Raw genomic sequence first — 72089 nt, 5'->3', positions numbered from 1 at the left:
GCTTCGAGTCATTATTCAGCAAAGTAGCAAGTGAAAAACCGGTGGATGGCCTCCAGAAGTTTCGACAGAAGGGTCGGTCAAGTCTGTTGGTGTAAATAATTATTCATCTTGGATATTATTACACCTTACTTAAGTTTACTTAGGATAATGCATTTCATAATAGTTTGGGTATGAGACACTTGGGTGTTTGTGCCACATTGGGATAGTGTGTGTAGGAGAAATTCCACCTTTTATGGTGTTGATCTTGTTGTTACACTCCACTCTTGTTGTTACACTGCACATTCAGTGGGTGATCCACCTCATGTGGACTATTATATTATTTCTCCTACCTACCCACACCTATTTCCTACCTACCCTTGTTTCTTATTGAGCCACATGTCATGTTTGTGTGCTCACATATCCATAGCCTTGCCTATATAAGCAGGCTCATCTACATTGTATGGAACAACTATTGAATCATATTATTGATCATTTTCTATTGATAAGAATACAGTTTATTCTTGTCCCATATTATGTCTCTATTTTGTACATTTCATTGAGCTCTTGATCTTGGCAAAATCTCACATGGTATCAGAGCCATTGGGGCTTCATTGATTCATCTTGAAGAGGCATTATTGCGACGTCAAGAGGCAGATCTGAGGAGCAGCATCTTTTGGAAGCGTCCTAGAATAGATCCGACCCAGCCATTGCGTCCAGAAGGCCGTTTCCATAAATTTTGGTTATAAAGTTGGGCTATTTTGGTGAGAAATTTTTTTTCCCCAATTTTGCCATAATCGTACGGGTTTCGAAAATTTTTTATTATTTTTTTTCGAATTTTTTTAAAAAAATTTTCCTGGAAATCTTTTCGAAAAAAAAAAAAATCAAAAAAAAAAATTGAAAAGTCGAAAAAAAATCATCAAAAAAAATAAAAAATAAAAAAAAAAATTCTGCTTGGGGGTCTGCAGACCCCTGTACCCCGCGCCCGTACCTTTTCTGCAGGTCTGCAGCTCTGTCTCTACACGTCTGGACCTGCCCGTCGCCGCCGCCGTACCTGTTGACGTAGAGCCCGCTGCCGGTACCTGCTGCCGACCGCTTCCCCGCTGGCCGTCCTGGTTCCTCCTGCCGGCCGACTTACTTGCATGCCGCCATCCACAGGTTCCCTTCGGCAAACTCTCGCGCGCCTCGGCTTCCGTCCTCCCATCAGCTCTGTCACCGCCGGGCGTCGCCCTCGTCGGCCACACCGTCCCTGCCAGCCCCGCAGCCTCCGGCGCCGTCGCCCGCGAAAACCGCCGCCAGTACCTCCGCGGCCCACCTGCCGCCGCCAACTCCTTTGCCACGCGGACTCAGCAGGACCCCGACGAAACCCACGTCTGCCACGTGGCAGGCGGCCACTAGCCCGCAGGTACAAACCTTACACAATCTGCTTGCCACGTAGACAGTACGGCTTGCACAGTCACTGCGCCACGCAGTTCGTCCAAACAGTGCCACGTCATCTGTCTGTACAGTACGGACGACCAGTCAACAGGGGCAAAGTTTTTGCGATGGTCATACAGCCGTCAAATTTAACCCAGTGACTTGCTAACATCAGCACCACGTCAGCATTTTTCAAAAATTTGGCAGGCCCCTCTCATTTGCATTTTTGATTTTGCAGTTCAACTTCAAATGGCCATAACTTGCTCATTTTTGCTCCTTTTTGGGTGCAATTTTTTTTGATATGGGCTAGAATTATGTGCTCTCCGTAGTGGTAAAGAAATTGTTTCATTTTGATGCACGAATTTTTTAGAAAATGCAGTTTTTGGTGACTGTACTTGAGTAATCCCAATTTTTGCAACTTCAGAGGCTTCGTTTGGGGTCATACGACCTCCTTTTCAGGTGCCGATTTTTTTGAAAGTGCGTATTTTTTTTGTCTACTTTCATATGGTGCTATCAGATTGATGCCATTGTAAGTAGAAATTGTACTTTCAGATTTTGGCCATTTTGGCTCTCTTGGTACTTGTATATTTGCTTGAATCTCAGTTAGATTCATTGCACTATTGATTGAAGTTTCTTGTATCTCATTTGAGAAGTTGTAAAATTTGCATCATAAGTCCACTTTGCCTTGTTTTGCAAGTGGCTCATTATAATCACACTAAGTATAAAGTGCCAAAATCATCACTTTGGGGGGGGTACTTTGATTGAGTGAATTTGGGGGGGTGTCTCTTGTGCTTTTGTACTCTTGTGTTCCTTCCTTTTTTTTGCTATGGGTTCTTCAAAGTTTCCTCTCTTAACTCCACATAATTATGCTACTTGGAAAATTGATGCATGGACTAAACTTATGGAAAAAGGACTGACTCATTACATTGATGGAACTATTGTTGCTCCAGCTGATCCTAAGGCTGATCGAGTTGGTCACTTAGATTGGCTCACTAAAAATATCATGGCAATTGGTACCTTAAGAAAGTATGTATCAAAGGATCTCATTTTTCATATTGAGAAATGTACTCTAATCAAGGATGCTTGGCAAAAGTTTCAAGACTTGTATGGTCAAGTTGATGAGATTAGGGGATATCAAATTGATAGTGATCTCACCATGTTAGATCCCAAGAACTTTGATACTATACAAGATTATGTCACTAAGGCAAATGAGTTGAGGGCACAACTCAAAGATTGTGGCATTGATAAGAAGGATACTCAATTGATATTCAACTTGATAGGCAAGCTTCCACAAGAATATGCAGCATTTGTTTCTAGTTTCCAAACGCATAGGATGACAATGGGTTCAAGCTACACAATGCCTACATTTGATGCTTTCAATGAAATGTTGATGATGGAACAAACTAAGTTGATAAGCATGGACATTCTTAAGGCTTCTAAGTCTCAAGCATTAGTGGCAAATCAAGGGAACAAAGGAAATCAAGGAAAGGACAACTCAAACAAGAAGAAATGGCAATCAAAGCCGAAAGACAAAGCACCATCTTCTCCATAAGGAGATTCATCCTCTTCCAAGAGAGATAATTCACCAAAGAGAGAGAGACCTACTTGTGTTTATTGTAAAAAGATTGGTCATGAGGAGCATTGTTGCCATTCTAAGAAGATTGATGAGCTCACACATATCATCAAAAAGCATAACATTGATTTGCCTAAAGTCTACAAGAAGGATGATTCATCAACTTCCACTTCCTCACATTCAAAAGGAAAAGGGCAAGCATTCATGGCTTCTACAAGTGGAAAGACTCACTCTTTTGGAACAAGAAAAGGAAAAGCTCTATGTGCTACTATCAGTCATAATTCAGAGAGATGGCTTCTAGATTCAGGGGCTTCTCATCATATGGCATCTTCACAGTCTATGTTCTCTACATTTGAGCCTTGCACCATGCCACAGATTTTGATGGGCAGTCATACATACATGGATGTGATTGGGAAAGGATCTATTGACATTGGGGATAACTCCTTCAATGATGTGTTGTGTGTACCCCACTTGACAAACAATCTCCTTTCTATCTATCAAATCACACATGGCGCAACTAACAGAGTTGTGGAGTTCACACCTAACTCTGTTTTCATTAGAGACATGGAGACTAGAGCTATTATTGCGACTGGGGTGGTTGATCATGCATCTCGGTTATACTCTTTTTCAGATTTTGTTGATGATGATGATTTCACATTTGATGATTCTATACATGATGATCACACTTATTGTGATAGTTCAGATTTTGAGGAGAACTTTGGACACTTGAACATGGGGATTCTCACATGTGACCCCATTCTTGAGCCTTGTATTTCATCTTCTCATATTGATATCTCATCACCTATTGTACCTGATTATGTGGATAGTGCGACAGTTTTGCCTTCATGTGATTCAATGCAGTAGGCTATTCATTGTCTTCCAGCTTCAGATTCATGGGATGATTACTTGACAGATATTGCAGGTTTATTTATGGAATCCTACATTGCAGATTTGGGAGACATCATTGATGACATTCATCTTCTCTTTGATGAAGGTGATCCTTCTTCGATTGTTGTGAGGGCACACTCTGACCCTCTTGTTCATTCTCTACATGATCATTCTTTCGAGGTTGACATGATTGTGGATACTTATGTACAGCAGTTGGAGGAGGTCTCTTTATGTTTTGAGGAGACATGTGAGTCTTTGAGACTTGTTCTACATCCATCTCCACTATATCTTGGAGTGCCTTTTTTAGCAGTGTGGCACAGTTTACCACCTTTGGAGGGGGTATCTTTCAGCATCGACATGGGGACACTTGAGTAGTTTTAAGAGATTCCTTTCATCATGAGTTTTCTTCATACATCTTCCCTTCATGATTGGGGAGACTTCATGGATACACCTTTGGTTTTGTTTCTTCCTAAGGGGAGGAATGTTGTTCGATGTTCGTGGAGCAGTTTCTTCATACATCGAGCTTCTATCATTGGTGCAGATTCTCCATTGAGGGGGGGTCACAGTTTGACTTCTCTTCTTCTCTCATATGGGGGGGACTTTTTCCTCACATGGGGTTTTGTCCTTCACATTCTTCTATGAGAGTTCTCTTGTATGTTTTTCATCTCTCTTTTGGGGGAGGGTTTTTTCCCATTGGGTTTTTCTCTCTTTTCCCACTTTGTGAGAGATTTCATTGCATTGGTTTGCATGCATTTGCATTTGTACATGGGTACCTAACATGGCCTCGTAGCCGGGACCCATTATGCATTGCTTAGTTGCATTGTAGACTTGAGTGCATTCCCCTGAGTTGCACTTAAGGGGGGGTGTTGGTGTAAATAATTATTCATCTTGGATATTATTACACCTTACTTAAGTTTACTTAGGATAATGCATTTCATAATAGTTTGGGTATGAGACACTTGGGTGTTTGTGCCACATTGGGATAGTGTGTGTAGGAGAAATTCCACCTTTTATGGTGTTGATCTTGTTGTTACACTCCACTCTTGTTGTTACACTGCACATTCAGTGGGTGATCCACCTCATGTGGACTATTATATTATTTCTCCTACCTACCCTTGTTTCTTATTGAGCCACATGTCATGTTTGTGTGCTCACATATCCCTAGCCTTGCCTATATAAGCAAGCTCATCTACATTGTATGGAACAACTATTGAATCATATTATTGATCATTTTCTATTGATAAGAATACAATTTATTCTTGTCCCATATTATGTCTCTATTTTGTACATTTCATTGAGCTCTTGATCTTGGCAAAATCTCACAAAGTCATGCGGGAATGGAATGGACTTGGAAAATATGACGCTTAAATTCGTGATAAGGATTACTTTAATCTTTCATACAAAAAGCTAGGGAGTTTAATAAAGATGAAAATAAAATTTAGGTAATCATTAAGATTTTTTTGGATTTAATTATGTATATTTTTTGCACGAGATTATGATTGCACGAGTTTCTAATTCAGCTTTTAGAATGTACCAACAATTCAATTTTTAGGATGTACCAATGTATAAGATTATGATTAATCTTTCACACAAAAGCGGGTGAGTTTAATCAAGATGAAAATGACAAGTCAGCTTTTAGAATGTACCAATGCATAAATTATGATGTACAAGGTAATTTATGCATTGGGACATCCTAGAGGTTCGATACGTTATTTCTTTTGTGCATATGATCAGGGGTCGGTCAAGTCTTGCGGGAATGGACTCGAAAAATATGATGCTTAAAGTCGTGATAAGGATTACTTTAATCTTTCACACAAAAAGCTGACCAGTTTAATAAAGATGAAAACGACAATTTAGGTAATCATCAAGTTGCTTTTGGATTTAATTGTGTATATTGTTTGCATCAAGTTTCTGATTGCACTCTGTGGCCATTCAACTTTTCGAATGTACCAACAATTCAGCTTTTAGGATGTACCAATGTATAAGATTATGATTAATCTTTCATCAAGATGAAAATGACAATTCAGCTTTTAGAATGTACCAATGCATAAATTATGACATACAAGGTAATTTATGCATTGGAACATCGTAGAGGTTGGATACTACCAGTTAAAAAACTAAAATATCATTTATTTTTAAATAAATGCAAGTATAATTAGATGCATCATTATTCATAGAACATAGTTTGTTGATGCATAGATTAATAAAGTGTTGGCCAAAATGACATACAAGGTAATTAATGCATTGGAACATCCTAGAGGTTGGATACGCTATTTCTATTGTATCAATTAAAAAACTAAAATATCATTTATTTTTTAATAAATCCGAGTATAATTAGATGCATCATTATTCATAAAACATAGTTTGTTGATACATAGATTAATAAGGTGTTGGTCAAAAGATTGAATCGTGACAATTTATATAATCTTGTGTTGAAAAACTAGTTTGTTAAACAATGTATATTGTTTTTCAACATATTTAAATTATTATGTACAAGGTAATTTATGCATTGGAACATCCTAGAGGTTGGATAAGTTATTTCTATTGGATATATGATTAGTTAAAAAATTAAGATATCATTTATTTTTTATTAAATGTGAGTATAATTAGATGCATCATTATTCATAGAACATAGTTTGTTGATGCATGGATTAATAAAGTGTTGGTCAAAAGATTGTATCATGACGATTTATATAATCTTGTATTGGAAAACTAGTTTGTTAAACAACGTAGGTTATTTTTCAACATATTTAAATTATATTCTTAGTATTTATGAAAGTATTGATGTCCTTAGTTTTTTTTCAACATATTGAGGGTGGTTATTGTTCAAATGAGTTTATTTTTGATATTCCCTCCTTAGTGTCCCTTGAGGATAATAGGATATTGATGTCTCCTTTCTCACTAGAAGAAGTCAAATGTGCGGTTTTTGATATGAATCCCGACAAGGCCCTGGGGCCGGATGGGTTTACCCCTTTATTTTTCAGAAGTGTTGGGACTTTGTGGGCAAAGATATCCTCTTGGCTCTTGAAGAGGCTAGGAGAAATAGGTCAATTTTAAAAAACCTTAATACTACATTGATTGCTATTATCCCTAAAAAAGATGTCACTAAGACCTTTGCTGATTTCCGTCCTATTGCTTTATGCAACACTCTATATAAAATCCTTACTAAGGCAATTTCCCTTCGTTTGGCAAAAATTCTTCCCAAAATTATCTCCCTAGAGCAAGGTGGTTTTGTGCCCTGTAGGGAAGCACCAGAGGGAGCTATTGTGGCTCATGAAGTGCTGCATTCTATCTCTATTCAGAGGTTCTCGACCATGATTCTCAAATTGGATATGATGAAGGCCTATGATAGGGTTGAATGGGGAGCTTTAGGTCTTGTTCTTCTCAAGTTAGGTTTCTCCAAGACTTGGGTCAAATGGATCAATGCTTGCATTTCTTCTGCAAGATTCTCGGTTTTAATCAATGGTTCTCCTTGTGGTTTTTTCTCTTCTTCCAGAGGACTGAGCAGGGGGATCCTCTGTCCCCTTTCCTGTTTATACTTTTAGCCGAGTCCTTTAGCTGGGCAATTAAGGCTGCAAAGTTAAAAGGACTTTGGAAGGGGATTGCGATCCCTGGGGTTCCCGTCTATATCTTACATTGTTTATTCGCAGATGATACTCTGCTTTTTGGTCAGGCTTCTTTGAGGGAGGCAAATACTATAAATGGAATTATTCAAAAGTATGCAACTTTGGCAAAAAGTGAATATTGAGAAGTCAAAAATATTCTTCCTTAATACATCACAGTTAGTTCAACATAGATTGCAGTCCTTTTGGGGTTTTGAACCTAGTATCCTTCCTTGTAAGTATCTTGGTATTCCGTTCTTTATCAATCAAGACAAACTAACCTTTTGGGATAAGCTTGTTTTTGTCATTTCAAGGAGGATTTTATCTTGGAGCCACAAATGGTTAAGCCTTGTAGGGAAAATTGTTTTGATCAAATCTGTGTTGAATGTAGTCCCTATTTACCTTATGTCAGTTTTAAAAGCCCCTAAATTAGTGATTGTGAGCTTATAGGACACTCTTAGGTCCTTTCTCTGGAGTAGTAATAAATATGGAAGGAAAAAACTACCTCTCGTAGCTTGGGATAAAGTCTATTTGCCTAAGGATCTGGGGGGTATAGGTATTAGGAACTTGGAAAAACAGAATCTGGCTCTTGGAGCTAAATTGGTTTGGAAGTTGTATGAGCATTCTGATTCTCTTTGGGCACAAATTATGTTTGCAGAGTATTTGAATAATGGGCCTAGGGAGTATATTTTTCAAATTTCAAACTTATCTTCAGGTTCGGTAATGTGGAACTTTATTTGCAAATGTAGGAATGTTATATTGCCACATCTTTCTTGGATTGTTCATAATGGGAAGAAGGTTAGATTTTACGATGAGGTGTGGAATGGTCACACTCCTTTACAAAATATAAGGGATTGGTCCCCTTTGATATCTACCCTTTCTTCCCTTTGGGGGGTCTTTGTGGTAGAGTACTTTGAGGTAATTCATAGTGGAAATCTTAAGATGACTAAGTGGAAGTCCATTGAGTTCTTGGATGTTGATCATGATCTCAAAATGCATTATGCAAAGGTTTTGGGAGAAAGAATGATTATCCTATTTGAGTCCGAAGATGAACTTGTTTGGACAAGGAATACCTCGGGCAAATATACAGTTAAAGATGGATACAATTCTCTTGTGTCTGTTAAAGACTCACCCTCTTGGCCATATAAGCGTTTTTGGCATTCGACCTGTCTGCCGAAAGCTGGGGCTTTTGCCTGGTTAGCAGTTCAGGACAAGGTTCTTATAGGCATGCACTTGGATAGACTAGGTATCACTAATGTTTTTCCTTGTGTGTAATGCAATAAAAATTTGGAATCCTCCTCCCATCTTTTCCTTCACTGTGACTTTACATTTCAATGTTGGCAGTGGCTATTTGATAAATTGAATTTGACTTTTGTTATAGGGAAAGATCTTATATCTCACTTCAGAGCCTGACCTTTTCTGTTTGCTTCATCTTTCTATGCTTGTCTTTGGATTGTTTCTCCATCTATTTTAATCTGGAATGTTTGGTTAGAAAGGAATAATAGGATTTTTTAAAAAACTAGCTCTTCTCTTGAGGAGATCTTAATGAAAATTGAATCTTCTATTTCGAAAGTTGTCTTGTCTTATATCTACAAGAACTTAGAAAGTCTTTCTTCTTTCTCACACTGGGATAGTAGGGTGTCTAGGGTCTGGAAGTTGCTATCTATCTTGCCTTCTCATGGATCAATTTTGAAAAAGAATGATGCTTTAACCAAGAGAAATGCAACTATATGGAAGCCTCCTCCTCATGGGCATTTCAAATTGAATTTTGATGGTGCTTCTCATGAAAATCTTGGTTTGGCAGGAGTAGGTATGGTGATTTTGACCACCATGCTAACTTCGTCCAGGCTAGATGTCATGCTATTGGACATAAGACTAATAATTTCACAGAGTTTAATGCCTTGTCTCTGGGCTTGGATATGGCTATATCCTTGGGAATTAAGGATCTTGTAATTGAAGGGGATTCGATGGTAACCATACAATGTGTTATGAAGAAGAAATCTAAGTATTGGGAATTACAATATGTTTTGGATTTAATTTTATATCAGTTGGCATTTTTTGATTCTTTCTTGATTTCTCATTATTTTAGAGAAATTAATAGAATTGGAGATTTTTCGGCAAATTTAGCTATAGACAGTAATGCTAATTTGCATAATGTAAGCAAGGAAGAGATTCCAACTTCACTTTTGAAAAATCTACAATAAGTCTTTGGGTTCTTCCTGAACATGGACATCATCAAATTTTTACTACCCTTCTTCCTTGAGAGGTAGGCATGTTTGATGTATATGTACAGGTGGTAAGGATGATTTGTAGGTAAGAATTTCTTTCTGGCTATAAAGTATGGTTATGATATGGCATAGGCAACAAGGGTGGGTACCTTTTATGGTCTTAGGGGGGCGCCCTGTTAGCAGTTATGTTGTGGCTTGTTTACTTGCTCTGCTCTTGTACAAGTGCTTAAAAGTGTTTATTGTATCCTGTTGTACATAGGGAATGTGCTTTGTTGCATTTGGTCATGGTTTTTTGTGTCGTGATCATGTTTGGGTAAGCATTTTGTTATGTGGCATTTGATGGGATATGAAGTACTGCTTTTTTCTGCCACCACCATTGTGAGAAGTTCTTCATTTATGACGTATCTCGCATGAGCTTTAATCTTGCTTAAATGCCTTCACTTGTAATTATGAAGCGGTGTGATTTGTCCTGCTCACGTTTTTGGTGGGTGTTGTCTTTAAAAGCCGACAACATTTTTCAATCCAGTAGTAAACTTTGTATCGGTCTTGTTGAGCTTTTTCATATGTCGAGTGTTATTGCTCTTTCAAGATACAAGGTCATTGTTGAATGTAACCTTGAGGAATATAATGAGGTTTCAGGCAATAATTCTGAGATGCTTGGAAAGGTGTTTCGTTTGCTTACTCCTCAGGTGGATTTTGAGGTTCGTAGGTTGGTGGGAACTCTCTGGTCGCAGTCTAGTTCTTCTTTTTCTGGCTCTGAGATTTTGTCTCGATTTCTTATTGTTTGCCATGACATTTTGCTTGATGAGGGTTTAATCCAAGTCTTGGTTAATGCATTCATTCCTCCCTCGATTTGCTCCTGGGAGCTTGTTAGGTCTGCATTGGATAATTATCATTTTGAGTTGGGCTCTTTTTATTAGGAGGTCTTTCTTCCTCGTTCTGATCTGTTGGGTAATGGGAGATGTGGGGAATTATTGTTTGAGTTGAGAATGGGTTTATTATGTGACAGATTGGGGGATACTTTGAAATCATTTGAAATCTTGCTAGATTGGGTTCCTTCATAGTTTGTGGATAAGGCATTGGTTGTGCTTATGGGTTTACATTCTCTGCTCTCTTTTGGTTTCTTGGCTTTAACTCCTCCACGGCTGGAATTTCCCTTGTAAATTATCCCTCCTTCGAGCATGGATAGAGAGCCTCCTGTTGAGAGCTCAAGTTCTTGGTTTCAGATTTAACTACTTTATGCAGGTATCTATTGGTTGATATCTTTTTGATGCAGGTTTTTTTGTACTGTTGATATGCTCGAATTTTTGGTGAGCCTGGGAAGCTTTGATGCTACGATTCTACTTCTATAGATCATATCTCATGGGCTGGGTGGTTCTCTCTCATTTTTTGATGGTCGTATGGACAATTATATGTATATCTTTTGAAAGCCATGTAATGGGAGGGTGATTACAATCAGATATGTAATTGGGATTATCGAGTTTTTATTTTTTTTGCATTTTTGGGCCACAACCAGAGGTTTTCTTGCGGGTTCTTTCTTGCCGGTATGCCCTTTGAACCCATTTTATTCAAAATTCAATATTAATAAAATATAGTTTAGTGGCTTGCCCACTTTTATCAAAAAAAAAAAACATATTTAATTTTTTTTTTAAGTATTTGCGAAAGAGTTGATATGTACAGAGTCTCTTGTCTCTCTTAAAATTATTATATCATTTTGTAGATGATAGTCTCGTGTTTCTTTAAAATTATTAAGTCTCATTTTATAGACGATAGTCTCTTTTCTCTTGAAAGTATTAAATCTCATTCTATATATGATTGTCTCTTATTTCTTTAAAATTATTAAATGACATTCGTAGGTGATAGTCTCTTATTTCTTTAAAATGATTAAAATCTCATTTTGTAGATGATAGTTTCTTGTTCCTTTAAAATTGTTAAATCTCATTAAGTAGATGATAATCTCTTGTTTCTTTAAAATTATTAAATCTTATCCTATAGATGACGGTCTCTTGTTTCTTTAATATTTATTTAATAAAATTGAGATTGTGCTTGATGCTATATTATCTCGATTGCTCAACATGTAACTCTCAACTTGTAATGTCCAAAACAAAATTCTTTGTGACTTAATTTGATTAATCTTCACCACAGATTCCTTTATGGTGAAAATTTATGAAAATTTATTAAACATGGCATGATGACATGTTATCCTATGGTTCTCTTCAAGTTGGGAGTTTCTTGCATGATATGTGGAAATGGTTTTATCAAAATATCAAAGCTAAATTATAGCGAAATTTTTGTAGTACTGCAATCAATTTCTTTCTCTAGTTAGTTGATTGGAATTTGTTAATAGTATTCTCACTACCAATCATGTATATATCTCTTTTTGTTGGCCTCCTAGAGATTGATATTTGTAGATTAATCAATTGAAACATGATTTTTAAGTGCCAAATGAGATCATAGTCATGGTCATTTCATTACATCTTCACCTTGTATTCTGGTCTTCCATTTTATTTAGATTGGATATCTAATTAGGCTCATGCATATGAGCCTAACTAGATATTTAGTTATATAATTTTTTGGTGTCTAGCATATGCTACCTTTTCAATCTCCATATTTTGCTATATACGTTATGAGCACTTAAGATCACATTCCTTCCAAGGCATTTTATTTACAAGATGCTCTATTGATTAGGTTTTGGTATGCATCTTATTACTCATGTACAACTTTTTATGTTGACGCTTCACTGAAGTTGGCGAACAATTCTTTCACGTTATTTTCCTTTTAATGCTCCATTCATCAAGGATCATCTGTCACGATATCTATTTATGTTCTCACTATTTTAATTTTTGTAAACAATAAATCTACCTAAAATCTAAATTTTCTTAGGAGATAATTATAAATCCAAATGAATAGAATAAACATATTTAATATTCAATACAATGTATCTTAATTATAAATATATAGGCGTCGTAAATGCATGAATTAAGAAGATGATAGATCTAAGAGGTATGATTTTAACTCTCAATTATCCCCAATATGCCTCCTACATTAGTGAAGAAAGAATTATATTATATTCCAATGAATATCGACAATTGTTAAACAACATTTCTTTGGGCTTAAGAAGAAGTAAACCCAAAGGTACATGTAGAAGGTCTTCCTAATCCATGAAGAAAAATGTGGAAGAAGACATAAAATGTACCTCTTTGAAATGTATTTAATTTCCCCCTTATTGGTGATGAGTGGTGCCAAGATCATATTAGAGGTCCCAAGCCAAACCGAAAAGGATGACTACTAAGACTAGGAGGAAAGTGATGTACAACATATGGATGTGAAATCTATGCATGCCATGTGCCTACAACGCTCATCCCATGAGATGCCATACTGCAAAGAATGAATAGAAGCCCTTGTTGAAGCATCTTTAAACTCTTAAGGAGCAACTGATGAAGGTAGAATTTTAGTGTATAACATGTGACTACACTACAAATCCCAGAAGATGTCTTGATATATTGGAGACTCTCTATGAAGTGACTCAAAACTCTATAGTATTAGCAAGAGGTGGTGGAATCATCATGTATAAATGTGACTAAATTTTACTCATCCATAATATTGTGTCCACACCATCTATGCCTTAATAAGAACAATAAGAGATGCAGTATCAAGAGGAAAATTGTTTACTATTTCAATTTCATCTGCATGTGCAAGGTTCATCAAGGAAAAATCACAATATATTGGAAGTTTAAGATCTCCATACAATTATCTAATGATGGTTAAGGCAACGCTAAGACACTCGTATATCTTAGATGATGTAGGATGCCCTAAAAAATTATCAAACATATTCATTTGTAAGTTATGTCGTTATAATTTAACCAAACACATTTTTATTCATGATCATTTGACTTAAAAACAAATCAATTGAAATAAGAATTAAAAAAATATTACATAAAAATAAAAGACAAGTTTTAAAATATTCAAAATATTTTAGCAAATCTAAAAGAAAATATTCATGGAAATTCTATAATGAGCGTGTCACTTTCTAATATATGAAAATATATAATATTTAAATATGTTAAGGAGGATCCAAAAAGATGCCACGTGCCTTTTACTAAAAGGCTATATTAGATAATATTAATAAATGTTTTAATAAAGGTTATAACTTCATTTAAAAATGCTAAAGAGACAAAATACTTTCCAAATCATGTACGCGAGAGCGACATGCGCTCCAAATGAAATGATACGCACCTAAAACCTTATTGGAAGTTTTTTTTTAATTTTTAATTTTTTTTTTTTATACCGCATATATGTAGATAGAGATTGTCGTAGCAGTTTTGTTCTGATTGTAGAAAGCTATTTACAAATAATCAATGGACAATACTTTCCTATAAAAAAAAAATAGTAATTTATAGTCAAATTTATTTCTTACATTTGTTTAGTATAATTGTTTTATTAGAATTTTTTAGGACATAAAGTAAATCTTTGTTTTTATTGGTAAGATTTTAATTGTTAGTTTTATATAAATGATTATTAATTTTAATTAATTTGATCATCCATAATGAGATCAAAATAATTTTACCATCCATCAAATATACTAGAAATTTAAATCTACATGTTTCTATTATCTAGAACATGAATAATATTATATTGTCATGTCTTTGATACCATGTTAGAATTTGTCATACCTTAGACTTGATTTTTGCAATGTCTTTTTTTGTCCAAGATATTAATGGTTAAAAATAAGGCTAATAATTTTTTTGCAATACAAAAGTGGCATCAAGTAAGACATATAACACTTATTTATGCCTAAGGTGTCAGAACATCAATCAATGTCCCACTTGGCTCACACAACAATGCACAACATAAGGTGGCACAAGTGTGTAGAGGGGGAAAAAACAAACCACTTCGAAAGGCCTTTGGTAAACTCTCGGGGACTCACTCAATCTACCTCTTCACTCAGGATAAGCACAAAATGTGATAGTTGCATGTGCTAGTGGATCACAAGGTTTTAACTATAGAATCTAAATGGGGACATCACAAAGATCTTTTGGTGACTTCCATTAGCTCTATGCTCAAGGACACACATGCAGGTCATGTATGATGCGCTAACATACCATATGGACAAAATACAAAGTTCAATACCAAAAAATATAAAGCAACTAGATATAAGTTTTAATGTGCTTTTAGTGTGATAAATACGTAATAGAAATTAAATTAGCTATAAATGAGAAATGAAAAGACAAGGGAAATGAAGAAGATGATGCAATGGGTCCATAAATGAAACCTCCAACAAAGATAGCCCTTTCTTTAGCAACCTGCACACACAAAAAAAAGACGAAAAATGTTGGGGTTGTGTTTTAGAGGTCTGCCATAGTCAGACCCTTGTTTCGATTTTTCCTCCTCCACGAATAACCAAGATAGATAATGGATAAACCAATAAATGAGATACAAACTAAAAGAGGTACTAGATATGATATGGAGATAGATAAGATGATAAATGCAAAGACAAAAGGGAAGAAAATCCCCTTCCACACCTAAAAAGTCGAGAGCTTGTTGGAGAGAAGAAGAAGCATTGAACCCTCTTGAAACACAAGCAGTGACGATGGTGATGGAGTCTCAAGCACAAAGTGATGAAGAGAGCCAAGAGAAAGCTTCATAATGTGAGAGTAAAAAGATGTGAGATAATGCTTATATGAGTGATTAGATTGGCAAAGAGATTCATTCGAATAATGGAGAGATCGAAATGAAGCCCAAAAAGGCAATAAAATCAACCCAGAAGTGAATCTAATGTTAGTATGCGTTCAAGTATGATTTGTGTAATTATGTCTTTATGTTTAAATTATCTTAATTGAATGAATTAACGCTAAGCAATGTTTAGTTTAAATCATGTAAATCATGTTGGGAAACCCTTTAGGAGTTAAGTTAAGTCTTCTGTTGTGTAATTTAAATGTAATGTTAACTTAATGCATCATTTAACTTATTAAAGTTTAAAAAAATAATATTTACACTCTTTTCTAGTGTTTTAGTTTAATCCCTTCAAGGTTTCCTGGTGGGGCATTACATGCAATATCAATAATACCAAATAAATTTAACATCAACTATGCTATACTTATATTACAATACTAAAAAGAAAGTATTGACCACTATGTGACACTTGTTTATGCTAATTTTTTTTCAATGATTACCAAAAAAAAAAAAAAATATGACAACTTTATCTTTATATAATTAGCTAGAAGCATATAAATCAAAAGTTAAACACTTCGAATCAAAATATATTCACAAAACAAATTTTACTATAACAACATTTCAAAGATAAGTACAATATCATATAAGTATCATTATTTATATTGAAGATTTTTTTAATGATTGCCAAAAATTACATAAATATTTTAAAAAGTTAGTTAGAAGCATTTACATCAAAAGTTATGATGATAAGAAACCTATTCCGTTAAAGTTACTAACCCTCAACATATAGATTAATACATCAAAATCACTACTATTATTAGGCAATCTACAATGGCAATAAGGGGTGGAGCGTAATAGTGTGAACATGTTAACAAAAATTCGTACCTTTTATTAAATTTGACAACCATTTACATATCAAAATATTAATATTAATTATAAAAATAATATTTGCAAAATAAACACCACATAAAAACGAAGATATGTGCTCATCAAAATTATAAGTAAATAGCTCTAATTGATATCTCTTAGCATTTCGTTAGATAAATATATTTAAGATATCTATACTATTTCATATTAGAATACTTCAAAGATATTTGAAGTTTAATATGATCATTGGAATTGATTGTTTAACATAAAGACACAAAATATATATTAAATAAACAACAAATTACAAACTGAGTATCAGTCTTAAAGACTCTTGACACATCAATTCCATATAATCTTGAAAATCCAAATAGACTAAGATATCAGTATAACAAGTATAACATAGGAACCCTCCAAATTTCATAATCAAGGTATAAGTCCTTACGATCTTGAAAATTGTTCATGTTGTAAGTAACATAAGTAATTTTTGTTTTCATGTGAAAAAAAAGTGAACCAAAAGAAAAGCCTATTAACAAAAAGAATAACAAAGATATCAAGAAAGACATCCTCTCCAACAAGAAGCACCCCTGCAAAAATCATGAATCCAAAAAGACGTCGTAATCAACGTTCACAAAATCATTGGTCTGCTTAGCAAAATGCACACCAAAATTGATGGCAAGGTGATGAAATAAAAGCTAGGGTTCGTATTCTCCAATACAAACTATCTCCACATTATGTTGTGCACTTCTCATGGCTTGCTATGTTCCATTATTACACATGAGATCTTTGTCTGCAATACCAAGAAGCGGAGGAGATAATTTGAAGCTTTCCACTAGGTGAGCTTGGGCTCCCCTTAGATTCATTATTGGGTGAGCTTTTGTGCTCCTCACAGTTAAGAACGGAAGTGGCTATCCAACCCCTACAATGCACCAATACAGAAATAATGGTGTATGAGAATAACTTATACATTAGTGAATTCTAAGAACTAGATAGCCATTTCTCTCAAGAACTTCTCCAATACAAACCATCTGCACATTATGTTGTGCACTTCTCATGGCTCGCTATATTCTATTATTACACATGAGATCTTTGTCTGCAATACCAAGAATCAGAGGAGATAATTTGATACTCTCCACTGGGTGAGCTTGGGTCCCCTTTAGATTCATTACTGAATGATCTTTTGTGCTCCCCACAGTCAAGAACGGAAGTGGCTATCCAGTCCCTATAATATACCAATATGAAAAATAATGATGTATGAAAATAACTTATGCATTGATGCATTCTAAAAATTAGATAGCCATTTCGATTGAAAACTTTTCCTAAACCATCGCAGCCAGTGAGAGCACCAAAGATCACCCAATAACGAATCTAACGGGAGTAAGCCTGTAATCCATAGATACCTCATTCACAGCCATTCTGAGGACTCCTCACTGAGGATTTTGATTCATATTGAACTGGAACAGGAAGTTTGGAACAGCATGTATAGACTACCGGCCACCGGGGTCGGGTCAAGTCTGCCGACAATTTTGGGTGTACAGTCACTACAATTAATGCCAAATACGGTCAGACAACTGTCGGTGGATGGAACGAGCAAAGCTAAAACAGCCGGTCATCTCTAGGGATAGCAATTAGGTAGTTATAGTATTCAATGGAAATTGGAAAGGGAGATTTAAGTTAGTTTGTAGTGGCATTTGAAGGTATTATTAAATGATTAATTGATATAAATATTTATAATTTTTGTTAGTTATGCATTGCAAAATTTAAAATTTTAAAAGAATGAAGAAATATTTGAAAGATTTTATTTTATTTTATTTATTTTTTATTTTTTATTTATTTTTATTTATTTATTTTTTTAACTTTCATATCACTGAATATATAGTAATATGACATTTGATATTTGTTTATATTAAAAGTCAAACTAAAATCAAATCAGATCAGATCAGTGTTGTGAAAGTCAAGTAACATATATTGCAATCTATGGTGAAGTTTGACATTTTAAGATGCAAAAGATATATAAACAGTTAATTTTTTGTCATTTATAATAAAAAATTGAATGAAAAGATTTTAATTGATTCTAAAATCTATATATTAGATATGTTCACTTTCTCCTTCTAAGTTGTTGAACTTAAACTTTATTTAAAAGAAAGGACATAGAAATAATAATGTTGTGGGGAAGAGGGAAAACTAAGATAGTCCTTCATTTGGGCTGAATTTTATTTTCTTTGTAATTCTTTCAACTTTGATCAATATGGATTTTTTTTTTATAATGTTAGACACAATAAGAGACTTGAGTAGAAATCAATTGAACATTGTTTTTGAACTTTTTTCTTTGAATTCTCTCTTTTCTTTTGGTTGGTTTGTTCATTTCACCTTCATAAATTTATTGGTTTTGCTAATTAAGTTCAAGCTTAGATCATGCTCATCTTAAAAAGTCCATTGTATGTTTGTTTATTGGACAAACGTTAATTTGGAAAATGATTTTTTGCTAAGTTTAATGTTTTTTACTTACGTGCACTCACCCTTAAACAACTTTAGGTTGTTTATTCACGGGTTTCATAGACTCTAGATGGTATATACTCTAATTCCCAATGACTCTAACCTAGTAACAATTATTTTTAAATTTGCATGCATTTGGGATGGTTAGGAATTTCACCAAGCCTCAACTTATTTTAGGTCATTTATGTGCTTCCCTCACATTTAAATCATTTACATCCAGAATTTTAAAGAGTTGAACCTAACCTAAATTGGGTTGTCTTTAGGTTACTTGCACTATCAACCTACTTAAGCTTTAGTATGCCTTGAATTGCAAATCCTTAAACAATTTGACTTAACCAATTACAAGTCATTTATTTATTTTTCTTTTTTGGCAAATCTGCTGCCTAGAGGTAGCTCCCATTGTATTAAACATAAAACATAAAAGATACATAATTTCAGCAACAAAGAGAAAACACCGGGGTCCTAATGTCCTCAATGACCTCCTACACTTTCTCCAGCTATGCATAAGGGAACAAGCTTCCATTTATAGACAATTACAAGTCATTTATTTGATTGGCTTGATTTTAAGTATTTTCATTATGGATTGTGAAGAGTTGTATTTGATCTAGATGCTAGTGCAATTTCAAGTTACTTGTATTGTCCTCCTACTTCAACTCAAGTATTCATTAGATGGTAAGGACTTGCATTTCAAATCAATCAATTTCATGTCATTGAAGTGCTTGGTTTAGCTAGGATTTATATTCTACCTCAATCAATTTTAGGTTGTTTAAGATTTTAGTTGACTATTAAATAATTTACGCCTTAAAGTGTAAACACATACACTTGGTCTAGATAGGAAATATTTTAGGTTACTTATTATACTGGCAAACACAAGCTACTTGAGTATACCATATGTTGCATAAAATTATACCTAGCACCAACTAATTTTAGATGATGTGCTTAATCAACTTGTAGTTGGCCTAAAAACAATATTTATGTGATTTTGAACTATTTATATCTTGGGCTTCAACTTAGACATGTACTTGGCTTAGACTATGACTATTTTAGTTCAATCATTCTTTCAATCTACTTAAGTTAGAGTATGCCTTGTACTATAAAAAATTATGGTTGGCCTTAACCAATCTTAGGTTATTTATGTGCATAGTTAATATGTTGTTTATGTTATAATCTATGGGTGATATGATTTGTTGAAAACCTTTTCAACAAATACATTTTATGCATATCGTGTAGCCATGGCATTCCATGAGATCACGTTTGAGATATTTTGTCAAATCATTCATGTGCCTTATCCATGCTTGCATATTTTGTGAGGGCAATTACATTTTAATATTTTTACAAAAAATCCCCTCCCCTTATGCTTTGGATGTATGTGCATGCCCTTTTCCAAATCCCATTTTGACATAGGCATAAAGGATGTGGGCAAAGGTTATAAGAGAGGGTGAATGAGTGTAACTAATTGGGCATGTGAATATGATGAACATGCATATGAATGAATAATATGCATGGTTGATTAGGGACTCTAAAGGATGGATATTGTAGAGAATATATAAATAGTTGATTTACACATGATAAATACAAACATTTTTCATCATGGTACTATCCCATGGAACTATTGGATTGGTTTTCAACATTACATAACTTTTTTATCTTTACTCTTTTGATTTTATTTATTTTATTATTTGTTATTTTAAGTTATTTTATATGAACTATTTCTACTTAAAAACAAAAAATCTTGAGATATGCAATGTTCATTGGGTGTTTTAGCTCTTGACCATAATTTTACAGGGTATACCATTATATCCTACTCTGAGATCTAATTCATGTAGATCATGTTGTTGCAATATTCTCTACATGTGTTATTGTGAACTTTGTTGATTGCTAAGTTGGCTTGTGCTAAGTGTAAATGACTTAACTATGTTTTCATAGTAGCGCCTACATTAGAGAATGCTACCAAGTAAAATAAAATGGAAGGGAAGTTGAATGAAGGATGTATATAGTTATGTAAAATATTTTGTTAAAGAAGTGCCATTATAGAATACACTGGGTAATAAATTTGGTTGCGTGAAAGGGGTGGATGCAAGGATGTTGAACCTGCATAAGAAAATATTATGATGCTAATCAGAATCATGGTCAATAATTTCACATGTACAATGCCACATTCTACAATTGGATTAGTTTTTGATGGGATAGTGAATTTTGGATCTTTGGATCTTTGAGGATAAAATTTTAGATTTTTAGTATATGACATTCAAGATCTTTAAATATGCTTTAAATTTAGGGATTTAAGGATGCACATAGATTTTTGATTTTCAAGCTTAGGATTGGGGTATTGAGATTTGGATTTTGGATTTTGAATTAGGGATGTGGATTTTTAGATTGGGATGTAGGGCTTTTAGAGTTAAAGATATAGATTTGGATGATAAAATTTTATTCATTGCTTATCTCTTTTCTTTGGGATGCACAATGCTTTGTTGCTTCCTTTTTGATTGGTAGATGTATGTTTCTCTTTCAAGTGTTTTTAAGTTCCTTTATTTTGATTTGATATTACATGTTGATTCTTTGTGACATGGTGATTCATGGATTCTTGTGCACTTTTTTCTTCATATGTTGGTGCATCCCAAATTTATTCCAAATTCTATGTTATGGTTCCATGAGGAAATATTATCTTTGAATCCCATAAATTTCATGATTGTTTCATCTTTTTAGAATAATTCAAATAGTGTGTGATTTCATTTGTCCTAATTCATGAATTTAGATGATGAGAGATCAATTTAGTAATAGAGGTCCAGGGGTGTTGATAAAAGGGTTGGAGGAATCAATTTTTGCATAGAAGCAACAAGCGGAACTAAATTAGATGTTGGAAGAATCTTTCATAGAATTTGTAGAATTTTTAGTACCATTCTTAGTTTATTTAGTAAGATATTTGTTATGTACCTTGAAATACTTGATTTACATGAATATGTATGGGTTCCCATTCCTTATCCATGAAATCCTAATATGATGCCTTTATAGTTAATGATTTTATAGAATTCATCCATGAGTGCTCATATGGCATTTCTCTTCTTATGATGAAGTTTAGATCTATGGAAAAAAGCAAAGTTCTTGTCTCCTTCCCTAAGCCATTAGACATACGACTTATGTTTCCAATAAATTTCTTATCTTTTTAAAATTTATTTCCATTTCCCCCTTTAGACCTCTTCTTCCACATTTTTCTCATCTGAGAGATCACCATTATCAACTTGAACCTAGATGTTGTTCAACTTAGTATTTAGCTCTTTTTTCTTAAGAAGGAATTCCTTGAAGGTGAACTTATTCCATATTTTAACCTTTTTCCTTATAAGGTTCAACTTATAAGACACCTTGTACATAATGGTACCCTGGATAGGGGTGTTCCACCAGTTCAAGATGCAATTTATAAAGTTTGGGTGGGTGACCACATGATTTTATAACAAAAAAAGGTCTCCTCTTAGGTCCGTTAGCTCAAATAAGCATTAAGGGTTTATGATTAGCGATAATCCTTGATAAAGCATGGAGAGTGGAGTTGCATCCAATGTCCCAATTGGAGGAGAATAAAAAGAGATCCAACTTGAATTGAATTAGATTAGTACCTTTTCGATGGTTAGACCATGTGAATGGTTGGTTGAGAAAATCAATGTCCATTAGGCCAATCCTACTAATAAAGATTGCCAAATGAAACATGTTATTAGTGTAACCAATCAAATCTCTCATGTTTTTAGAAGGAAAGAAGGAGAGTAAAAGTCACCCACAAGCATCTACTGGGAATCTTTATTATCTAGAATCCGTACAACAATATCTTTCCAAACAACATACCTTGCACTTTGGGTGTTAGGAGAATATAAATTAACCAGGATCTAGTGGCAATGTGAGTTGGAAAAATTAACATCCAAACTGTCTGCAAAAAGAGAGAGGAGGGTTCTCAAAAACATTCTAAGGTCCCACATAGTAGCAATGCCACCCGAAGAGCCACAAGCATCAATGATAAGGAAGAAAGCACTTGACCATGAGTAGTTATCAATAGAATTGAAGGAATCTTTATTCATTTTAACTTCTTGGAGTAGTAGAATGTTAAACTTTTTCTCAAGGAGAGGAGAATGTTCCTAAGAACATGTTGTTTTTTAGGTCTATTAGGCCTCTCATATTCTAGGAGAGGATCTTCATTCATGGATATTTGAGGAGGATTCCAAGGTCTTCTACCTTTTATTTAAAGTCTCTCAATTTGCCTCCTCCTATCTTGTAAGTCATTGAGATGGTTGTCTAGCTCATTCCAAGGGATAAAACGGAGGCCATAGAGGACTATAGCAGAAGTGATGAGTAATTGTTAAGCAATGAAACACTATTATAGTGTGCTTTAGGAGAAAGAACCACATCCGTCCAGGTGCACATAGGTCTAGGGCTTTGGATTAGGGTGGTGAAGGGAGGGAGCTCTCCATCTTCAAGGGAAGCAGGTTGAACAACAACTTTAGTAACCAGTAATAGAATAGGTTCAATCATAAGATTATTAGGAGACTATATGGGTGGGGTTTCCATAATTTTAAGGATCTACCTAATGAAGGGGTAGTCACTCCCAATTTACATTTGCAGGGTGATTTAGTTTAGCCCCCCCTCCCTCATCCTTTTGGATTGGGTCTTTTTTAGGGGCTTTGCAATCAGAAACAAGATGACTCGACTTGGAGTAGTTTTGACAAAAGACAACAGTGTTTTCATACAAGATGGATTTGGTTCACTTTCCTAACTTAGACTGGAGAGAGATAAAATTAGGAAGGGTTTTGTTAATATCTACATTCACACAGAATTGAGAAAACACTAACCTATATTTAGCCTTGGTCATACCATTAGTAGTATAATTGAAGTGGCAAAATGAGTTGTTGATCCACTTAAAGATTTCCTCATCCCAAAACTCAAGCGCTAGACCAGGCAAACAAATCCACATTGGAGTAGTTATTTTCAGATCCACAACTAGGTCAAATCCCAGTTTCCAACGACAAAAAAATAGGTGGTGATTTTTATAGGACCATGACCCCATTGAAATAACTACGATAAGATATTTCTCAACAGGTAAACTTGAAAAGGAAGAGGCCACCCGACATTGCACTAGCAATGACACTTCCTTTAAGCTTCCATTTAACATAAATCTAGCTATGAACCATGTCTCAAGATACTTTAGGGTAGCCACATCCATCGTCGAATTAGGCAGCTTGATAGAGGTACCTTAGTCTCAAGATACTTTAGGGTAGCCACATGCATAGTAGGACTCAACATCCCTTGAACAAGAGCATTCTTCTAGCCTGTGTGGAATTCCCATTGTCCCCTAAATCACCTAGAGGCACAGTCTTTAAACTCAATACCACTTTAGGAGAATCAACCTTATCCTCCGTAACCAACCCTTCACCCAAAGTAGTTTTTTTTTTTTTTTTTCTAAATATCAAACTTTAAAATATTTTAGTTATAAGTTAATATATCGTATATATTAATTGAGCAAAGTAGTTTTATTCATGTATGGATAGGTTTCAATCATTCAATAATAAGGTTTATCCTTTGCACAATAGTTTTTTTCTCCTCATGAAACATAAAATTCCGATATTTAATATTAATTATAATTTTCAAAAGTTAAAATTGTCACAACATTAATTTTTTTTTTTTTTGATAGGTAATGGGCCAAAGCCGATAAGGTGTACATACCCTACCCCCTTGGTGGGATTTGAACTTGTGACTTCTATTTCAAGAGTAGAAGTTCTCCACCATTAGACCAACTCAAGTTGTACACAACATTAAAAATTATTATTTTTATTATAAGATAAAAATAATTTTTAAATATATTTGAAATAAATAAAATAAGTGTTAAATAAGTTTTTTTTTAAAAACAATATAGTCTAGGAACTATAAAAATGTATAGAGCCTTGAGTTTTTCACATTACCTATAAAAATCCTTTATCACACCATTTACTCATCCTCCTAGACTATATGATAAAATGGTTGAAACCCAAGACTACCGATCCCAATACACTATCCAATTTTAAAACAAAAAAACATAGTATCCAAGACATTAACACGGCTAGGGTAAATTATGTAAGCGTCGAACCACCTTCACATACAAAATTACATCTGACGCATATCCCACACAACATCGATACAAGGTAGATGAGTGGAGTGCACTCGATAACAAGGTACAAATGTGAGGAATATAGGTAAAGAAAGAAGGAAAATACATTTAATGGAATGAAAAAATAATAATTGGTTAAATATAACTAATAAATATGGATTCAATGAAACTTTAACAAATAATTTAATAAGTTGTAATCATTGTAATTTCTTTAGTTTCAATTATAATCAATGAATATAAGTTTTAAAAAGGAAATGATAATTATGTAAATGTTTATATAAAAATAAATATTAATATATAATTACATAAATAGAAAAACAAAAAATAAAGAAATATAAGGATATGCAAATCTATTCAAAATTATTTATATATTCATATAATTAGATTGATTGAATCTATTTTTATTTATTTTTGGTAAAAGGCCAAGCCCTGTAATTTTATTGAAGAAAAAGATAAAACTTTACATACTCCATTCAGTGCGGGCACTGGTAGGAAAGAATGGAGTCAAGAAAACCTGCGGTCTTGCCCGAGACTGTTAAGTCCAGCATGAATTGAAATCTAAGGAATCTAGAAGATAGAGAAACACCGCCTTGGACTAAGCTGGAAAATGAGTCGAGCATTTAGCTCTCCTCTTACATATTGAGTAAGTCATCAATATACATTTACATTTCTTTATTATAACACCAAATAATATAATGAGATTAGCCTTTCCCGAAAAATAAGGTGAGTTATGCAATTTTGGCTTCTTGGTGATATTAAATCTTTTCTTTTGTTGGTTGATGTTCTTATAAGTGGTTAATCAACCACTCTCCCTGCTAGAGATTTGCAAAGTAAACACTCAAAGGTTTGCTGCAATCATAACAATGAGTGGTTAGCCAACAATATATGTCATATAAACTCAAAGAAGGATGTGAATACCAAGAGCCCGGTTATAAGATCAAAGATATAATTGATTAGGCACATATGATAGATAGAAGGATAATGACCAATCCAACAAATATAATTATATAGGATCAAGCTTATGGTCTCGTTGTGAGATGACCGCGATCAACATAATTTATTCGTTGTATAAACAAAGCATGCATTTCTAGGATCACACTTTATCCATATGTAAGTAGCCACAACAACACCAGTGTACCCAAAATAGGAAAAGTTCAAATGTTGTCCAAAGTTTTTATTGCTGTCATATATCAATGAATCAATGTGTAGTACAATATTCATTTACTTGTTACAGATTTTTCTTTGCCGATGTATTAAGAATTTGTTCAAAGTATTAATGTTAGCGTGATCTGCTATATAAATATCAATATTGCACATTGATCCATTGATATATGAAAATTACCAAAATAGACAATCATTATTTAGCCTTTGTGACAATGGACATGAGATGTATAATAATTGTTGTGATACTTAGTAACTGTCGTGATGCTTAATTGCTCAGTGAGTATAAGCCATACAAGTATTATCGTTGTCATGTCACACAATATTACAATTTACTGTGTAATTAATATATGCAAATAGTTGTCCAAGGAATTCGATTTGCCATGTTATAGTGTTTGAGACAATTTCTGAGTACAAAATTCTTCCAAGGTGCTAATATGTCTATGTGTGATTGTATGATGAAACTGCCTAAGTTCCATGCTAATATAATGAAGATAGTCTTTGCCTATCCATTGGGTGAGGCCTGAGAGCCAAATAAAAGCTATACTATATGAGAACCACAGTCCCTTAAAATGTTCAAGCCATCAATGCATGATTGCTAGTTTCTTCTTATTGTATTCAAAATGAGTAACTGTTGGTATAAATAAAATGCGGTAGCATACATAAGAGAGCCCAGGCCAGATGTATATATCACATTCCAAGTATAACAATACTCATAAGAGTAGTAAGCATCACGAAGTTGAGAGGGAACCAAAAAAGATCGTGACTAGGAAAGCTAGCAAAGGGGCTAACAAGGGTTGTCCTCAGGCAAAGTGAGAGGAGGGGTGCTAGAAGGTGTGGTCCTAGGAATCACCTTAACGTTAATGAAGTCTTATTGGCATCTGCACCTAAATTAGCTAATTGGTCTGCACGGGTGTTTCCTTCACTGTAGATATGATTGAAGGTTAATTTTGCAAAGGATTGAATAATGCAAAGTGATTTTTCTAGTAGAGAGTTTAGTTTCCAGTTGGGCATGGAGCCCTTTCTCAAAGCATTGATGATGATGGCTGAATCCCCTTTGTTATTGAGCTTACTGATATTCAACATTTTTCATAACTTAATTCCTTCCACTAGAGCTATTAATTTCGCCTCATTATTGGTTGTTGTTCCAAGAGGGTAGGCCAGGTTGGCCACCTCAACACTCTCAGAATTGTGAAGACTGCATCCAATACCTGTTGTTCCCGGGTTCCCCCTAGAAGCCCTGTCAAAGTTTAGCTTCAACCATCCCATCTTGGGTGGTTGCCACTTATATTCTAACCATTTTTGCTTGTTAATTTCAGGACCTAGTCCCACAAAGGGAGGGATTTTCAGACCAATCCATCTTCCCCTCATCTTTTCTTCCCATCATGTCATTACTACATGCTTTTAGCATCCTTTCATAACGCTACTATTGACCACTTCAATAATGGATGCCTCCATTTTATTAGTTAATTGTTCCCAACCCATGCTCTTGTCCTTGAATATTCATAACTCCCAAACTGCTACCGAGGGAGATGCAATCCACAGACCTTCATAAAGACAACCCTTGTTTAAGGTAGGCCAAGCCTAGAACAAATTTAGGATAGTGTCGGGAATTGGTGAATACCAGCTAAGCTTATTGCTGAGCCATCTCCAACATTGGTGTGAATAAATACAGGTGAGTAAAAGGTGATCAAAGCTTTCTTCAATTTGTTTACATAGGGGACATCTGCTTGGGCCAACAAATCCCATCCTTTTGAAGGTGTTGGCTATAAGGATTTTGTTTTGAAGTGCCAACCACGAGAACATACCTGCTTTCGGGAGGCAGATTTTGTTCCAACACAATGTCAATGGGATGTCCGTCTCAGTTTGGGGTTACAATTAGTTAAGTGATCATAGCCATCTTTAGAATTATAATTACTAGTTTTCGATCCATCCCATACCAACTTATCCACTCCTTGGTGTAAGATAATTTGCCTAGACTTAAGAATGTAACTGAGCAACACCTTTTCACAATGGGGGAGCCCTAAGTGGTCTAAAGATTTCCACTTCCAGCCTAACCCATTTTTGTTAAATTCAAGATAATTGGATACAAATGTACCCCAACTGGCCTCTAGGATGGGTTTGGCTTTTTCAATGTTATAGAGCTTGTTAATGGCCTTGTAACCACCCCATGAGTCAGACCAGAAAAGAGATTTGTTCCCATCGCCCAGGATCCAAGTAAGTCTATCAGTGATAATACTTCTGCATTTTAGCATCAAATTCCAGATTCGACAACCTCAAGGGGGGAGGGGATCCTAAATAAACTTGTGGGTTCATTGTTGATGAGATATTTATGATATAGAATTTTAGCCCACTTAAGGTGAGGATATTTGTACATGCGCCATACAAGTTTATCCCCTAAAGCTTTACTTTGCATTTGAGTGTCTTTGATACCTACCCACCTTCAGTCTTGGGTTTGCAAATTTTATCCCAAGCCATCAATGCCAATTTTCTTTTATCTCCTGAACCTTGCCAAAAGAAAGTTCGTAGTAGCTTGTTTAATTCCTTTCTTTTAGCAACTAGAAGGTCTATGCAGGACAATTGATAAATGGGCATTGTCAAGAGGACATATTTGATCATAGTTGCTCGCCCGGATAAAGAAAGCCATTTGGCCTTCCATGCCCCAATTCTGCCCTTGAGTTTTAACAACAAATGGTCCCATAATTTTGAGGAACCATTGCCTTTATCTAGCAGTAGACCCAAATATTTATATGGGAGCATGCCTTTTTTGAATTTAAGGATGTTACATATTTCTGCCTTTGTTTCCCTGCTAGTATTGAAGAAAAAGATGTCTGATTTAGCTTTGTTGATCTCCTGGCCTGATGCCTTAGTATATGCATTTAACAAGTCAGCTATGACTTTTTCCTCACGAGTGTTGCCTTGCCCATACAGTATAGTATCATCCATGAATTGTTGATGCATAGTAGGATCCAATTTGCTAGTGATTTTAATTCCACATAGGGATTTAGATTCTCTTGCTTTAGTGATGGTTATGCCAAGAGATTCAACCATTAGGATGAATAAGAAAGGGGAAATTGGGTCACCTTGACGAAGACCTCTAGACATATTGAAGAATCCTTCTGGAGTTCCCTTAACAAGGATGGAGATTTTGGGTGTGGAGATGCATTCAGAAATTAGATTAATCCATTGTTTCTCAAAACCGAAGGCTTCCAGGCATTTGCACAAAAAGTGCCACTCCACCTTGTCATAAGCTTTCATGATATCAAGTTTCATAAGCATACTAGGCTCCCTATTATGTTTAATAGAGTGGATAGCTTCCTGAAAATAATCACTCCATCATAGATGGACCTACCTGGCACATATCCAGTCTTCTCTTCACTGAAGGGGAGTAGTTTTTTTAATCTGTTAGCTAAGGTTTTCGTTAATAATTTGTATAACGTATTACACAATGCAATGGGATGAAAGTCTTCAAAACTACCAGCTTTCTCTTTCTTTGGAATTAAGCCTATGACGGTATTATTAATCTCTTTATGCAAGCAGCCCGAGTTCCTAATTCCTTCTAATACATCCGCGATTTCATCACCCACTGAGTGCTAGCATTTCTGAAAAAAAAAGGTAGCTGGGAAGCCGTCCGACCCAATAGCCTTATCCAAGTTCATCTGGAAAAGGACTGCCTCAATTTCTGCCTTGGTGAACTTGGATACTAACATCTTGTTTTGGTCCTTAGAGATTATTTTGGGAATGCTATTGATAATTTCATCTCTATCAAATAGGTTAGACCCCAATCAATTGTTTAGGATATCATTGAAATAACCTACCACCTCAACAACAACGAGTTTGGGATCTTCTGTAATGATGTCAGATCTAGTTTTAATTTTGGTTATTCTATTTACGATTCTTCTTTGTTTAGTGCTATTGTGAAAGAATTTTGTGTTTTTATCACCAACTTCCAACCATACTTCTCTTGACTTCTGTCTCCAGGAAATCTCCTCTTTTGCTAACACATCCCCATATTCTATTAGAAGCTCTTTTCCTTTTGATAGAGAAGGTCGTTCATGCCTATCTTGATAACCTCTTTATTGATCTCTTCCAGGTTCTCTTCTAATTCTATTTTTCTTTCAAAGATATTGCCAAAGTGAGTTCTATTCCAGATTAGTAGGTTGTTATAAATATTCTTGAGTTTACTAATAATTTTGAATGCTTTAGAGCCTGTGACCTCAGTTTCAGACCACCATTTCTCTATTAGTCTCATTGCATTTTCATCTTTTAGCCACGTTAATTCAAACTTGAAAGGGCATTTCATGGGTCTCTAATCTTCTGAAATAGTCAGAAGCACTAGGAAGTGATCTGACCCTGACAAGGGAAGGATTTCTGCAGTTAAAATGTTAGGGACGTTAGTTAGCCCTCATTTGAGAAAAAATCTGTCTAATGTTTCTGCAATGTAGCAAAAACCACTCCTCTAATTATTCTAGGTGAAGGAGACATTCATAGTCTTAATTTCGAATAGGTTGCTTCGGAGGACCCAATTCCTAAAATCTCGAGAAGATTGAGAAATCGATGAAGTGCCTCCCCATTTGTCCTTTGGGTCCAAGATGGCATTGAAATCGCCACCAAAGATGCAAATTTGGTTAGGCCATGAGATCAAGTATTGGTCTATTTCTTGCCAAACTCTATGTTTTTCTTTATTCTATGGAGGGCCATAGATATTGAAGAGAATTTATTTTAGATTACTTTTGATGCCCTGAACCCAACCGCACATCCAATTTTTTGTCTTGAAGTTTACTGTGACCAAGACCAGCCTAGGGTCCTAAATAATACCAATCCTGCTGGAGGCTCCATTGGTTGGTTGCCCTTCAAATTCTCTTATTCCTAGTTTCTTTTTAAAGTTGATTGAGTCTTCACTATTAAGCTTAGTTTCCTAAATTAGTATAATCTCTGGATTCATGTTAGTGATGCAATGTTTAATAATCTGATGCTTGTTAGGGGCATTCCATGTTAGGAGCATCATGGCACCTTTGGAAGGACCTTCCCCTTTTCAAAATTGAACAGAGCAGTTAATTTGACTTGACCAACAACCTCACCCACTTTGGTTCTAAGTTCGAATAGGGATTTACTACCCTTTTTCCTTAGAACTTTAGCACAGTTTGGAGAAATTGGATTCTTCATTGTTTCTGCTATGCCTAGGCTTTCATCTTGAGGGACAGAGTTGATCTTTCTCAATTCAGGCATCATATCCTCTACTTCATTCACCTCCAAAGAGATAAATTCCAAAATATTTGCAATTGTCAGTCTTTTTTGCAAGGCCAGTTCCTCTTCATCAACAATTTTGTGAGACATGGACCAACTCTGATACCATGTGAGATTTTTCCAAGATCAAGAGGCAATGGAAAGCAAAAATAAGAGAGAAACAAAATAGATGATAGAAATAAATTGTATTCTATCAAGATGAAAATAATGATCAACTAAATCATCAGATGATACATACAATGAATATGAGCCTGCTTATATAGGCAAGGCTATATGGATATGTGAGCACACAAACATGACATGTGGCTCAATAAGAAACAAGGGTGGGTAGGAAATAGGTGTGGGTAGGTAGGAGAAATAATATAATAGTCCACATGAGGTGGATGAGCCACTGAATGTGGAGTGTAACGACAAGATCACACCATAAAAGGTGGAAATTCTCCTACACACACTATCCCAATGTGGCACAAACACCCAAGTGTCTCATACCCAAACTACTATGTATTGCATTTCCTAAGTAAACTTAAGTAAGGTGTAATAATATCCATGATGAATAATTATTTACACCAACACCCCCCCTTAAGTGCAACTTAAGGGAATGCACTTAAGTCTACAATGCAACTAAGCAATGCAAGATGGGTCCCAGCTACGAGGCTATGTTAGGTACCCATGTACAAATGCAAATGCATGAAAACCAATGCAAGGAAATCTCTCACAAAGCAGGGAAAGAGAGAAAAACCCAATGGGAAAAAACCCTCCCCCAAAAGAGAGATGAAAAACTAGATACAAAGAACTCTCATAGAAGTATGTGAAGGACAAAACCCCATGTAAGGAAAAAGTCCCCCCCATATGAGAGAAGAAGAAGAGAGACTAGGAATCCCCCCCTCAATCTGGAATCTACACCAATGATATAAGCTTGAAGATGAATGAAGAAACTGCTCCATGAATGTCTAACAACATTCCTCCCCTTAGGAAGAAACAAAACCAAAGGTGTATCCATGAAGTCTCCCCAACGATGAAGGGAATATGAAGCAAAAATACTCATGATGAAAGGAATCTCTGAAAACTGCTCAAGTGTCTCCATGTCGATGCTGAAAGGTACCCCCTCCAAAGGTGGTAAACTATGCCACACTGCTGAAAAAGGCACTCTAAGATCTAGTGGAGATGAATGTAGAACAATATCCAAAGACTCATATGTCTCCTCAAAAGATAAAGAGACCTTCTCCAAGTGTTGTACAAAAGTATCCACAATCATGTCAACCTCTAAAGATTGATCATGTAGAGAATGCACAAGAGGGTCAAAGTGATCCCTCGCAACAATCAAAGAAGGATCATCTTCATCAAAGAGAAGATGAATGTCATCAATGGTGTCTCCCAAATCTGCAATGTAGGAGTCCACAAACAAACTTGCAATGTCTGTCAAGTAGGCATTCCAATCAACTGAAGTTGGAAGACATGAAATATCCTGTTGCACTGAATCATAAGAAGGCAAAATTGTCGCACTAGCTGCATCATCAGGTGCAATAGGTGGTGTGATATCAATAGAAGGAGATGAAATGCAAGGCTCAAGAACGAGGTCACATGTGAGAATCCCCAAGTTCAAATGCCCAAAGTTCTCCTTAAAATCTAAATCATCAACATAGGAAGAACCAACCTTATCAATAGGACCAAAATCTGAAAAAGAGTACAACCGAGATGCATGGTCAACCACCCCAGTCACAATGATAGCTCCACTCTCCAAGTCTCTAATGATAATTGAATCAGGTGTGAAGTCCACAGTTTTCCTAGTTGCCCCATGTGTGATTTGATAGATGGAAAGAAGATTATTTGTCAAGTGGGGTACACACAACATATCATTGAAGGAGTTATCCCCAATGGAAATAGATCCTTTCCCAATCACATCCATGTATGCATGATTGCCCATCAAAATCTCCGGCATGTGGCAAGGCTCAAATGTAGAAAACATAGACTGCGAAGATGCCATATGATGAGAAGCCCCTGAATCTAGAAGCCATCTCCCTGAATCATGACTTGTAGTAGCACAAAGAGCTTGTCCCTTTCCTTTATCTGTCCCAAAAGAGTGATCCTTTCCTTTATCCTTGGAAGAAGAAGCTGGTGTAGACATTCTAGAAGGTAGGTTGATTCTATTCTTCTCAAGAAGATTCTTCAACTCATCAATATCCTTCTTATAACAATGATGTTCATCATGTCTTGACTTCTTGCAATATCCACAAAAAAGATTGTCTTTATAAGATTTCCTCTTAGGTGAGAATGGTGTATCACCTTGTTGTGGAGAGGAAGATTGTGCTCCATCTTGTTGTGGTTTTGACTTGGGTTGCTTTTGATTCTTGCCTTTTCCTTGATTACTTTGATTCCCTTTGTTAGCCACCAAAGCTTGTGAATATTAGGAATAACAACCCATATGGGCATGATAATATCCTCATAGTTCTTAGGAGAAAAATTAGGTTTCCAATCGAAAAAAATGAAATAATGGCCTTTGAAAAACCTACTTTTTTCTTGTAGCATTTGATTTTTCAGATTCAAAGAGAGACAGTAAATGAATAAGAAGTTATCTTCTAGGGTTTACCTGGCTCCCAAAGATACTTTAAGCCATTGAATGATGTTGTTTGTGGAGGAGCCAAATCCACATCATTTTTCAAATAGACCCTTATTTTTGCACTTTTCCCATTGTCGATTGGTACAACTATCAGTGACATTAGGGTATCACACTCCATATCTGCCAGAGGATCCAAATTTGATCTCTTATTTTCTGTGGAGATTCGAACCAGAGATTCTTGATTAGTGGAAGCGATGTTAATATTGACCTTTTGAGTATCACGGATCTGGGCCAGAGTATGTCGTGGACACACAGAAGGGTTGAGTGCTGCTGGCAGATGGGGCAGACTCGAAGGTCAGGAAGCCCTAGGTTGGGGCCCTAATGGTATTTTGTTAGCACCAGTGGTGAGCTTTTGAAGGGAGTTGTGTGGACCCGAGTCCTTCCTTTCCCTAGGCCGCCTTCGACCCTGCACAACTTGCCAGCACTTTTCCTCTCGAGAGGCTGAAATAGAAGTAAATTTTGAAGGTTTAGGGTTCCCTTTCCCCCAAGACCATCCAATAGACATGTCCGCAGGTGGAGGCCCTGTTAAATTTTTTGTTTTGGATGACAGGGATCTCGAAACCCTATAAGGGTCGAGGTTGCCCATTCCTTCTGTCTGTTTTTTCCAGTACACTTGAATGCAGTTAGCTCTGTTAGCACATGGTGGAGGGGAGGAAAGAACTTCAAACCTATTCGAAGATGCATTTGCCTTCACATCGCAAGATAGAGCCGAGATAGCTCTAGGGTTTCGAAAGGGCATGCCTGCAAACTTTCTTGTTTCATATTTCACATTTCACACATTTCTCTTGATTTTGATCATATTTCACATTTCACATTTCACACTTTTCTAATTTAGGGAGAATGTTTCTACTCTAATTTTAGATAGATTGAATATATTATGAACATATAAATATATATAAAAATACAAATAGATTTGAACGTTGGAGTAAACAGTATCTGACATATCTAGAGTGTGAGTCGAGAGATAGGTTGTCGTAGGTATGTGCATCAAACATCAACACTAGGTGAGTGAAGTTGATGCATAAATGTGCTTAAAATTGGATGCTATAGGAAGAGCCTCCATAATGGCAAGATGAGGAACCCTCCAAACTCCATAATCAAGACTTCAAGTTCTTATGACTTGAAGATTGTTCATATTGCCAGTTTTAGTCTTCTAAATTAAAAAGTATTTCCTTAAAAATTATTTAAACTCTTACTATTAAATGTGATTGTGTATCTAGTCCATTTGGTCATATTATTAATTAACTGAAAATCATAATCTATAATAGAATTTATTTTAAATTAATTAATAAATAGAACAAATATACATTTTAAGAACTATATAAACATCGTCTTGTATATATCTTTTTCCATTATTAATAAATACATATTTTCAATTAAAAAATAGTAATTATAATAAGAAGAAAATCCATTTGTCAAAATCACTAACCTAGCCCTCTCCATATGTCTTGATGTGGAGATTGTCATATGTTTCGATATGGAGATTGATGCACAGGGTAAGGTCCCATGGGGGGCTTCAATGTCTATTTTTATTTTCTAAGAGATCCCATGAAACAAAAAATAAAATTTATGCCATAGGAGTCTTTGGAATCTTTCCCTAAAAAATGACAACCCCCACTTTCCAGGACTACATATTTCAACGGGTCAAATTGAAAATTGTCTATCTAGCAACCAAAATGCACCTTTGGCCTCATTTTTTAATTAATTAAAAAGTTAAAAACTAGTATTGTTATAATTTTTAAATTATTCAATAAATATGGTCAAATATGGTTAAAGGTGCATTCAGGTTGTTGAAAATTGGGGTGGGGTTATAAATTGGCCCACCGGTTTAGAGATTTTTTCTATAAATTGGCCCACCAGTTTAGAGATTTTTTCTATCACTTGTCAATATTTTACATTCCGTCCAAAAAAGAAATAGAAGAAAAATGATGTTTATTTATTAATTTTTTATTCATGCATATTGCATGAGATCACTAGCTTCCTAAATTATGAAGCTTAAATTTTTAACTTGACTGCACTACTAACTTCATGAGACCGCCAATTTAAAAATATTCCTAAAAAATCTCAACAACGCCCATTAAAATTCTTTAGACGTTGCACTACTACATTTTGGTTGCTCAACAGATATTGCCCTTAAATTGGGGTGGGGTGGGGCTAGAAATTGTCCCACTAGCTTAGGGATTTTCTACAACTTGTCAATCATCTGATATTTTAAATTCCTGTCAAAAAAGAAATGAAAGATAAACAAATTATTTTGTAATTTTTATTTAGAACATACTTCATGAGACCACCAACTTTTCTAAATTTTGAAGCTAAACTTCACTACTAAATTCATGAGATCACTAACTTCCCTTAATTTCAAAGCTTATATTGAACTCGATTAATAAAATAGCATCTAATCATTAAATTGCTTCTAGATTTGACCGTGTGTAATCCAGAAATAACTTAATGATTTGATTATAAATTTTTAAAATTTGATAAATTTTAAATGACACTATTAAATTCAAGAAACCATCAACTTTAATATATTCCTAAAATAACTTAACCAGCATCCATATATTTTTTTTAAAGAAATCCTCCTCATAAGACCTCACGCTTATTCATATTATAATACTACAAAAGTGTAGGAAGATTCAGAATACGGCGCTCCGAGACATTATTCAGCAAAACAGTGAGTGAAAAAGCGGTCGATGGCCTCCTGAAGTTTCGCAGTCTCCTCTGCAACGTGTGAATCGTGAGTGATGGCAAGCTGGTTCAGATAAAAGCTGTGGCCCACGTTCTGTGACACAATATGGCTCCACAATATTCCATCAGATCTCTATCCGCAATACCCACAAGAAAAAAGGAGGAAATTTGATTTAATTGTGTCTATTTTTATTTATTTTTATCAAGTTTCTTGATTGCATTATGTGACAGATCATTCTTTTAGAATGTACCAACAATTCAGTTTTTAGGATGTATCAATGTATAAGTTCTCGATCATACTGACAATTCAGCTTTTAAAATGTACTACCAATTCAGTGTTTAGGATGTATCAATGTATAAGTTCTGGATCACACTGACAATTCAGCTTTTAAAATGTACCAACAATTCAGTTTTTAGGACATGTATCAATGTATAAGTTCTCGATCACACTGACAATTCAGCTTTTAGAATGTACTACGAATTCAGTGTTTAGGATGTATCAATGTATAAGTTCTGGATCACACTGACAATTCAGCTTTTAAAATGTACCAACAATTCAGTTTTTAGGATGTATCAATGTATAAGTTCTTGATCACACTGACAATTCAGCTTTTAGAATGTACCAACAATTCAGTTTTTAGGACATGTATCAATGTATAAGTTCTTGACCACACTGACAATTCAGCTTTTAAAATGTACCAACAATTCAGTTTTTAGGATGTATCAATGAGGTTCCCCATCGCACTCTTGTGACAATTCAGCTTTTAGAATGTACAAACAATTTAGTTTTTTTGGATGTATCAATGTATAGGTTCCCCATCACACTCTTGTGACAATTCAACTTTTAGAATGTACAAACAATTTAGTTTTTTAGGATGTATCAATGTATAAGTTTTTCATCTATAATATTATGGTTAATCTTTCATATAAAAGCTCGTGAGTTTAATCAAGATGAAAATGACAATTAAGCTTTTAGAATGTACCAATGCATAAATTATGACGTGTTATTTCTATTGTACATATGATTAGTTAAAGAAATAAAATACCATTTATATTTTAATAAATATGAGTATAATTATATGCATCATTATTCATAGAACATAGTTTGTTGATGCATAGATTAATAAAGTGTTGGTCAAAAGATTGAATCATGACGATTTATATAATTTTGTGTTGAAAAACGAGTTTGTTAAACAATGTAGGTTGTTTTTCAACATATTTAAAATATATTCTAATTATTTATGAAAGTATTGATATGTCCTTAGTTGGGAAAGTGTTGATATGTAAGAGTCTCTTGTTTCTCTAAAATTATTATATCTCATTTTGTAGATGATAGTCTCATGTTTCTTTACAATTATTAAATGTCATTTTGTAGATGATAGTCTCTTGTTTCTTTAAAATTATTAATGTTGCTCTATAGATGACAATCTCTTATTTCTTTAAAATTATTAAATGTATTCTATAGATGATAGTCTTTTGTTTCTTTAAAATTATCATATGTCGTTCTATAGATGAAAGTCTCTTGAATCTTTAAAATTATTGAATCTTATTTTGTAGATGATAGTCTCTCTCTTTTTTTTTAATTTATTGAATCTTACTTTTTATATGATAGTATCTTGTTTCTTTAAAACTCATTTAATGAAATAGAGATTGTGCTTGATGTTATTGATCTCGATTGTTCAACATGTAACTCCTAACTTACAATGTCCAAACCAAAATCCTTTGTGACTTAACTTGATTTACCTTCACCATGGGTACTTTCATAGTGAAAATTTTAGACATCGCATGATGGCATGTTATCCTATGGTCATCTTCAATTTGGGAGTTTCTTGTATGATATGTGGAATGATTTTATCAAAAGCTCAAAGCTAAATTTTTGTAGTACTTTAGTCAATTTCTTTTTCTAGTTAGTTAATTGGAAGTTGTTAATAGTATTCTCACTACCAATCATGTATATATCTCTTTTTGTTGGCCTCCTTATCAAGATTTATATTTGTAGATTAATCAATTGAAGCATGCTTTTTAAGAGCCAAATGAGATCATAGTCATGTGATCATTTCATTACATCTTGGCTTTGTATTATGCTCTTCCATTTTATTTAAATTGGATAGGCTCATGCGTATGAGCCTAAATAGATATTTAGGTATATAATTTTTTGGTGTCTAGCATATGCTACCTTTTCAATCTCCATATTTTGTTATATACCTTATGGACACTTAAGATCACATTCCTTAGCATTTTATTTATAAGATTCTTTGTTGATTAGGTTTTGGATGCATCTTATTAGTCATGTACAACTTTTTACGTTGATGCTTCATTGAAGTTGGTGAACAATTCTTTCACCTTATATTCCCTTCAATGCTCCATTCATCAAGGGTGTTGTCTCACACTATCTATTTATGTTCTCACTATTATAATTTTTTGTAAGCAACAAATCTACCTAAAATTCAAATTTTCTAATGAGATAATTATAAATCCAAATGAATAGAATAAACATATTTAATATTCAATAGGATGTAGCTTAATTATAAATATATAGGCATCGTAAATGCATAAATTGAGGAGATGATACGTCTAAGAGTTATGATTTTAACTCTCAATTATCCCCAATATATGAGGTAAGTTAACTCAATCTTACTGAGATAAAGGCGGCCTTAACTAATAATTGTAGCACCTAACTACCATCAATCAAGGATTGATTAGGAGCTTTTGATACTTGTGTAACTCAAGTCAAAGTGAACATATGCCTCCTACATTAGTGAAGAAATAATTATTACATTCCAATGAATATTGACAATCGTTAAACAACATTTCTTTGGGCTTAAGAAGAAGTAATCCCAAATGTACATGTAGAACTTGGTCTTCCCAATCCATGAAGAAAAATGTGAGAAGAAGACATAAAATGTACCTCTTTGAAATCTATTTAAACTTCCCCCTATTGGTGATGATTGGTGCCAAGATCATATTAGAGGTCCCAAGCCAAATTGAAAAGGATGACTACTAAGACTAGTAGGAAAGTGATGTACAACATGTACTAAAGATGTAGTGTATGGATGTGAAATCTTAATGCATGTCATGTGCTTGCAATGCTCATCCCATGAGATGCCATATTACAAAGAATGACTAGAAGCCCTTGTTGAAGCATCTCTAAACTCTTAAGGAGCAACTGATGAAGGTAGAATTTTAGTGTATAGCATGTGACTAAACTACAAATCCCACAAGATGTCTTGATATATTGGAGACTCTCTATGAAGTGACTCAAAACTCTATAGTATTAGCAAGAGGTGGTGGAATCATTGTGTATAAATGTGACTATATTACTCATTCCATAATATCGCATGTTCACACTAGATGCCTTAATATGAACAATAATAAATGCAGCATCAAGAGGAGACTTGTTTACCATTTCAATTTCATCCGCATGTGCGAGATTCATTAAGGAAAAATCACAATATATTAGAAGTTTAAGATCTCCACACAATTATCTAATGATGATTAGGGCAACGATATGACACTCATATGCTCTAGATGATATATGATGTCCTAAAAAAGTGTTAGACATATTAATTTAGAGGTCATATCATTATAATTAACCAAACACATTTTTATTCATGATCATTTGACTTAAAAACAAGTCCATTGAAATAAGAATAAAAAAAAATTACATAAAAATAAAAAGATATAAAATATTCAAAATATTTTAGCAAATCTAAAAGAAAATATATAATATTAAATATGTTAAGGAGGATCCTAAAGATGCCATGTGCCTTTTGCTAAAAGGCCATATTAGATAATATTAATAAATGTTTTAATAAATGTTTTAATAAATGTTAGATCTTCATTAAAAAATGCTGCCACTTATGATGGCTAAAGTGACAATATATTTTCCAAACCATATCGTACGCGACAACGATATGCACTTCAAATGAAATTATACGCACCTAAAACATTATTTGGAGTTTTTTATTTATTTAAAAAAAAAATTATATACCATGTGTAGATAGAGATTGTCGTAGCAATTTCTTCTCATTGTAGAAAGGTTTATGCAAATAATCAGAGGACAACTCTTTCCTATGACAAAAATAGTAATTTATAATCAAATTTATTTCTTAGATTTGTTCACAATGATATTATTATTAGTTTTTTAAGGATGTTTTTAAAAAGTTGCATAAAGTATATTTTTGTTTTTATTGGTATGATTTTAATGGTTAGTTTTATTGATTTTAATTAATTGACTATTCTAGAACAATAACGAGGTCAAAATAATTCTACCATTTATCAAATATGTTACAAACTTAAATCTACTTGCTTCCATTATCTAGAACATGACTACCTAATGATGTAATGACTTTGATACCATGTTAGAATTTATCATAAACAACAAATCAACCCTAGACCTAATTTTTTGCAATGCCTAAGTTTTTGCCCATGATTTGATGGTTAGAAACAGGGTGAATGATTTATGTGCAATACAAAAGTGGCATCAAGCGAGCCACATAACACTTCTTTATGTCTAAAGTGTCACAACATCATTCAATGTCACACTTGGATCACACAACAATGCACAACACAAGGTGACGCAAGTGAAAGACTTAAAAGACCATAATAAATAATAATGTGATTAGCTTAAACATTGAGATATGGAAGAGAGTTGGGTTCTCAAGCCAACTCACAAACCCTAACAACTTACCTATGAAGGAACTCACATGGAATCTTGTAAAACATTTCCAACAATACAATCATGTAGTGAATCAAGCTGTAGGGTTTGAATTGCAAGAAGCTTAGATTGCATAGCCTATTTTTCATGGATCATTAAACTTTGGGGTTTGAATAACATGTTACACTATTGAACACTTTAAACTAGAGTTTAAGTTACAAAATGCATACTATGAAATGCCTCCACATTTTTGATCTATAACACTTCAACAGTTTGGGATTTAAGCCCCAAATAACAAGTTGCAAGCATAAATACAAGCCCTCTAATGAAGAAACCAAAAATCTTATTAATGCAATAGTATTTCATGTCCAAAGTGGCTACGAATTAAGGAATAAGCGACTACAAGAAGTGATGTTGTTGCTAGGATAAACATATATATTATAAATATAGGGAAATAAAGGGAAAGAGTAAGCATTGAGACCATGCATAATGATACCATAAAAAATGTTATATAAAAAGTAAAGAGATCTAATTAAAAATCCTATAGTGTAGAAGAAATGTGTTTGATATTGACAAGCCTATTACACAATTTAAGATGAAGGATTCAAATAAAAAAGAAAGATAGGTTTAGAATCTACTGTTGAGAGAAAAAAAGAAGACCTAAAGGCAAGAGTAAACAACCAAAAGGTAAGGATGTCAATTCTTGCGATCAAATGAGTCCTTTTATTCTTATTGTAATTAATATAAAAACCTCATAGTCTACCTCTCTGACCATGTTTAGCCATGATGATATAGCTCAAGTGATGTGCCAACTTAGAATTTTTATGCCAATTGGCTAACTCTTTAGGATTCTATAACATAGAGAGAGAAAGTTATATCCTACATCACTATTATAGGTGAATTAGAACAACTACAAGCATCCATAATGATTCTACTATTAAAATAAATTCCCAATACACCCATTAGACTTATCTAGAGAACTCCCTACTTAACGGTAAGTTGAATGTTCTAATCCTTTCTATACAAATTTATAGATGAATGGATGTTTAGTTCGTACAACTAGATGATAGACTCTAGAATCTTGAGAAATTTCATACTTCCTTCCAATTATGAATGAGTTCGGTTTGTAAGTTTTCAAATCTTAAGATAGATCCTTTTCCACAAACTCATGGGAGGTGAATGTCATTAGAGTTGTAAGTGGAATGGAGGTTCAACTTGTTGCATACCTAGGTAAACCATTCTCAATGAATATAATCATCATTGATTGTCTTATCAAGAAATAAATATTTTTGTGGAGAAATGGGTAGAATTAAATTTTGGCAACATACAAACAGATTTGTCTTGTGCTACCATCCCATTGCATGGAGAAGATGTCAAGCTACATAGAGAAAAGAAGTGGTCGCATATTATTGAAGTCCATTATAAGAACATCGATTAAGTCATTTACTTATATGCTAGTTAAAATGATTTTACTAGTGTTAGGAAAGGTGTTTCAACCTTTCCCATTAATGTTGAATATATGAAGAACACAATTTTTGGACTATGAAAGATAAATAGTCATTTTTTGGGGTCATAGACTTTATTTTTGGGTAAAACATTCTTTTGGATTATTTGGTGTTGTATAGATATTTTTGAGCTCTACAACCTACAAAAAGGTCCCCTAATGGCCTCCTAAGAAAAAAATTTATAGCCTTCAAAAGTTGGGCCTCTTGAATTAGAAATATAAGAACATATTAAACATACAAAGATCTGTAACAAGTTATAATTTATTTGAATAATATTCTAGAACAATAATGATGCCAAAATAATTGCAACATTCATCAAATATGTTACAAACTTAAATATACTTGCTTTCATTATCTAGAACATGAGTAACCTAATGATGTAATGTCTTTGATACCATGTTAGAATTTATCATAAACAACAAATCTACCCTAGACCTAATTTTTTGTAATGCCTAAGTTTTTTTCTAGGATTTGATGGTCAAAAATAGGGCGAATGATTTATGTGCAATACAAAAGTGGCATCGAGTAAGCCACACAACACTTCTTTATGTCTAAGGTATCACATCATTATTCAATGTCACACTTGGCTCACACAAGAATGCACAACACAAGGTGAAACAAGTGGAAGACTTAAAAATACTATGAGAAAAAAAGGTGATTAACTTAAACATTGAGATATGAAGGAGAGTTGGGTTCTCAAGGAAACTCACAAACCCCAATAAATTTCCTACTAAGGCACTCACTAGCATCTTGGAAAAAATGTCCAACAATATAGTCCTACAATGAGTCAGACTTTAGTGTTTAAATAGCAAGAAGTTTAGATTACATAGCCTAATTTTCATGGCTCAATTTGGGATTCAAATAGCATGTTACATTATTGAACAATCTAGAGTGGAGTTTGAGTTAGAGAATACATATTATGAAATGCCTCCACAATATTGATCCCTAACACACAAACAATTTGGGCTTCAGACCTACATAACAAGCTACAAGCATAAATACAAGCCCTCTAATGAATAAATCAAAACTCTTTTGATGCAATAGTATTGCATTTCCAAAGTGGGTATGGATTGAGGACTAAGCAAGTGATTACATGAAGTGATGTTGTTGGTAGGATAAACACACCTCAATATGTTTTCATAGGTTCTACAAGGATCATGCAATATAAAGATATAAGATAGTTCTCTAACCCACTCATTATAATAGAGTTGCAAAAGAATGAAAAAGGCATTGATGGAGAGGGTTATGAGTATTCTCAGTGATGCTATCTTAGAATAATTTTTAGGGTAAGAGTAATTACTATGAATTGTTACATGGTAAATAGGTCTCCTACATCCTCTTTTAATAAGACACTATGGAGGCATGGTTGGAAAAATTACTTCATTGAGTCATCTTGATCATGAGTATTCTGAGTGATGCTATCTTAGAATAATTTTTAGGGTAAGAGTAATTACTATGAATTGTTACATGGTAAATAGGTCTCCTACATCCTCTTTTAATATGACACTATGGAGGCATGGTTGGAAAAATTACTTCATTGAATCATCTTGAAGTTTTGGGTTGTGAAGCATATACTCATGTGCCTACGAAGAAAAGGTTAAAGTTGAAAACAAGGCTATAAAATTTATATTTATTAGTTATTGTATTAGTATTAAAGGGTACAAGCTTTGGGATTGTGTGGCCAACATATGTTTGCATAAGATAAGTGTTGTCTTTAGATAGGTTAAGCTTTCTTCCACTATATTATAGCTAAGAAATGATGAAGCTACCATAAAAGATCATGAAATTTGAACTAGAAGCCTAGAAAGGATCCAAAGAGAAGGAGAGCTCATACAATTTAGTGATTTTTGAAGAAGAGTTATAATCTTCGCCTTAGACATTGAGTACATCCTTTCAACAAAGAAAATAACTAGACATGTATAATCCTCCTAATTAGAGATTTATTTTTTCTTTGATTACCAACACTAATGAGACTCAGAATATAAAATTTTCTATGGGTATGGATGATGCAGAGTCATGGAAAGTGGCCATGAATGAGTAAATGACAACATAAATAAAAAATGACACATGGTACCTAGTGCTTTTTCTTTATGGATGTACACTTACTAGATATAAGTGGGTGACAAAAATAAAATACATCTAGGTGTTATTATAGGGAAGTACAAGGCAATATTGGTGGTGAATGGTTATGGTGAGAATTTATTCTTATTTTCTAGGCTAGTATCAATTTAATTTTTATTGTATATTATAGTAATTCTTGATAAGTGAGATTCAATGGATTGATATGAAGATAGTTGTCCTTCATGGTGAGTTGGAGAAAGAGACTCATATTTCACACCTAGAGTGCTATACTAAATTTTTTTAAATCAGTATGGTCTTATGAAATCTCCTTAAATATGACACCATAGATTTGATAGATTATGTTAGGAACATTGGATGAAAATCCCTTTTAAGTAGAACTAGCTCATACTCTTTTATTTGAAGTATAAATCTTATGTTTTGAAAATGATTATTTATTTGAGGGTTTGGATTTGTGAGGGAGAAGTGAACCAAAAGTAGCCATGCAAGTTTTAGAAAAACTTGTGTGAGCACCAATGACATCTTAGTCTATTATGAAAGCACTTGTGACACTTCTTGTACTACCATACAAGTTTTAACTATTGTTCATGTAATCTTTGACACAATTTATGTAGCACATAAAGATAATTCATGGTCTTTGGATGAACACATGTAGCACTTCGATTTCTTCACCTATTAAATGTATGGACATGTGTAAAGCCAATATTAAGAAGTATAACCATTGGCAATTAGAAATACAAATAGTTGTAGAATAAGAATTATTTCATAACTAATTTTTAATGTTAATGTAATTATAATTTACACATGGGATTTCAACTCCTCACTTTATACATCTTTGATGCAGGAGCATCCCTGGTTCATAGCAATCTTGCATCAACCAAAAATATTTCCTTTTTGTTTTGCTTTCTGTTTGCAGTTTCAACATTTCTTTCTTGTGTCTCGGATTTGGCTCACCAAAACCTGTGGAGTTGGATTTTTCTTGGAGACTTGATCATCTTCCTTATTCCCAAACCATGGAGCATTTGGATCATTTTTTGGCAAGTTATCGCTACTGGTTTTTGAGATAGTTTTCTGTTACCGGTTTTCGAGACAATTTTCTGTTAGTGGTTGCTTGGACCTATTTGCTTTGGTGATCTACCGGATCCCCTTCCATAGTTTGCAGAGCCCTGAGCATTGATTCTGATGTTCCTTGGCATGTGATCGACCTTTTCCTGTCATCTAATCTTCATCCTTTGGATTTTTCCGAGGAATTTATTTGGCGGAGGCTGACCTTGTTGGTTTTGCACATTAGGTCTTGTTCTTCGGGTTTTGATCCCTTTTTGGGTCGACTGGATCCCCTTGGATCGTATAAATCACTGTAATAAAGCATTAAAATGTAACCAAGAAGTTAGACTGGGCATAGAAGATAGATCTTAAGATTTGAGGTCTCGATTGTGACCTGTTTTGTACTTTGAGCATGTTTTAGCAATCTGTGAGCCGGTTTCTGTAATTCAGTTGTTATTGGTTGGTTGTAATCAGTTTTCTTGTTATAATTCAATATGTTCTGCATTGCCTCCATCATGTTCTTGTGTTTCCGTTGAGTTTACTCTTGTTGACCAGTCTAGACTGATCTCTTTGAGGTCCCTCCTAGCTGGTGACTGCTTCAATCTTTTATATAATCTAGGAGATATAGAACCTTAGGAAAATTGGCTTGGTGTCTCACCTCTTTCTAGTCATGAGAATCCTCATTCTTTGTCTTATTATATGTATTTCTCCATCATACCTATTCATGTCTATTCATGTCTATTTTGAATAGTAGTATATATTTCATAAAAATATTTGATACATTCAAATATGTAATGGCCATTGTGTTTTCATATTTGAGATCAAATAGGGTTCAAATCATTGGTATTACAATGATGTTTATATATGTTTTTACATACATGTACACAATAAAATTGTTGATGGTCACTAATGCATGTTTGAGATGTCCCTATATGTATAAAAGATGATTCAAAGAACATCTTGAGACATAATGACAAGAGTTACTATGACAGTCCTATGAATTCATGATTTAACTTAGACGAATTCTACAACACAATACATGTCAACATGTTTTACAAAATATATTGAAATATTCTAGTTGAGATTCACTTCTAGAGTGCAAATAAATATATATATTTCAATATTTGATGGGAAGAATCTTTTGATAGTTGGACTTGATAAATTGAGACATAATTCTCTATCAACAACTTCAATGACATGAATATTTCCTTCATGAAGTTAAAGATGTCTATTTTAGTGTCTTACTGGTGGCAGTCACTCGATGTGTAGTGCAAGGGTTATATCAATGTGTAAGTTATGACAATATTCATAAGATTATTATGATAGTTGTAAGATGTGTAACAACATTTGTCATACCTCCAAATAGTAAATTTTGGGTACCCAAATTAGGAGGTTTGAATGGGGAGTCATTTGGAGATATACATGTGTCATTTGCATGTTTTTTCATGGCCGAAAAATATGGCCAAATGTTTTGCATGACCCCGTCTTGTATCTTCATCTATAAGTTTCCTTCTTTGTTGTATTTCTCTATATAAGGTAGCCTTAGAGAGTAGTAGTCATGTAATTTTTTATAGGTGAATGCTACTAAAATGGATTCAAAGTGTAGTTGGATTGATTATTGAAGACTCTTGTTGAAGAAGCAGTGTATTGCTATTATATTATAACTATTGTTTTAGTAATACAAAGTATGTGCCTTTGGAGTGTGGGTTTTTTTTTCTCTCAAAATGGTTTTCCTCACGGTATATCTTGTGTTCATTATTGTATATCTTTATGCATGTACATTACTTCCTTGTGAATGTGTTTCTATTTCTGTAATAGTTAAGATTTGTAAGAAAATTCACACTATCTCCCTCACAAGATTAGTGTTAGAAATCATTTTCTACACCTTAGCTTCCTTTCAAATTTTCACTATATTACCTTAGAAATTTTGATCTTTACAAATCACACAAAATAGAATTAATTACCATAACATTGTTCTCATTGGCCTTTCCAACTTGATCTATTAGAAGAACTTGTAGAGTTTGATAACCAACCACAACTAATTGGAAAACATCAAACCCTAAAGCTATCAAATAAGTCCACATTATCATAATCCAAAAAGAATAATTAGATCCATGAAATAATGGAATTATGTTAGAGGAGAAATATTCTTGACTATGTATGTGTTCTTTCAAGATCTACCTTCCAATTATTAGGTTGCACAAAAGGAATCATATCTGATTCCAATTGATGAACACATAATTATACTGAGAGGGGAGGTGAATTAATACAATACCAATTTTAACTTAGTCTAGTTTATCAAGCATGACTTAACAACGATATCAAGAACAAAAACAAAAATATCAAATGCAGATCCACATAATAGATATAGAACACTAGATGTATGTGGAAACCCCTTAGGGAGAAAATCATGACAAATAGATGTTTGGATCAACTATCTAAATCCAACATCACAAAAAATGATAAATGATATTACAACATTTGTAGGAACCAACCCACATGAGACACCACTCCATGTGATACAATTTTTAGCCACCAACCTATTGGAGACACCAATCCTAAACGACTATGCACCAACTTAGCAAGTGGAGGCACCAAGCTCACTTAAAATCATGAAATGAATAATAAATAGTCTCGATTCGATTCTGAATGATCAAGAATATTCTACTTTTTCATTTTGGTTTTCTTGATCGAATTCACACTACTTGACAATCCTTCTACTCTTTTTTGATCTAATTCTTGTTGAATCCCTCATTCCTTATATCTCTCTCAAGATCTACACTTATATTTCTACCTCTTCATCACTTCCTCCTCTATCTCACTTTGTCTCCCCTAAGATCTATAACTGTCTCTCTACATCTCCCTCCCATCCCTAGCAACAAAATTCAGAGGGGAGGAGGAGAGGGAAGTATCAAAAAAGGGATAGGGGAGAGAGGATGAGAGAGAGAGATGGAGGTAATTAGGTGGTAGGAAATGGAGAGAGAGAGAGAGAGAGAGAGAGAGAGAGAGAGAGAGAGAGAGAGAGAGAGAGAGAGAGAGAGAGAGATTAGGGGGAGGGGGAGAGGGAAGTATCTATAAAAGGAGAGGGGGAGAGAGGTGAGAGAGATAGGGTAATTGTGGGAAGAAAGAATGTGAGACATCTAGGGGTAATCAATGGAGAGGAGGAGAGGGAGAGGGGAAAGTATCAAAAAAGGAAGAGATGTGGAGATAAGTGAAGAGAGAGATAGAGATAGAGGGTAATTAGAGGGAGGGGGATGACGAGACGGAAGTATTAATGAATAGGGAGAGAGAGAGAGAGAGAGAGAGAGAGAGAGAGAGAGAGAGAGAGAGAGATTAATTAGGGGGATCTCTCCCCATCTCTCCCTCTCTTTGTTGATAATTTCCCCTCTCCCCCTCTCCTCCTACCCCCCAATTACCATAAACTCTCTCTCATTCTCTCTTCCCCAATTACCCTTTCTCTCTCACATCTCTCTCCCCCTATCCCTTTAACGAAATTATCTCTCATTTTCTCTTCCCCCCAATTATCCTCTCTCTCTCTCTCTCTCACACACACACACACCTCTCCCGCTCTCCCTTTGTTTATATTCTTTGTGTGTGTGTGTGTCTCTCTCTCTATCTCTGTCTCTGTCTCTCTGTCTCTCTCTAATTTACCTATCTCTATCTCTCTCTTCACTTTTCTCCCCATCTCTCCTTCTCTCCCTTTGTTGATATTTTCCCCTCTCCCCTTCTCCTCCTACCCCCTAATTACTCTCTCTCTCTCTCATTCTCTCCCCCTAGTTACTCTCTATCTCTCTTTAAATTCTTTCCCCCTCTCCCTTAATTTATACTTCCCTTGCCCCCCTCTATCCCTTCCCCTAATTAATCCCTTCCCTTAATTAATCTCTTTCTCTCTCTCTCTCTCTCTCTCTCACACACACACACACACACACACACACACACACACATAGAGAGAGAGAGAGAGAGAGACACACACACACACACACACCTTTCCCCCTCCCCATAATTTCTCTCTCTCTCTCTTCACCTCTCTCCTCATCTCTACTCTCCCTTCTCCTCCTACCCCCTAATTACCCCAAAATATCTCTCTCATTCTCTCTTCCATCCAGTTACCCTCTCTTTCTCTGATCTCTCTTCGCGTCTCCCTTTGTTGATACTTACCACTACCCCCTGTCCCCTCCCCTTAATTATCCTCTCTCTTTATCTCTCCATGTCTATCTCACCACCTCCCCCCCCCCCTCTCTCTCTCTCTCACACACACACACACATTCTCCCTTCTCCCCAATTACCCTCTCTCACACCTCTCTCTTGCTCCCCCCTCCCTCCTGAGCAATAAAAATCAGAGGGGAAAGATACTCCACACACCTCATCAATAAATAAGATCTAAATATAACTAATACAAAAACATCTAAATTAGAAAGATAATCAAGATCCATTACCAATAGGGAGAGAGATCTATATAGATGAAAATAGAGATAGAGAGGGAGAAATAAATAAAGAGAAAGGAGAGGGATAAAGAGAGGTAGAAGAGATAAATATAAATAGAGGGAGAGAAAAATAAAGAGAGGTAGAAGAGATAAATATATAGAGAGGGAAAGAATGAGAGAGGGAGAGATAGAGATGTATAGAGATAAAGATAAAGAAAAGGAGAGATATAAGGGTGAAGAGAGATGAAGAGATAAAGAGAGGGAGAGATTGAAGGAGAAATATAGAGATAGACATACCTAGAAAAGAGATAGAGACACAAATATCTAGATATAAATATTAAGGTCTAGGAAGAGAGAGGGAGAAAGACTAAAATACAAGGATGGATAGAAAGAGGGAGACATATATAGAGATAGAAAAGGAGAGAAAGGGAGAGAGGAGGATATAGATAGAAATGAAGATAAAGGGAGATGAAGATGAATAGATACAGATAAAGAGAGAGGTAAAGACATAGATTCATATATATAAAGAGAGAGATAGGAGGTATAGATAGAGAGGGGTCCATAGAGTGAGATACAAAAAGGAAGAGATAGGGAGATATAAAGGAAGAGGAATATGGATAGATATACAAATGTAGATAGTGTGATACAATGATAAATATAGAAATAGAGATTATAGATAGGGATAGATAGAGAGGGAGAAAGAAATAGGGATTCATAGAGAAGGATGGAGTGAGAGAGCCAGAGATATATAGAGAGGGAGTACATAAAGAGATAAATGTTGAGAAATGGATAGATACATAGAGAGAGAGAGAGAGAGAGAGAGAGAGAGAGAGAGAGAGAGAGAGAGAGAGAGAGAGAGAGAGAGAGAGAGAGAGATATTAATCATGTATAGAGGAAGATATATATTGATAGAAGGAGATATAGAAAGATAAATGGATAGGGAAAGAGATAGAGATGTGAAGATGGAGGTAGAGATAAATATGGATAGAAAGTGATAGAGAGTAGGACAAATGGAGGTAAATATGGAGTGAATAAGAGAGATTTAGAGATAATGAGATATAGATATACATGAATATACATGGAGATAGAGATAGAGGGGACAAGAGTGGGAGAGAAAGGAGGTGATAGAGACAAGTAATAAATAGGTAAAGGTAGAGGAAGGTAGAGGGGGGAGATAAATAGAGAGAATAGAGATTATTAGAAAGATATAGAAATAGGGAGTGACAAGGATAGAGTGGGAGAGGGAGGGATAGGAATAGAAAGAGGGATGTAAAGATATATATAACTTGGGGAAGATCTAGATGGGATGAGAAAAGGAGCGAGATAAGTAGAGAAGGAAGAGATAGACAAAAGATATATATAGAAGTAGAGTAAGGGAAAGGGAGAGATATGGATTTGAAAGGGAGATAGAAGGAGAGGCGGAGAGAGTGAGATATGCCTAAGTAAATGGGGAGAAGGATAGACAAATATAGGACATTTTCTCGTACGTCACTTTCAACAAAGTTGTGCATAGGTTCAAAGACAACAATGTAAACTTCTATGATGATTTATGTAATTTTTTTAGTTTCATCAGTACACAAAATCAAAGTGTTTCATTATTTACTACTTTTTTTGGTGTTTTAATTCTTTTGGGAGCGAAAAAAAGAAAAAAAATACTTTGTATGCAAAATTTGTGAGTATTTAAAGTTTTAAAAATGAAGGATAAAATTCAAATGATTATAAATAATTTTTGTTGTATAGTCTAATTAAATAAAATTATTCATTTGATAGGTCTTTGAATAACCTTTCCATTGCCTATAAAAAATCAAAATTTTGATAAGAAACACAATAGTTATGCCCATTTTCCTAAAGTATGTTTTTTAGGCTAAACAAAGCGGATATCCATTTTAGAAAAGATGACATCACAACAATGATGTTAGGAAATGGATATCCCTTAATAATAGATATCCATTTTGGTTTGGTATTAACAAATCAAATTCAAAATTTTCCCAACCCTAACAAAAGTCAAAACAGAATTTGGCATGCCTGGCAAAGTTTAAAACACGTTTTTCTTCCCCATTACCACTTTTTGGAACCCCATGATCCTGCAAGCATCTGCATGTCACCAAACTGAGTGCCTATGGACAAAGATAGAAACATTCTTGTAGTGTTGTAAGTTGTAACTAGTATAATCCACACATTATGTTTGTGCTCCTACTTTAGCGTGTCCCATTTTAATTCCCCTAGGCCCATTTTGGCCCCATTTTACTCCAACCTTGGTGTCACTTGTTGACACCACTGGGTGGGCCCCATCTTGGAACTTCCCTCCCTCGATCTCACAATTTGTAGTCCTAATTTTGGAGGACCCCAGTGCTCCATGCCTTGGTCCTGAACCAAGGCATCCCCAAGTGCCTTGGTCCCCCTTAAAAAGGTCCCAATTTGAGATCGGGTGAGCTCTCTCCCTCCCCAATGAAATGTGGTCCCCGTGGCTACACTTGACTATTGGACATCAACCCAATCAATAATTTACCTAGGTAACCCTATATAAATAAATCCTATCAATCCATTTTAGATATAAGACTCTAATACCTAGCACCCACACATTCATGCATTCATCATCAAGTATTTTTAGAGATTCAAGGCAATATTTCATCCTTCAAGCATTATGGAGCAAAGTTACATCAATCTTCATGGAAGCATGTGTGTTTTATTAGGTATTTCATGTTCATGTGTTTGTCATGACATTAAATTCAACATTTGTTACTACATTCAAAGGGCATTGCATCATCAATCCTTCCATCAACAATTGTAGATCTGAGGTATATCTCCTAACATTTACTTCAGTATGTACATTATTCAATTCAAGGTTAATTCCTAAACTAGGGTTTGACCTAAGGAAAACCCCTATCCACAACACTTTCTTCTCTCTTTCTATATGTAAGGAATTGACTCAGGAGCTGTACCTAGAGTTGATGATGACAATCAGGTTTAACTTTTGATGGAGCGAAATTCGGAGGACCAGGGCAAATCTGTACTACCTGGTCCTAAAAAATTAGGCCGAACTTTTGAGTATAGATTCTAAACATCTTATTTTTCCTAGATCCTAGTCTGTGGCTCTGTGGGACATTTGTAGCTTATTGTCTTCGTCAATTTACTTCAATCAACCCTTGTTTTTCCTTACTTCTCTAATTCACATCCAATCTTCAATTAGAAAGAGGGGGCAAACTAAAAACTAGTGAATCTAATCAGAATTTCAGCCATTATCCTACTTGGATTGTAGCTAGATCTATTGGATTCACCCCTCTTTCAATGTAGTGGTCTCCCAAGTAAAATGAGTGGTTTTATTATCTTAATTTTTTTTCTCACCATTATAATTCTATAATAAATTCCATCATAGTACCTTATGACATATATCATAACTATCATACACACACTTAAAACGTATTACATTTGTCCAATAAACTCAAATTGGAACATTCCAAAGGGTATGCCTAAGTGTTTTATGATTTTCTTAAAGTCCAAATAGTGAAGGTAATTTTGTTTTTACATGAACTCTTTTGTTGCAGTTGGTAACATAGTTAAATCATCTCTTACGGGTAAATTACAAATTACAATAGAGGAGTAAATAATACAAGGATTCAAAAGGTTGATGATACCTTGATCCTAGCACTATTTGAGATCAAACCATGCACACACCATCCATTTAGATTGGTTAAGGAAGGTCAATATGCAAATCAAACAAAATGGTGTACCTGCAAAACTCCACATTTAGATTAAATAGCTCACTAGATATGAGATGTGGACCTTGTTTCTCAAGAAAGGGTGAAAAATTTGAGAATGTGCAAATGAACTCTGAAGAACCTTGAGTAAATGTAAACAATAATTTGAACACTCACATAAATACTCACTTGTGTCATCTCACACTTTGGTGAAAGAACCTATACCTCTTCACACTACCACACATGAATCAATAATCATTCGCGTGACATCCAACATAGTTCTTGTAGTATGCAATGACCATTTGTATAGACCCTAACTTAGCATACTTCATACTTACTATTTCACCTAAAAAAAGTGGGTGTAGAAAGTCAACTACTAGAAAAATACTATGAAAAATTCTTTATAATATTCATGTAGCTATATTTTACATATAGAAATTTAACTCCTCTAGAAAATATCAAAGTCTAGATAAATAAATTTCAAGTATCACTCCTTTCTAAAAGCATAAGAATCTTCAACCTTGCTATCTAAATCCATCCATGTATTATATTGATTTTTGCATTGAATAGAAGTAACAATCATTTTCTACATTTTTTATGTAGATATCAATGTGTATTGGTTAGTTGTGTTTTTATTTTCCTTTGCATACTCTATTATTTGTCTAAATAACTAAAATAGGGTTGTCCTCTAGACAACATATTGGGGTCAAGAAGTTCCTTGAAAACATCCAATAGAAATAGTTGTAAGAAAAATTCTCACATAAACAATATGCTACCTAGTTGTAAGAAAAATTTGTTGAGATATTAGCATTGTTGGGATATTAGCATTGTTGTGTGCAAGATAGCGCTTTTGTGTAGGAAAAATAGATGCCCCAGTTTGTTTGAACAAAAAATCTCTTAATGCTAATGATGGATGGATGGAGAAATGAGGTGAGAGTTGTTTTGAACCATAGAAGTCCTGATGAGACTTAGGTCATTAGGATAAATGCCAATTGAAGTCTAGGTGTGCCATGATTGCTTACCTGTTGAGACTCGAAGATACTTGATCAAAGTATTTGTTGAGAGTCTAGGTTTAAACTTAAGAAAGTTTGAAACAAAACAATTGATGATGATGGTCGATGCACTTGTGTAGGAGGATCTTCGCGTCTTACAGTTGCACGAGAGGCATTCCACCACACAGGTGTTGTGCGATCGGTTGACAGAGGTTGAGGTGGATTGCATTGCAGTGACAGGCCTCTATGATGTGATGACGATGTGATGTATATGCCTGTGATTTGGATGAATCACGGTCTGATTACAGCATTGGCAGAGCGGTGGTATAGTGAGACATGTACGTTTCACTTAGCACAGGGAGAGATGACAGTGACTCTGGAGGATGTATGGCGCATCCTACACATTCCCATTCGAGGAGAGTTGGTGAGCTATGACCGAGCATGGGGGACCCTAGTAGTGCAAAGATTTTTTGAGGAGGATGTCTATATTGATGATAGATCGATAGCTTGGGAGGACATAGCCGTGTTGTATGAGGCATTACCAACAGTGCTATCAGGTATTGTTGGGGGACTATTGTGTCTAGATAGATGATCGCATGGACTTGTCGTTGGTTGGGGTTAGGTGATCGAGCAGATGATTATAGAGGGGACCTGGTTTGCATGGGGACCATGTGTGCTATCACACTTATATTGGGATCTGCATGAGGTCGCATACCGAGGGAGGGGCTCATTAAGAGTCGGTATCATGTTACTACATATTTGGGCATGGGAGCATCTACGTATGACTTGACTAGTCAGTCTGCGATTCTGAGCAGTGGATCAGCCATATTTATATATGTATGTAGGGATGATAAGTCAGTTTCTGAGTCACTTTCTAGTAACCGACTACAGTACCATACTGGGATATCTGTTGAGTTAAACACTACAGGTGTGTGATCGGTTGATGTACCTTTGTAGATGAAATGATCGATGCTGCAGGATGGATTATGGGGATCAATGAATCCGATACGGGGAGTATCAGTAGTGTTGATTCTACTGATTCTGCTGGAACTGCTGATGTCGTAGATATTGTTGTGGGTCCTGATACAATTGCTGCTGCTAATGGTGCTATTGATGTTTTTGTTGTTGCTGATGAGATTATTGGTTTGTTTGGTGGGATGATTGGTGTTGTGGATGGTTTTGCTGGGATTTTTAGCCTTGGTGGGGCAGTTGCCATGGTGTTTGATGTTGCTTTTATAATCGAAGGTGACCTCTTTGTAATAGGCTGATATAGTGGTTTGTTGGGTTTCCCTTTGAATCTGAGCTTAGGAAGGATCTCCCTTTGAAAGCCTAGGCCAGTGTTATCTTTGGGTTTTAATTCCGGCTGGAGCGGTTCATGTCTTCCTTGCTTGCAAGGTCCCAAAGCACTTTGACCATCATAACCCATTCTTTGCATAATGAGAAGGCCTTTGCCATACTGATCTGTGGGAAGCTTAGCTTGTGGGATTTCTGTGGTGATGGGATCTTTATAGATCCATTCTGCTAAGTCTTCATCTCGGGTCTCTTCTTCTTGACTCTTTCCAAGGATGAATGACGTCAAAGTACATGTTGGCTTGATTAGTGGTTGTTGAAGTAACCGTTGAGGTTTACCATGTGTTCTAGGAGAAGTGGGCATTTGTCAAACACAAAAGAGTTGGTTGAGATTGTATTCCCCAGGACCTTGCTCTGCTATTTTCATCTTGAGCTTCTCTTGCTTGGGTATAGTGGTGTTTGAACTAGAGAGGATGGACTTACGTATGATGTGGAGGAGATGGTTTCTCTATTGTTGGGAACAGTAATCTCTGGTTGATGACTTATATTATGACAATATGCAAAGGGGTTTGCATCGCCCAGGATTGTAATTTCTACACCATTATGCGGGAACTTGATACACTGATGGTAGGTGGATGGAATAGCTTGCATGGCGTGTATCCAAGGTCTTCCTAACAATAAATTGTATGGCAGAGGAAGGTCCAGAACTTGACAGATGATGTGTTTCACCATAGGGCCCACTCGAATTGGTAGCACAACAACACCTTTGGATGAATGCTCTGCATCATCATAGGCTTTGATTGTGATCTTCTTGTGGGGATCCACTGATTCAATTGCATATCCCAAAGCTGTGACTAATTGTAGAGTACATATATTTAGGCCTGCTCCATTATCGATCAAGACTCGCTTGATCCTATGTTGGTTGATAAACCCTTCAATGTGTAGTGAGGCGTTGTGAGGTTGCTAGAAGGAGGAGTTGTCACTTTTAGAAAAAGTGAGACAAGGTGATGACCTTAGATTTACAACCATGGCCTGGAACTGATCTGTATTTAGGTTTGCAGGGACTGACGCCTCTTGAAGAGCTTGATCCAAGATTGTTTTATGGGATGGAGATAGGTGCAATAGCTCTAAGATAGATATCAGTGCAGGCGTTTTGTCTAATTAGTCCACAAGATTATATTGCTTTGGGATAGATGGGGTGCCTTGTGCAGTTGCTTTTATGGTAATCTTGTTGTGACGTGTAACAACATTGCAAGTGGAGCTGAGATTTTTGATGGTAATAGTTGCAATTTGTTCACTGGTGTCATATAGGTGATTCACAGTGTAATTATATGTGACTTGCGTATAATTGGTGGTATATGTGTTTCTCCTTGAAGTGGAAGGACCCCTTTGATCTTGTGATGGAAGTGGATTTTTAAACATGAGATGATCATTGTTTGTTGTCTTTGGGTCATGTCCTTCGATTTTGATTTCTCCTTGTTTAATAAGATCTTGGATAAGATCTTTCAATCTGTGACAATTGCTTGTCTTATGTCCTTTCCCTTGATGGAAGTCACAATGCTCAGTATCCCTCCACCATGAAGGTTTGACTCGAGGTTCATAATTTGATGTTTTGGGTAAGGTCACCAGATTTTGAGAAACCAATTGACGTAACACTGTTTCGATGGGTTCGCCTAAGGGAGTGCATGTTCGTTTTGGTTTAAAATTTTGTTGACGTTGTCTGGGTTCTTCTTGAGATGTGTTGCGTCCTTGATTTGGAGAAGCAACTGTGTTATTATTGGGTGGGGGATTATGTCCTACAAATCTAACCACAGGTTGTGCACTTTTGATAGTTCTTGCATCCACAACCCCGTCGTTGATGATATTCTTGTTTTTGTTCCAGAAGTTAGGCTTGTCACTATTGAAGTGCGGGTGAGGGCCATCCTTTGGCTCATTGTATATCTTGATAAGACCTTTTTTGATGAGAGCCCGCTCACATTTTAAGCCTTTGGTGATCATGTCATTGAAAGAGTCTGTGTCTTTTACGTTTAGGTGAAATTCCATTTCGTCATTTATGTTGGAAATAAATATTTCCACTAGTTCTTGTTCAGGTAACTGGAGAGAATGTCTGCTAGACATTTGACACCATCGTTGCAGAAAGACTGAAAATAACTCACCTGGTTTTTGTTTAGTGTTACATAGATCAGCCATGGTGATATCATGTTAAATTTTGTGTGAGTAATGTGCCAAGAATTTCTGGATGAGTTCTTTAAATGTCTTAATGCCACCTGGTAATTGGGAAAACCATGATATGGTTGTTCCTCCCAAGCTTTGGGGAAAAAGTCACATTAGGTAAGTATCCTCGTATGCCACTTCGAGGCAAGTTGAATGGAATTCTCTAACATGATCACGAGGATCTCCTTTTCCTCTATACTTTTCAAACTTGGGTGTTTCAAACCCTTGTGGAAAAGGTGGCATATGAAGATTCCTATCAAAGGGATAGGGACAAATGTCATTAAGTGAAAATTGATTGGCTTTTACACCAATATGAAGTTGTTGGGCGAGATTTTTGACTTGTTGCCGCAACATGTCTATTTCATTTGGAGGAGGAGGTGGAGGATTACCTTGATGAAGGTTATATCTGTTGTGATCTCGACCTCTTTCATCCTCATTATGACTTTGGCATTCTGATGCTTGTCTTAGTTGTGCAACGTCAAAGTCAGAGGGTAGTTTAGCTCCTTCTTGAACAAGTCTTAAAAAGTGAGCATCAGCATTACTCTTGAGTATCTCATCAAAAAGTCTATTAAAGAGAGGTTTGTGTTGTGCCCTTTCTATTGCTGCAAGAGTAGGAGTGGCTGGATTTTCATCATTTACATTTCCTCCAAGGGCTTCTTGGATTTTCATCATTTACATTTCCTCTTCCTCTTCATTTTCTTGTTGTCTAGATCTTGATCAGGTATGAGCCATTTTGTTTATAAGTTTTTTGTTGAAGTTTGATGAAAATGATGATGAGCTGGTGATGAAATGAAAGATTGATGTTTGGTGGAATGTTTTGCATACGGATCCCTAGCACTAAAGGTAGATGCTACCAAAGTTCTTCTTGAATTGCTTGTTGTTTTTGACAAAGTTTGATGTGATAAGGTTTAGAGAGATATGAGATGTGTTACAGACCCAACTACCTAGTAATGAGACGATTCGCTCATAGACTATTTTTAACCTGCGTAGAAATGCCTCTTAGGATGAGTTTATCCTAGATGTAGAGACACTGTAAAAAGTGATGTGTTTGCATTTGATTCAAGCAATTTTTAAAATGGAACTTAGGACAAAAACCTTTTGTTGTCTTGAGAGTTGGAACAAAGTTGATGATATATGGATATGATAATGGATGAAATGTGAACTTTAATAAAAGATCTGTGTCACAAAAGGAAAAAACTCTTCCTCTTCTCTTTTGGGGGTTGGTGGTTCTTACCGAGCTACGTTATATGTGATACAAATATCTGAAAAGAAGGCAGGATTGATTTTGCCTCCTTTGTTCTTGTGATAACGCAAAACTCGATATTGCATAAAAGCTCTGTGGTTTAATGACTCTTAATCAAATTCTTTTGATTTCCCTTGAAGGTAAAGACGCATGTGACGCAAGAAGGTTCTATGAGAGACAAAGATTTATCTATTAAGATAGAAGAATTTCCTCCTTTTGATAAAAGCCTTTGAGCTTAATGGTCTTTTCTTCAACTTGATGTGTTGATGAAGATTCTTCTTTCTCAAGATGTGAAGAATGGTCATATAGTTTGATACTTTTGTTGTTGCTTTTTTGTTTTTGATCTTTTGAAAATGTTTGTGTTTGGATGAATACTTGGTTTGGATTTTGGTTTTATGATGTTTCTTTGACAAGAAAACAAAGAAAGCACACAAGCACAAGAATGTTGCCTCAAAAGGCACAAATAAGTATGGGTATAGATCAGCCCAATCTTTTGAACTTTTTATGACCCTTTCCTTCAAATGTATTTTAGGTGTTTTTCAAAGCCTGAAGTCGGCTCAATTTGCACTTGGTCTTGACTCAAAAAGGAAAACACTTCAAACACTTTTTATCCCTAAGGTCAAATGGCCAGTTGCGATAATTTCAGCCCACATCTTGATATTTATTCGACTTTGGTACTACATACCTTATGAATCCCACCGTAGCAGGTAAGGATGTGATATACTAAGTCTTGCATGAGCATAACAAATAGATGATCCCTATTATGGGGGAGTCATCACTTTCATCAAGCCACAAATGACTTTTCAAAAAGCTATGTTTCCACTCAAGGAAATATGTATGGTGAGTATCTTGGGAGCAAAACCATCTATGCTCTTGCACTGAATTTATCACAAATATCATCAATCAATAGAATGGGTGGGCTACTACTTAAAAGTGTTTAGTAATTTTTGATGTTTTTGGACATAAGTTCATTCTGCAGTGACTCACTTAAGAGCCTTGTAACTTGTGGTGGGGCCCATTTGTCCTTTCGGCAAGTTACACTGTAGGAACAACTATACCCAAAGCTACAACTTTCTCTCTCACCTGATTTCTATAGCGGCTCGAAGGATTAACCGTGAGAGGTCATTCCCAAGAGTGATGTGTCTCTTGGCAGGCCTCTCTTGAAAAGATAAAACTTGAGCATTACTAACACTTTTCTCTTGCACCTAGGACCATGAAAGCCAAGGGAGAGGATAGTGTGTGTTAGAAGTAGGACCACTTGACCAAACTCTTTTGCACAAGTGTGCCAAACACAAAATACACTTGTTCTTTTTAACTTGTCATTGCAATGATTTTCTATCTAATTGGAGATGTTGCTCCAACAACCATGATGTTCTTTTTAACTTCAAAGGCAATATGTTTGAGTAAACTAGAATTTGAAATCCTGGTCAACTTAATGAAAAACATGTTTACGTGAAGTAAAATCATTTTGCAAAATTGAAACAAGTTGATTGTTCTTTTTACTTGCACAAATTTTGAAGTGTGGATTGTGATTTTTAAGTTTGATGCAAGAAAGAAAATTTGCCTTGTTTTGTTTTAAGCACCAAAATAAATTGTATCCCTAACTTGCAAGAAATGAAATTTGTGTTGTTGAGTTTTAGAGCACCAAAACAAAATGGATCCTAACTTGCAAGGAATGAAATTAATGTTGTTGAGTTTTAGAGCACCAAATGAAAGTTTTTGATTTTAAGTAACAAACGGGGTTAGTTTAAAACCTGCACATGAAGCAAAAGGTTAGTAAAATCTGACCATATGATGGGCTTCCACAAGCCTAAGAAAATTTATTTTATCAGTTACATGACCTTTTTTTACAACGTTCTGTTACAATAGCGCCACTCTGTGTGAAAATAGAAGTGCTACTTAACATAAACGCGCTAAAATGACGACAAAAATGCTAAACTAAAAATTTTAACAGCAAAAACAAGTGTGCTAAAACATGGACAAACGCGCTACTTGAGACTCAAAAGCACTAATATACAGACAATAGCGCTAAATTTGAGACAATAGCACTAGAATATCAAATTGCAATAGCGCTAAAGCATGAGCAAAAGCGCCAAAGTGCAACCTGTGTGTCAAGCTAAACAGTCAAAAGTTAGTTTTTGAAAACAAAAAAAGTTGGATTCACGTTGGGTTTGTTGGCATTTTTGTTGTTTATGTTGTGATTATCATTGATGGACACACACTTGTATTGAGATCCCCTTTATATGTATGAGCTCATGCTCAACCGATATTTGTTCCAACCGGTATGTGGTATACTAGTCTTTAGACTAGTGGTGATTTTGCAGAATGTGTTTCCCGGTCTGAAGCGGCATGTCGACCCCAAGCGGTTCGTAGATCACAAGCGGTACGAGGGAGAAAAGCGGCACAACACATTCTTACCAGTCTTCATTGTTGTCAAACCGGCAATCGATATTTTGTATGAACCGGTAATACTCTGTGATGAGTTACCAACTGACATTTTGTGATGAGTTACCAATCCAACGATTGTTTGACGGTGTCGACACATTGACGGTGCTTTTTGTGTCGTGTTACTGAGTATGTCTAGATTCATTGAACCTAGGAAATTGTAATGTAATCCTATTGGACTGACATGAAATCAAATTCCTTTAAAAGGACATCATGTCTAGGGTTTTAAGTTGTTGCTGAAAGGGTTAATGTCAAGCTAGGGTTTAAGGTGGAAGTTGAGAACGATCTTATCTGAGAAGATCAAGTTGTAACTGTGAGAGAGAGAGAAGACTGAAGTAATGCTGGAATGCATTAGCTGTGAGCAATACTGGATCTAACCAAGCAATTTGTGCTATTAGATAGATCAAACAATTGTTGATTACTCACATCTTTGACAAGTCTGTAGCCCTTAACCGTGTAGGCCTCAAAGCCTTTGTAAAATCCTCTAACAAGGTGGTTCACACATGTGAATCTAAAATCCTCTAACAAGGTAGTCTTTAATCGGACTTATCTCCTAACAGAGATTGAGATTCCTAACAGGATCTATTCTGGTGAAGAACATTGTAAGACCTTAACCGGTTTGACCTTAACTGGTCTAGTTTCTATTCTATAGATAGTGACTTGTGAGTTCCATCTCACCGTAGTTTTTCCCAGTTGGGTTTCCACGTCAAATATCTTGTGTTATGATTGTATTAATTTTGTGGGTGAATGCTTTATAAGTATATGGGACAGAAAGAAGATGCTCGGGAGTAGTTACAAGAGGTTGCGACAAAACAACAAGCAGAGGAAGCCGCAAATGCTGAAAAGGACTTATAACCACTTCTTGAAAACGACCGGTTGTTTGTAACAAACTTTCTTTTGAAGGGTCCAAAGCTTGTATGCATCCATACTATTATAAATGGATACCGGGACTCCTAAAAAAATGATTGCAAGTAATTGTAAGAAAACGCTGCAGAAATTTATCTGAGCTTTTTTCTAGTCTTATGGAGAATACTCTGAGTTTTGTAATATTTTCTCAAAATTAATATCAATATACAGACCAGAAATAGTGTATATACATAAATGTGCATAGCAGTCATAGGGCAACTCATGTCAAATGTGCAACTCAATACAATAAATAGTCTTAGTTTGTAGCCCTATAGCATCATAATGCAGTCCTTGACCAAGTATGCATACAAGAAACATCTAGTTCTATTAAGGCACAAGCATCAAAGTCAGAGGTTATGACAACTAGTGAAAAACATCAAGAACAAAAAGTTTAGTCTCAAGAATTAGGAGTTGGAATAAAAAAACTTACAAGGATGAGGCATATTCATAACTTTTGTAGTCCCACCTTGGATATCAACACTAGAAGCAACTCATATTGTTCGTGTATAGACAAGACAATATGGGAGTTCATTATACCTAGCAACTCATGGTGTTGTTGTTCGTGTTGGCTCTCTTGGACCCTGCAATTAAGATTCAATATACATTATTCAATAAGATTAACTGTGCAACATAATGAAATATTGAAAAGTGTGTTACCTTGTTGAGCTTCACTTAGTTTTGAGAATAGTTTAATATTCTCTACTTAACAGGGACAACCACGTGAAGGTGGAAGCTCATTTGTGTTGAAATGTGGCGACTGGTCAGCAAAGTACTGTACACTCAGTACGTATCCTTGCTGGGGTCCGAGGTCGGGTCGGGCCCCAGGTAGGGGTTCAAGGGCAGCAGCCCCCAATAAAAGCGGGGGTTCGAGGATGGGAGCCCCTGAGAAAATTTTTTTTGGGTATTTTTTTTGATGATGAAAACTGACATTGTAATAAAACCCTAAAAAGGCCAACTTTGTTTTTTCCCTAAAAACGCATGTTATAAGCGGCTGGGATGCTTAAGGCATGGTAAGGTTGATGTACTATTTTTTGCTGGATAATAAGAAAGATTGGACAGCTGTGTATGGTGGACGTAACCCATTCTGGGTGAACCATGTTAAATCTCTGTGTTATCTGTGTCCTATTTTATTTCTTTATCTTTTGTATTTAAATCTGCATATAATTGTTAGTTCATATTTGCTTCAGATCTGCTTGAAACCCTAACAATTGGTATCAGAGTGAGGTTTTCTATAAATTGGCAGGACTCTCAGATTTGAGTGGGAGCAGTGGAGGATTCCAGTTCAAGGTTGAAAAGTTTAACGGTCAGAACTATCAGTTATGGAAAATGTAGATGGAGGATTACCTGTATCAAAAGGATTTGTGGCGGCCATTGGAAGGAAAGGCAAAGAAAGCGACCACAATGTCAGATGAAGAGTGAGACATTTTAGATAGAAAGGCACTGGGATCCATTTGATTGTGCGTTGCACTGTCTGTAGCATTCAATATAAAAGAAGAAAAAATGACTCTAGATTTGATGGCGACATTGGCAAGCATTGTAAACAAGTAGATTTGTATTATTCTTGCACATTCAGCTCAGGTAGATTTGACAAAGCACATCTTATAACATTCATTCATTAATTCTTTCTACCATTAATAAAATATAGCATTCATTCATTAATATCACATAACGTTCATTAACACATAACATTGATTAACATTAATTAACACGCAACATTCATCAATATTAATTAACACATATCATCCATAACCATTAATTAGCACATAATTACATTCACTAACACATAAAAATTAGTCATTATCAAATAAGTTAGATTACAATCATTTCTTTCTTTGTTTTTTCTTTGAAGCTATGAAAAGACTAAGTGGAACATCGGTGTCTTCATCATTTCCCCCCTTTGCAGATGTTCCGCCAACTGCTCGTGATCTCAATGTATGCCTAGTCCTATACTGAGGATGAGAACACTGAAGCGAAGGGGGGTCCTTTGCAATAACAAAGAAATGGGTTAAATTCCAAAAAAAATAAATTATTATTGTTACAAGTATTTCATTAATTTATAGAACATAATTGTTGTGCTCTTTACCTGATGGGGCCACATCATTTTGTGTAGCCTCAACCTCAACATGTTGAACACCACGGTCCTCTTTACCTGAGTGGGGAACATCACGTTCTTGAGGTTGTGTACCCAGATCATGCTCCACTTGCTCACCACCGACTACATGCTCTAAAATATTAACAAGAAAGGTTATATTAATTACTGCTCTAATTACAAATTAAGATGTTTAATTGTATTAATAGCTAAATAAATAAATTTGAATAGAAAATGAATACCTCCACTACTGGGATGCACATCCAGACCTTCATGTGCAGGTGGTGTTTCACAATTAGCAGGCTGCATTCCAATGACATGCACATTGTTATCATTGCTTGCTTATTTAAAATAAATATAGTCACTTTATGTTGGAACTCAACATCAATTAAATTATTGGTAAAGTATTCAATTTGAAACAACTTCCATTTAGCATATTTACCTATGTGACGGATGCACTCGAATGTTGTGTATGCCCACTCAATTCTTGTAGCCGATCAACCACGACTGAATAGCCTTGCTGGTAGGCAATTCTCTTGTCATCTTCTGTGGGCACTCTATTGAATTCAGGGCCCTGCATTTTTGCTTCGTACCATGAATTTTGCTTGCATTGTTTGATAAAAAAAAAACGTTTGCAATTTATTAATATTTTGAGACAATATGGGAGTTTACATGAGATACTTACAATTCGTGCAACAAGTTTCATGTAACCACCAGAGCCGAGTTTGTGTTGCCCGTGCTTTTCTTGCCTTGCCTTGGTTGCCTTTGACGTGTCACTCAATCTATAAAAAGTTTGAAATATGTTAGATTATATAAATATAAAGAGTAATTAATTAGTACATAATTACATTCTTAATAGTATCCCGTACCTTCTTCTAGCGTCTACTGGTGTATTTCCTTTTTTCCTTTCAATTCTCTCCTTGGCATCCAAAATCAGGTCCTTCCACTCCCTCTCTAGAATCATGGGGGGACGCTCGTACTTTAGGTTCCTCTCCAAATGGGTCCTGTATTGGTACCTCACATACTTTAGATATGTGCCAGCTTTTTCAAGGAGCTTGGTTTTGTCAAAGGTGTCATTTCCAAACCACTCAACCATTTGGTTTGTCAATTCATCTTTTAACCTTTTTTCTTGGTCATTCCACCTTTTAAAGCAAAAATAAACCTGCTAGATTCAGAAATGAACTGAAGCTACATTTATTACACTACAAGAAATGGATCAAAGGAAAAGTATTCTAGCAATGATATGAAATCAAAAGTGGATAAGGGTTAGTTCACATATGATGTACCACCTTTTATGTATGGTGGGCCCAAATATCTGCAATGCAATGCCACTAAGATGTTTATAGAAAATATCATTTCTTGCAAAAAATTCATGGGATCAATATTAGTCCAAAACGAGTGATCATAAAGTAAATTACAATTAGAGTATATATAATAATAATTTTAAAGTACCTGGAACCTTTTGTATCTTTGAGGGAAGCATTTCTTCGTCGCTCACCACGAATGTGGCCTACAATGTTCCCGTACTAGCAATATGAGAAGATCCATGAAACGATGCTATGTTATCAATAGTAGTCGCCTGTGGCACATCCTCATGTGCATCTCCTCCTGCAAAAAATGAATCCACTATGAAATGGCATTAGAATTCAAGAAAGAACGCTTGAAGGGAAATAAACATATGACAGAAGATAGAGCAAAAGAGGGATCTACCAACAATGGGCGGGCCAATATGACGTGCACTAGAGGATGTTTGTATGCTACATGTTGTCGACATTGCAGTCGACAATACAGGTGAGGGCGACCTCTGATGAGGTGGCATCGATATTTGCACAGTAACATTGACATCACCTAAAGAATAATACATTAAATATATCAAACATTAAATATATGAAAAGTGCAAGAATTGTAAACAAGGATGAACCTTTATTTTGAAAATTGATAGTATCAAGTATGATGTGTTTTGGGTACTCAGAGTGATAAGCCAAGCAAGTGATAATACAAGAAAATCGTCATCACCTAATCCTGCAACACCCTGATCATAGGAACGACTTTCATGAGGGCGGATAAATTGTTGTAAAAACAATACACACATATTTTAGTTAATGACATAAAAAGAGAATAAAATATAAACCATTATTGAGATTTTGTTATAATTAAAGCTTTCATTACTGCTTACTTGCAAGTTTTCTACTGTCTTATACAATAATTCCACCCTCTGTCGTATCTCATCAGTGGCAGGATGCACGGTTGCCAAAGCAACAATCTCTTTTCTAATTTTAATAAGAGGCATTTTAAAGAATTTCACAAGGTCTGTGGGATCTTTAGGGTCATCATTGCTTAACCCTAATGATTCCACATCCATAGAAAGGTGCTTAGGTACTGCAACTCCCTTTCCTTTTCCCTGAACATCCGTCTGTGTCAAGAATATCATTAACAATTACAAAATTAGTATAAATCACTGAAAAAAAGAACATAATAATGTAACAGTTTGCTTCTACCAAATTTGTACAATTACAATGAGGTTTACCTGCTCGGTAGAAGTGTCGCAAGGTACATCTCTGTCTGCGATATGTGATGGATCCATGTTGGCCTGTGACAAAGAAAAAATATAAAAAACGTTAGCGAAATTACATCATACACAACATGAACAACATGAACTTTGTAGACAAAAAGAGTATTAAATAATAAAAAGATGTTGTCATCAAAATCATTGTAAATTTTGTAATTCCTTACCTTTACTTTATGTAGACTATGGAGGATCCTCAACTAAATGGTCACATAAATAGTCACATAGCTAATAAACAATCCAATTTCCATAAATAAACATAGTTTAAAATTTGTCACATAAATAATCACACCCCCTATCTCCATCTCCATATTAAAAGGTGCATCATGAATTAATTATGTAATGGCATTAGAATTCAAAACAAAATGAATTAATTATGTAAAAAAAATTCTATCAAGAAGTCAATATTCAATAGATAATATACTAATCGCATTCCTCATCATCATGAACATCAAGGTCATCATCACCATCATCATCATCATCATCATCATCATCATCATCATCATCATCATCATCATCATCATCATCATCATCATCATCATCATCCTCATCGTCGTCATCGTCGTCGTCATCATCATCATCAACGTCTTCGCCATCATCATCACCATCATCACCATCATCATCATCATCATCATCTTCTTCTTCTTCTTCTTCTTCTTCTTCTTCTTCTTCTTTGTTATTGTGAAACTGTCGATCGTGATCATCATCCACTTCATCTTCTACTTCTTCGGTATCTTCTTCTTCAGTATCTTCTTCTTCCATCACATTATACTTCATTGACCTTCCTCTTGGATCATGTCTAACAACAAATGACCAACCTGGTTTATGTGGAACCTTTGAGTAAAATACTTGCTCACATTGGCTTGGAAGAACATAGGGCTCATCCCCAACTGGTTCAAATGACCTTGTATTTAGCATTATAAAATCATTATCATGTTCAATAATAGTTTTATCAGGATCATTTTTATTCAATCGTAGCCTGTACCATTTGACGACGAACAAAACTAATTTGAAGGAATTAAAGTCACACTCAAGTATATCATCCAAAATGCCATAGTATCAATTTTGAGACTGTTGAGGATGAATCTCATTTCTCGTTGAAATATTTGTCACCTCAAAGACTGCAGTGATGCCAAAATCACAAGTTTTCTTCGTGTCATCCAACTTTTTTATGCGAAATTTATGACCATTGCAGCACATAGCGTTGTTGTGTTTGACCTGCGATATGTCAAACATGTAAAATTTATTGCATTGTGAGTTGATAAACATATGGGTGATTAATAAATTTATAAGTACCTGTTTATCTCTTAAACCATATGCTAAATCAATTTCCCTTTGCGTAACATTGGAATCTCCATTACGACGTGCTTCTTTAACCAATGAAGCTACACCTTCCCATGTTAACGTGCATCTAGAATGTTGACAACATTCAATCCATACCATCATCCAATCAAGATTGTTTGCAATATACAAATGTAGTACATCCCACTCTCGACCAACTGTACAAAAAATAAATAGACGTCTTACAATCGATTTTTATTGAAGATTAAGAATTAATTAACTACAATAACATCTTATAATTACCTCTCACTTTCCTCAATCTACCTTTCCCCATCAAGTACTCCCCTTCGAATTTGTTAATGGTGTTGGGATCCCAAATGCGATCCACGTGGATCTTTGTTGCAAACTTAGGAAGATATTCAGAAATGTACACCATAGTCTGGTATACCATATATCCCTACACTATAGAACCCTCGGGATGTGCTCTTTGTCAAACCAAAGCCTTCAAAATTTCAAGTGCCTCTCAACCATCCACATCGACCTAGTGTGTATAGTTCCACACAATTCAATCTCCTCAACTTGGTGTATGAGGTAGTGTTCTTGTGCATTGAAAAAAGCTGGAGGTAGACACTTTTGCATTTCACACATTAAACAAGGAATTTTTCTCTTCCAATATTTTATATCGTCTTTATGGATTTCTTTACATGACAACCACCTACAAGGTATTCAAGATGCAAAAAAAATATTACATAAGAAGTAAAACAAATCGCAAATATAATATCTATACAACGAACTAAACAAATATCACTACTTACCTCATGTATTTTCCAAGATCATATATGACTTGCTTGACATTATTGTCGAAGTCGTCTGGGAGAGATAGAGGTAGAACGTACTGCAACAATTATAAAATTATCTTTTCATTTTTTTGTAACATAATGAAAAGTACACGTACACGCAGTACTTAAATACATACTAAAAACACAAGAACATGAATTACCTTAATGAAGGTATGCCAATCATGCGTTTTCATCCCTGGCCCAAATTCACTTTTCTTTGATATGAGATTGTTTATGTTCGCAGCAAATCCTGTGGGAAATCAAATTTTTCGTATGACTTCTTTTATAGCATTGCTTTGCTGGTCCGTTAATAACCAAGGAAGCTCACTTATATGAATCTGGTCTCCATGGCTATTTGATTGAATGACATTTATCATTGCATGATTGGAATCTTGAATGTCACTACATATTTTGACAATTTTTTCTTTGTCACGCCTTCCATCCAATATTTTCCATAATGTCTCTGTTATATTCTTTCCAATATGCATACTATCAAATAAATGAACAATTTGTAACTGCTCGTAGTAGGGCAACCTACTAAATTGTCAGGGATAACTTTTTATTCCCTTAGGAAGGTGGTCATTTATGCCTTCACGACCTTCATGATCATCAATCACATCATCAGTAAACAAAACAAAATAGAAAAGATGTTTTATGACAAACCAATAGATGGAATGGCATTACCTTGACGATTAATTCTATTATATTCCAACTTCCACAGGTGAGGTGTCATTCTTCGTGGCTTTGATGTATTCTCTTCTTTCCCATTGAAAAGATGTTTTTCATTATTTCGATACTTATGATTTTTGTGGAGAAAGTGCCTATACTCATCAAACACTTGCTTTCCTAAACTTTTTGAATGACAAGATTTCATCTTTGGACCACAAACAGGACATGCAAATTTTCCCGTTGTTTAAAGACCTTCAAGATAATGTATAATTGGATAAATATGATAATTTTTTGAATTATAATGTTCATGCACAAATTAAACACTATAACATACCACAAAAATGTGTTAGCCCTGGGGCATCGTGTATTGTCCATAGAAGCATCGCATGGAATTGAAATTGTCTTTGTCCTATTGGTCTAGAGATGTCATACATAGTGACACCATTCCATAACTCTAGCAACTCATCGATAAGAGGCTCTATATATACATTCATATCTTTAACTTGGTACTTACCTAATCGAATGAACAAAAACATTACATAATTATTATGACCATTTTATTGCAATATTTATAATTAAATTTAGATGACTATATTTAAATGATAAAATACCTGGAACAATCATTGCCAACATTATGTGCTCCCTCTTTATTGACATTCATGGAGGAATGTTATTGTTGATAACAAAAACAGGCCACACTGAGTAAACAGATCTCATCTCTCCAAATGGATTGACACCATCCGCTGCCAATGAAAGCCTGAGATTACGAGGTTCTTCTTTAAAGTGTGGCCACTTTTCCTCTATGTCAATAAATGCTAAACCATCCGCAGGCATTCGAATAATGTCATCTCGACTTCTATTGCGTGCATCGTAATCCATAAATTGTGCCAAGTTAGTGCACTTGAATAATCGTTCCATACGTGGAATAATGGGAATATAGCGAAGAACCTTGTGAGGAACCCTTTTTGTTATTTGATCTGTTCGATATCTACTGATATGACATTCAGGGCATTCAGTTCGAAATTCATGTTGTTGTTGATATATAATATGATGATTGGGACAAGCATCTATTGCTTGATACTCCATTCCAATATCTTTCATAACGACAGATAATTCTCGGTATGAGCGAGGTAGAATATTTGATGGTGGTAACAAAAACTCACCTATCAATCTACAGAAACAAAATATAATTTTTTATAATAAAGAATATTAATGGTACAACATGATTCACAGTTTATTATGACATATATGACATGCCTTAACATACATGACATTGTTATGTTGGATAAACCATTCATAACCTTCAAGTTCACCAACAACAATACAACAGAGAGAAGAGTTGCCTGCGAGCCTTCACAAAGGGCCTCAGATGCCTTCTCAGGTAGAGGGACATCATGAACAACATCAAGGTCATCTTCATCATCATGATCAGCTGCGCGAGTACTAAATGAGTCATGGATCAATGTATTTGTACCACCATCTTCAATTGTGTTTTCTGGCTCATGATCATCATCTTCCGTGGGATCATTATCTTCAGCTTCGATATTCACACCTCCATGTTCGTCCACTTAGAAAACCATATTCTCAGGGTTGTGTTGATC

This window comes from Cryptomeria japonica, chromosome 5 (genome assembly GCF_030272615.1).
Source record: "Cryptomeria japonica chromosome 5, Sugi_1.0, whole genome shotgun sequence".
NCBI classification, from domain to species: domain Eukaryota; kingdom Viridiplantae; phylum Streptophyta; class Pinopsida; order Cupressales; family Cupressaceae; genus Cryptomeria; species Cryptomeria japonica.
The sequence above is the reverse complement of the archived record's forward strand: the minus strand, read 5'-3'. Positions refer to the sequence as shown.